The sequence below is a fragment of the Cornus florida genome, unplaced genomic scaffold (genome assembly GCF_030987335.1).
Source record: "Cornus florida cultivar Cherokee Brave unplaced genomic scaffold, ASM3098733v1 CherokeeBrave_3.0.0_Hap2_Chr11, whole genome shotgun sequence".
NCBI classification, from domain to species: domain Eukaryota; kingdom Viridiplantae; phylum Streptophyta; class Magnoliopsida; order Cornales; family Cornaceae; genus Cornus; species Cornus florida.
This window is the reverse complement of record NW_026775581.1, coordinates 118,268,118-118,339,309: the sequence shown is the minus strand read 5'-3', so window position 1 is coordinate 118,339,309 and position 71,192 is coordinate 118,268,118. Positions and strand designations below refer to the sequence as shown.

General features: G+C 34.9%; 6 protein-coding genes across 11 annotated transcripts; 2 read left to right on the top strand and 4 right to left on the bottom strand.

The window, feature by feature from the left end:
• Positions 1-5,257: 5,257 nt before the first annotated feature.
• LOC132285348 (protein trichome berefringence-like 7) lies at positions 5,258-12,193 on the top strand. Of its 2 annotated transcripts, none has more exons than XM_059787533.1 (4): positions 5,258-6,601; positions 9,966-10,124; positions 10,613-10,911; positions 11,777-12,193. In XM_059787533.1, the coding sequence occupies exons 1-3, from the start codon at positions 5,817-5,819 to the stop codon at positions 10,896-10,898; spliced, it is 1,230 nt and encodes a 409-aa protein (XP_059643516.1). In that variant the 5' UTR covers positions 5,258-5,816; the 3' UTR covers positions 10,899-10,911; positions 11,777-12,193. The 2 variants fall into 2 exon arrangements, with proteins under 2 accessions (XP_059643516.1, XP_059643515.1); XM_059787532.1 differs by having other exon boundaries at positions 5,260-6,601; positions 10,598-10,911; positions 11,777-12,191.
• Positions 12,194-13,662: 1,469 nt separating this feature from the next.
• On the bottom strand, positions 13,663-17,142 carry LOC132286347 (pentatricopeptide repeat-containing protein At5g04780, mitochondrial-like). The gene is made up of 3 exons (XM_059788670.1): positions 14,946-17,142; positions 14,763-14,839; positions 13,663-13,958 (listed from the first exon to the last, which is right to left on the bottom strand). The coding sequence occupies exon 1, from the start codon at positions 16,588-16,590 to the stop codon at positions 15,124-15,126; it is 1,467 nt and encodes a 488-aa protein (XP_059644653.1). The 5' UTR covers positions 16,591-17,142; the 3' UTR covers positions 13,663-13,958; positions 14,763-14,839; positions 14,946-15,123.
• A 3,546-nt stretch (positions 17,143-20,688) lies between these two features.
• Positions 20,689-27,235, top strand: LOC132285344 (chromatin assembly factor 1 subunit FAS2). Of its 2 annotated transcripts, none has more exons than XM_059787530.1 (12): positions 20,689-21,005; positions 21,701-21,812; positions 23,059-23,085; positions 23,194-23,266; positions 24,178-24,281; positions 24,365-24,579; positions 24,670-24,766; positions 25,857-25,929; positions 26,174-26,262; positions 26,357-26,495; positions 26,613-26,713; positions 26,814-27,235. In XM_059787530.1, exons 1-12 carry the CDS (start codon positions 20,892-20,894, stop codon positions 27,017-27,019), a joined length of 1,350 nt encoding a protein of 449 aa, XP_059643513.1. In that variant the 5' UTR covers positions 20,689-20,891; the 3' UTR covers positions 27,020-27,235. The 2 variants fall into 2 exon arrangements, with proteins under 2 accessions (XP_059643513.1, XP_059643512.1); XM_059787529.1 differs by having other exon boundaries at positions 20,693-21,005; positions 26,811-27,235.
• A 606-nt stretch (positions 27,236-27,841) lies between these two features.
• LOC132283685 (uncharacterized) lies at positions 27,842-34,536 on the bottom strand. 2 transcript variants are annotated; one of them, XM_059785682.1, is made up of 5 exons: positions 34,308-34,536; positions 31,988-32,061; positions 29,947-30,172; positions 29,760-29,864; positions 27,842-28,777 (listed from the first exon to the last, which is right to left on the bottom strand). In XM_059785682.1, the coding sequence occupies exons 2-5, from the start codon at positions 32,033-32,035 to the stop codon at positions 28,038-28,040; spliced, it is 1,119 nt and encodes a 372-aa protein (XP_059641665.1). In that variant the 5' UTR covers positions 32,036-32,061; positions 34,308-34,536; the 3' UTR covers positions 27,842-28,037. The 2 variants fall into 2 exon arrangements, with proteins under 2 accessions (XP_059641665.1, XP_059641666.1); XM_059785683.1 differs by having other exon boundaries at positions 29,947-30,177; positions 34,308-34,535.
• A 1,398-nt stretch (positions 34,537-35,934) lies between these two features.
• On the bottom strand, positions 35,935-36,882 carry LOC132286259 (cell wall / vacuolar inhibitor of fructosidase 2). The gene has a single exon (XM_059788542.1). It carries the CDS (start codon positions 36,764-36,766, stop codon positions 36,242-36,244), a length of 525 nt encoding a protein of 174 aa, XP_059644525.1. The 5' UTR covers positions 36,767-36,882; the 3' UTR covers positions 35,935-36,241.
• Positions 36,883-37,867: 985 nt separating this feature from the next.
• LOC132281957 (pre-mRNA-splicing factor ATP-dependent RNA helicase DEAH1-like) lies at positions 37,868-69,257 on the bottom strand. 3 transcript variants are annotated; one of them, XM_059783603.1, is made up of 28 exons: positions 69,071-69,257; positions 67,830-67,928; positions 67,552-67,682; positions 67,196-67,405; positions 67,007-67,078; positions 66,623-66,709; positions 65,642-65,675; positions 65,455-65,509; positions 62,128-62,187; positions 61,888-61,959; positions 61,226-61,289; positions 56,067-56,146; positions 55,867-55,934; positions 55,723-55,780; positions 55,429-55,486; positions 55,266-55,334; positions 54,530-54,598; positions 54,223-54,312; positions 49,120-49,206; positions 48,561-48,676; positions 48,412-48,478; positions 46,946-47,992; positions 46,508-46,570; positions 45,799-45,922; positions 45,585-45,685; positions 43,697-43,759; positions 43,506-43,578; positions 37,868-38,239 (listed from the first exon to the last, which is right to left on the bottom strand). In XM_059783603.1, exons 2-28 carry the CDS (start codon positions 67,921-67,923, stop codon positions 38,196-38,198), a joined length of 3,156 nt encoding a protein of 1,051 aa, XP_059639586.1. In that variant the 5' UTR covers positions 67,924-67,928; positions 69,071-69,257; the 3' UTR covers positions 37,868-38,195. The 3 variants fall into 3 exon arrangements, with proteins under 3 accessions (XP_059639586.1, XP_059639587.1, XP_059639588.1); XM_059783604.1 differs by lacking the exon at positions 69,071-69,257 and adding an exon at positions 68,541-68,723; XM_059783605.1 differs by lacking the exons at positions 67,552-67,682; positions 67,830-67,928; positions 69,071-69,257 and having other exon boundaries at positions 67,148-67,283.
• Positions 69,258-71,192: the final 1,935 nt, after the last annotated feature.

Here is a 71,192-nt window from a genome sequence, read left to right as displayed (position 1 = left end):
TTTTATCTTATTAAGGATCGTATACGCACTGCCCAGAGTAGGCAGAAGAGTTATGCAGATCGTCGTACTTGTGCATTGGAGTTCCAGGTTGGGGATCAGGTTTTACTCAAAGTGTCTCCTATGAAGGGAGTAATGCGCTTTGGTAGAAAAAGAAAGTTGTCACCGCGATTTATCGGTCTATTCATGATTACGGATCGAGTGGGAGATGTAGCTTATCGGTTAGCACTTCCAGACCATTTACATCGTGTCCACAATTTGTTCCATGTTTCCATGTTGCGAAAATTTCTGCGAGATGAAGATCATTATCAACACATCGATGTTTGTGAGATTGTGTTGTAGCCGGATGCAATATATGTGGAACCACCGTGTCATATTGTAGACTACCGGGATTAAATTCTTCACAATAAGGTCATACCCTTAGTGCATGTCCAGTGAAGCCATCATAATAACGCTGAGTCCACTTGGGAACGGAAGGATGTCATTCGCTCACAGTTTTCAGACATTTTAGAATAAGGTAAGGGCGAATTCCAAGAACCCTAATTTTAAAAGGATAGTCTTGGTATTTAATTAATTATTTTAATTTACATTTTTAAATTATTTATTTGATTTATTTGTTATTTTGTTAAATTGCTTATTTGAATTAATTGTTTATGTGACTATTTGGAATAAATTGTTTATTTAAATTGTGTGCTAAATGATGTGTGTTAAATTGTTTAAATGTTAGGTGCTTACTTGTAATTTATTTGTCAGGAATTAAATGGTTATTTTTATTTGGTTTTGTTTTATTTTATTTTAATGGTTTTGGATAATAGGAATGGACCATCCAATTGAGTCACATGGACTATTTGGATAGGACACTTAATGGGTATGGATATTATCCATGGGAAGTTATGCATATATATATGGGTATATATGTATATAAGGAAGTTATATTTTATTATAATTTTTTTATCAATATATATATATTTAGTTATATATATATATATATATATATATATATATATATATATATTATATACATCGTATATTTTATTTTCTTTCCTTTTCCCATAAGATAGCCGACTTAATAATTGATTGGGATTAGGGTTAGCTTATACTATATATATATATAAGTTGGGTCTGCTAAGGGTTTAAGAACCCTATTCACGTAACAGTGGAGACAGAGAAAAAACAGAGAGTTTGTAAGAGAACGGAGAGAGGAGGAAGGGAAGGATTGGTCAAGAACCAAGGTTGAACCAATGAGAGGAAGAAGGGGTGTTGTTCGTGGGTTAAACCAAGTGCAACAGAGGAGTTGAAAGCAGCTAAGAGTTGCTGAAAAATCTGGGAAGATGAAATTGAGATTTTAACCCGAAATCTCAAAGACAAGTTCTATTTCTATCTCCTTCTCTTTGGTCTGTGTTCTATGCATGTCTAGGAAGATTCCAGGAACTTTAAATCATTAAAAATCAACCATGTATGCATGCTAAAAATTGAAATACAGTATGTTAATTGTATGTGTATATGTTTGAATGTTGTTGAATTATGTTGCATGATTTATGATTATAACTTGTTTAAATTATGCATAAAGGACTAGAATAATGTTTAGGGTTGATTGGGACTTAAAACAGTAGCCTTCAACCTTTAACGGAGGAAGACGGAGTCGCCGGAGCTGAAGAAGACGAATAGCCGCAGGGACACGTTGACCAATTTGGGAATCAGTCGACCGATTCCCAGGAACCGGTCGACGTCTAAGGTTTTCGGTCGACCGGTTTGTACAAACCGGTCGACACTTGGGTGATTCGGTCGACCGATTTGCTTAAACCGGTCGACGCTTGGAGGAAACCAGTCGACCGGTTCTTGTAACTGTCGCCTGTGTTGTCCAGTGTAGGTCTTTGGCATAGGGGTTGGTACCTAAGGACGGTTGGGTCTGTTTAAATGATTTTAATGAATTTATTGAACCCAACAATTAATTGGAATGCATAATATACAATAATATTATTGTATATTATTGTAATATACAATAATATAATTAACATAATAGTAAATTTATGGATATTGTTTTAAACTGTTTTAAATCAATCAACTAAATTGAAATAGTTTAATCATGTTGTGGATGTTATGTAGTCTATTTGAGATGCCTGATAATTTGTATAAAACAAATTATATACATGCTATCTAGATTTTTATTATTGCTAAAAAATATGCAAGGATTGTACTTATGTTTTGTATCATGTCTATATGAGATCAATGGATCTATTTATAATTGTATGCATCTTTGTATGGGTTAATGCACCAATATGGGATGGTGGCATTCTAGGGATAGATTAACTAAAGAAGTTAGGTCCTGCTTACTTGAATTTATTAGGGACGGATTAACTAATATGTTAAGTCCTACCTATTCATGTCAGACCACTTATTAGATGGATGACATTTTATTATACGGATTATATATATATAATTATGGTGCCGTGATATGAGCTTGAGTCTCAGGATCATGGTTAGGGTGTGTATATCGCCAGGATGTGTAGCTAGATATAGGTGCAGTTGTGTACCCTGGTAGGTCTTGGTACTTATGCCACTATATATGCGTTTTGCATGTTACTTACTATTCAGGTTGAGATAACCCTATAGTCTAGTGAGGTTCCTCTAGTGTGTGTGTGTGTGTGTGTGTGTGTGTGTGTGTGTACGGACTATTTAACATTATTGAGTTGACTATGGTGCATACGTGTATCGGATCTCTGCTTGGATTGTAGTAGAGTAAAACTTATTCGTGGGCCTGACCCACTATTATTTTTCAGGTGTTCGACAGTTCCAGTCTTAGAGCTTGATCGTGCCGAGCAGAGACAGTCATCATCACTCTATCGACCTGATGTAGGGTTTTATCTATGTTATCTTCTTTTCATTTTTTTCTTTCTTCCAATTGGGATATTATTAGGGGTCCACTAGATGGATTCCCGAGTTGTAATGATATCGGAGGTTTTGGATATTTTTCATTTGGAGTATTATTTATTATTTAACTTAAGGATTTATTATTTAGTTTCTCTTTCCGCTCTTTTATTTATTCTTAGTCATTTATCTTTTGTATTCAATACTTGTTAAATACTTTTATTATTTGATATCCCTTGAGTTTGGGCTTGGACCTGATCAACCCATATCTCGGATTCGAAGGGTATCACAGTTAGTTCAGAGTTTGATTTGCAATCCGGGATAGTTGTAGGTTATTTTTTCACTTTCTTGATAGTTTAGGATTTTTTTTTTCTTGTACTTTTGTCTGGGGTATGATAGTCATTCAAAAGGATAATTTGGGCATTATTTGAAAATACATAGGCGCTTGAATCAACGGACGACGAAAAATCTAATCCGATAATCAAAAGGGTCCTTTTTGTAACATTTTGTATAGATGAGGGTTGATTTTTACTAGTTCAGGTGATAGTACAACGAAATTTTTTACACTTGCCTTTTACTATCAACATACGATTTTGTCATCCAGTCGTCTACGAAAAATTTATTTTCAGTTTTTCACCAATGGAAATATTTTCAGTTTTTCACCAATGGAAATAATTAATCCTTAATTTTCCTTTGACTTGTTTTGACCAGATTCATAGACTCTCTGTGTGTATATATATATATGCGCTAGGGCTTGTATAGTTTCAAGAACAACTATAAAAAAACTACAAATTAAAGATAGTTCTGTCAATATATTCATACATTTTTTAAACTCAATCTTAAGATAAGAATTAAGCATATAAAATTTGAACTATTTTCTAATTTTTAATTCCAAAACTAAACAAATAAAGGGGGCCTATTACATGACTCATGAAGTTGTATTATAATTTGTACATAAACAAAATTTAGTTGGAAACAACATTTAGTTGGAATGATCTGTGTTTTAGTTAGGGGTGACAACGGGTAGGTTGGGTTGGGTTTGGACAGGGTCAAATGTGAGCGGGTCAATATGAGTTGTGATCCATATTTAATCTGTTTATAATGGGTTAAATATGGATTGGATAAAATGGTCCGGGTCAAACCGTCAGACCCACCAACCTATTTTAAAGGGAAAAAAAATATTTTGAATAATTTTATTATTGTTATATAAATTAATTAACATAAACAAAAATATCAAAACAAAGTTAAGAAAAAGGACAGAATATACATATCGAATATACACACCAATATATATATATATATATATATATATATATATATATATAGGCTATAAGCCAAACTTACAAAGCAAGCTAAGGAAACAACTTGTTTGTATGTATTTATGTGTTCACACCTACAACATTATATAGATAATGAAATTATACACATAATTCAAACATGCGCATCAAATTATCTCAATAGCGGACCACGCTACTAATTTCATTCCTTCCAAATTTTTCATTAATAGTGTGGGACACCCCATATATATATATATAACAATTATTATTGTTTTTGATTTTTGATGGATAAAAATTTGTAAAAATATGTATGAATAATTGTAAATTCTCTAATTTATTTTGAAAATTCTTTAAATTTATATTATTTTATTTTGTGACTAGACATGCATGAAGGTAGGATATTATATATATATATATATATATATATATATATATATATAATATGAAATCAACATTGAATGTGAATTTCAACACTGTAGTAGTAAAATTTTATTAATTTAAACTCATCAAAAATAAAAATAGTAAATTTATCGTTTAAAGTGATACTGTTATATTCAAAGTACAAATGACATTATTTATTTGGAGAGGATTTGAATATGCAATTGATACTTAATTTAAATTCTATTATTGACCAAGAAAAAAATATTACTTTTTCTTCCAAAATAATAAATCACCCGATTTGTTAAAATAACAATTAATTACAAAAGTGTTTATTTTTTAAATTGTCTTTTTACATATGTTATTTACTGCATCCGTTCAAAATAAATATCTCTTTTTGAGAATATAACTTTTTAAAATCACAAATTTTAATATTTTTTTTTATTGTATTGATATTCGTAGTGGGTCCACAAATATGTGATGTTTATTTTTTTATAAGGTCAAAACAATATAGTTATATTGGTAATGTTACAAAAAAATTAATAATAATAATAATAACTCCTTTTTAAGTAAGACATTTATTTTAGAACGATAAAAAATCTTCCCATCAAAAATAAAAATGGGAATATTTATTTTAGGATCACCAAAAATAGAAAGGTGGACATTGATTTATGAGACCAAAGATTAATTAAAATTTTATTTAAAGTTTTTGAAATGTTCGTAGGTGGATTTTGGGTAACCTAAGAATGCCGACAACCATGGTCAGAAAAAGAAAAAAATAAAATAAAATCCTTTTTTTATATCAATAATAAATCAACCATTAATTTATTTGTCTCTCTTTTCAACTTTTTTTTCTTAAAAAAAAAAATATATATGATTACTGTATTACGTACAGATTTACCAAAATGCCCAGGCTTTTTCTTGTTTGCAGGTGCTGCTCCCATGTCCTCCATTTCAAACCTCTCAAACCCACCAACGCGATTTGTTCAACTCTCAATCTCTGATCCTCTGCAACGAAAACCCATGGTTGATTACATGTACCTTTGCTTCTGAGCTTTAAATTTAATGGTCTACGCACTAATTATTTGTATATTTCTCTCAAATTCTTTTACTGGGACTATTTTTTCTGATTATTTGAGACTCTCTTCGACTCGGTCCACATTGATTTGAACTGATTTTGGTATAATAACTATAGGTTGGTTGTTCTTGTATCGATTCTTCGATATAAATTGATTGCATAAGTGTTCATACAATGCGGATCTTTTTCTCTGAATCTTGGTGGTATGAGTTATAGATATGATGAACAATTTCAATAGAAGCGTGTCCTTCAACCGTAGGGTTTCGAGTTTGAGCAGCCCAAGAGTGAATCGAAATAGCTGTTCAAGATTGTTTATTGTGCTCATCGTCATTGGGTCTGTGGTTTCCTTCTCTTTGGCCTTAGGTGGTGGGTACATATATGTCCTCCCCAATTTAGCTCGTTCCTTTCATGGGTATTATGTTTCCGAATCCGATGGTTCTTGGGATGCCTGCAATGTGTTTGATGGAAGTTGGGTATTGGATGACAGATACCCATTGTACAATGCATCAGAATGCCCTTTTGCAGAGCAAGGATTCGATTGCTTGGGCAACGGACGGAGGGATGAAGATTACATTAAGTGGAGATGGAAGCCCAAGAATTGTGACATTCCAAGATTCAATGTGCAGAGTGTTTTGGAAATGCTTCGAAGCAAAAGGATTGTTTTTGTTGGTGATTCAATGAGTAGAACACAGTGGGAGTCTTTGATTTGTTTTCTTATGACTGGGGTCGAGGATAAGAGGAGTGTTTATGAAGTTAATGGGAATAAGATAACAAAACAAATTAGGTTCTTGGGTGTGAGGTTCAGTTCCTTTAATTTCACTGTTGAGTTTTTCAGATCAGTGTTTCTTGTGCAACACAATTGGGCTCCTGAAAATGGTCCAAGGAGGGTTAGATCAGCACTTAGATTGGACAAATTGGATGATATTAGCAACAAGTGGGTTGATTCGGATGTTCTTATATTCAACTCCGGACAATGGTGGGTGCCGGGGAAGCTTTTTGAAACGTAAGTTCTCTTGTTTCTATATATAAAACATTGAACCATATACATTTTATTTGAAAGTTATTGCATGTATAGACTTACCTCCTCATAAATGTAGCAAACCAATTACTGTTTGCGTGTGTACACTTACCTCCTCATAAATGTTAATGGTGTAGCAAACCAATTCCTTCATTCTTTTACATGTTTTGTCATTAAAACATTCTCAACCTTATTGAGACTTGGTCCTCTAGATTTTGTTTGTTTTTCCTTCTTTTAGTTGAATTAGGAACTGAAATGCGATTTTACAAAAATGTGATCACAATTCTAATACAGAACAAATATTACTCTTTTTCTGTGACAGTTAATTTATTTTGAAGTGGAAAATTTTGCACATAATTTTTCACACAAGGAGAAGACTTATACAAATGTGTTGTGTCAGTTTCAAACACGTAGAAGACATTGACATGTCATGGAGATTTCTAGAAACTTTTTTTTGACTCCTCATGGATGTAACCATAGTTAAGTAAATTTCATTTTTTTGGACATTTAGCTGAGACACTCCCAACACATAAATTATGCAGCGCAAAAAATCCTGGAATCAAGTTGGACAAACCTAAAGTGTCCAACCTTCCTTTCTCTAGAAATTTAATATTTGCACATATGGCCACCACAAGTCAAGTCGAGCATTTTATTAAAAATGCTACAAGTGAGTTGCATACTTCTTTGCAATTTGGTCATTGACAACGTGGTTTTGAGGACCAGAGCTCTTTTTGCAATATTGTTATGGCTGGATTTTAATCTAGCAAGAAAGTTAAAGAAAGGAAAAGAAAAGAAAAAGGGTAGAAGAGCTTGCAGGGTGACTCACAAAAGTCTTTTTCTTACTCTACACTACTTGTTTTGGTTGGTAGTCCAATTGGGTTTTGAGAAGACCTTTGGCAGTGAGATTGTTCTTGTGAAGTTTTGTTTACTTGGATGCTTGCTGTAAACAGTTACATAATAGATCTACAGGTAATCTTCACAGTCTTTCTTATTTAGGATTGCTTCAGAACTTTTTTGCTGGTGAAGTTAGCAATGATAAGTTTTCATCTCTTCTAGAACTCATCAATAAAATCTTCCTTCACTTGATTTTCTGGTAAATGGATTGTTCATGCTCTTCTTCGCTTGGGTCTCTCTCTTTTATTGTCCTTTCCCACGGTGTTTTTGGCACAAATATTCCCCTTTGGAGTCGAGGTCTTTTCCTGAATTGTGGCTTCAGAAGAAGTGAATCCCTATTATGCACCCAATAAATGAAGGTTTTCCAAGCATTTACTTTATATTTAAGCTGGTAAATTAAAATGTTGTAAGCTTGTGGTGAATGTCTTACAGGGAACAATGAAACTGTAAGTTGCAGTTGGGAATGTCTAATGTTAGTTCGATCCTTCCCCCAAGGACATACGCTCGCTTATGAATTCAAACTTTCCAGGTTTTGAAGGCTGAGGATAAAATTTTGTGATAGTGTGTCTCTTCCCTACTATACGGGGGATTTGGGATGAAAAGAATGACAATTTTTTTGGGGAACTAGTAAGGTACTTCAAGTTTTAAAAAAGACGAATATGAGATGAAAGGAACGAAAGAGAGTCTTGAAGAGTGATATGCTAATTTGAGTTTCATCATAAATAGAACTAAAGTTTCCAGTTCTTTATTTCTGAATCAAAAGGTGGGCCTTCTTTGGCATTCATAGTTGGTGTAGACTTGGAAGTAACCGCCTCTTGATACATGTATCATTCATCTCAGCATTCTTGGATCCTCCATATGGATGGGAAAATTAATAAAGTTGTCCACTCAAGAATCCAGGCAGAGGTATTTGCAGAAATCGTGCCAAGAACCAACGGGCCAGTGGTCCAGCAATACCAGACCCCTACTTCCAAAGGGAGGTCAAGAGTTCGAGCCTCGGTGGAGGCATGTGTGTGTGAATACCAACTAAGAAAAAAAAAAAAAATTCATGCCAAGACACAACCCTTCATCATGCTATGTGCTGGGTGAGCGCTATCTTAGTTCAACTTCTTTACTCTAATCCCTTGGGAGTTTTGAACTCTTTAGCTTTAAAAGAATTAATCTCTCAGCACCTGCCCGCTGCCCCGTAGCATATTTAGAACCCCTATTCTAAATATAAACGTATGAATAAAAAATAATTTTTTTTACAGGAAATACAGAACATATTAATAAAAATAGTAGCATATTAGAACCCCCATTGAACTTAGAACAGTAATAATTTCAAGTAGTATGCAAGAAATAAAGACCGCGATGAGATCTAAACTACTGTTGCAGTTCCCATGTCACATATGTCCAAAGCTTTGTGCTTTGAATGGTGTCTTCTTTATTGACTGTATACTACAATGCACCACAAGTCTATGGACACCCTATTGCTGCAGGTAGCTGCATCATAAGTATACTCATGCCATAGAACATCATTATGGTCACTAAGAAACATTTGTAAAAAAGATTCTCATGCCTATCCTGCATGTGGTAGCCAAATAAAAAACAGTAGGGCTCTTTTCTTTCTTCTAAAAGTGTGACTCGGGGTTGAATATTAAGAGCTAGTTTTATTTGTTTTGTTTCTCTTTCTTGTTTTGTCTTGCTCCCCACCTCACCCCACGGAGAAAAGAAGATATGGTCTTTAATGGAACATATGGTCCTCTTCACATAAATCTAAAAGAATTAATATGAAGAACATGAGGAAGAGCATGTGGTCTTTTTTACAAAAAACTAACCTAATAAACAAATCCTTAGTTTGCAGGTTTTAGCCTTTGCCCATAAATAATGAATGCTTTGTGCAAACAGGAAGACGTCTTTTTTGCAAAAAACTAAAATAGTTGAATGTAAGTTCCATATGCAGTATTTTAAACTGTTCAACACTATCTTCTGTTGGCTAAAATAGACTAGGACACGTTAATCCTTGGTAAGGATTCTCCAAGAACCTAGTAATCTTCTGGTTTTAACCTTCCCCGACAAATGATGGTTTCTTTGTGCAATTCATACATTTCAAACAGTTATGTAACATATAGATTTGATGCTTACATTATCATGCCATAATTAGAGTTAGAGCTTACAGAATCCAATTTTAGTAGCTATGTGTCCCAAAAAAGGTAGGATTGTTATATTTGCATGTTTTTCATTTCTCTACAAACAATTACTGAATATATTGTCTCCTGTTAACTACCATCTGCTCTAAAAGTTTAAGCTGTTAGAGAGGGTGTGACTTGAATATTTAAATCCTCTAACATCTCCAGTAGACTTGAAAAGAATTGGAAACTTGTGAACTTCTCTGTTCTATTTTTTATTTTCAGAGAAACAATCTTATCAATCTTAGGCACATGTTAAGTGGGCTTCTAAATCATGTTTTCTGTAGGGGATGCTATTTCCAGGTTGGTAATTCTCTGGAGCTTGGAATGTCAATTGCTACTGCCTTCAGAACGGCACTGGTCACTTGGGCATCTTGGGTTCAGACCATGATTGACACAAATAGAACATATGTCTTCTTTCGAACTTTTGAGCCATCTCATTGGAGGTACCCTCTCAGCAATTAGTCATTGCATTGAATTTCATTTTTATTTGTTTATTTATTTTTTGGATAGGTGCGTTGGATATATACTGTTGCAGCGTTGCCACAATGCTCTGTTCCGGTTCAAATAATTGCATAGAAATTACTATACCTTTGAAGACATAAGTGTGACTTCTCCTTGTTGTACCTAGTTTTACTTGTTCTTACTGATTTCCGTGTCATCATAAGCCTATTATCTTTATTCCAACTCAGAAGTGTTTTTGAGTTGCAGGCTTGCAGCATTGGTTGATAATTCAGGATTTTATTTACCTAGTTGAACAATGTGTTTGAGTGTCTCATTTTGCTTCCAACTTTTATTCTTTTTCTTGTTTTTATTCTGTTACTTTTTTATTCTCTCTCTCTTGCTGCTGGGATCCATCTTAAATTACATATTCGCCTGTATCAACAAAACTAGTAAACGTGCTTCGCTTTTGCATCAGTAATCCAGCTCTTAGGTTATGCAAAGTGACCGATCAACCTGAGTCAGAAATCAGAGGGAGGGACCAAAACCTATTTTCAGACAGCATATTGGACGTGGTAAAGAATATGACAGTTCCTGTTACTGTTCTGCATATAACTTACATGTCAGCTTTCAGAAGTGATGCACATGTGGGTACCTGGAGTGGCAATACATCTGTGTCTGATTGTAGCCACTGGTGTCTACCTGGAGTACCTGATGCATGGAATGAAATTGTCCTCTCATATCTGCTAGCAAACAATAAGCATCCACTACTCCGATGAATGCAGGCATCAAGTAAGTCTTATTCACTTGCAGCATAATTGTTATTGCCCAGGTTTTGAGAAATCTCTATCTCTTCGTGATGTGGAATGAATCTGTTGGCTATGCTCAACTAATTATTGTTTCAACTAGGAAAAAAATTAATAATAATAATTATAGTTTCTGAATTTTATTAAGTGAATAGCAAAGTGCACCTTGACATTTAATGAGACTAATGTGTTGGGCATAATTGCTGTTGAACATATCACACCATGGAGTACGAGTTAAATTCTCTAACCTGATTCAGACAGAAGTATTTTTCTTTGTAATACTCTTCCTCTCTCTGTGCTTGAGTGAACCATTATAAACATGACTTGGTTTTGGTTGTGTTTAGTTTAACAAAAAAATGCACCAGATAAAGCCTCATAATAATATTTTGGGATCTTTTTTCTTTCTTGGGGGCTAATAACCCTTCGAAGTATGAACCCTAACATTCCCATCCACGATATTGCCATATATGCCAACATTCTAGTTTTCCAACTTGCAATTTTAATCCTTCCATGTTCTATTTTGCCTTTTGTTATCTTGTAGCACCTACAGCTTGTTCATTATTTGGTTTTTGTTGCACGTACTGAATTTTCTTGGCCGAGTGTCTTGTCCTTCGTTCTATATATTTAACTCCTCCCAACCGCATTTCCTTCTACTCCAATCATATCTTGTGTGGTTTAACATGAGGTCTTCTGAGATACTCCTTCATACCCAAGACTTCTATACATACTACCTGATGGTGTCTTCCATTGAATAGCAATAGCAGTAGTTAAAGGTCAAAGATAAACCTTAAATTTTGTTATGTTACTTGTAAGAGCTGTTTGTTGAACTATTTCTTTTTTACTTGGTGCAGATTCGTCAAGCTGCTGGGTGACATACGACCTACATTGTACGTTTTAATCAAGTAAAATTCTTTTCCTCTGGCAGCAGCCAAAATATTCTGCAATTTTCAAGATAGCAGCAAATTGCTAACCGAGGTTCCCAGTACTGTTGAGATTAAACAACTTTGTAACGGAAATTGCCATTTTTTTATTTTTTTGGGGTCTGAAATTTGCCCTCTGAGGTGTTGTTCATTAATCAAAGTTTAAGTAATGACTACGCAATTCTTTTCTTTTCATGAGAAAGGGGCCTGAAATTTGCCCTCTGAGGCGCAACATTTGTTTTTTTGTTCATTTATATTCATTTTCTAATGCAATTTTTGTTCACAACAGAAACAGTACATAAAAAACAGGGAATTCACTGTTGTACTTGCTTTTCTTCTGCCCTTTTGCTGTTCCAAAAATACAGTTCTGTTATGAAAATGACTCATTTCTGCATTTTATTGGTGTTTCTCTTCCATGGCTTCCAATAATACAAGTAATTCATTAGTATAAATCAAAAGTCATTGCTAATATATATATATATATATAATTCTAAAACCTTTTGGATTCCTACCTGCTTCTCTTAAATAATTAATTTATGATATGTGATATATAAAAGTGATGAACATGACATGGAGGTTTAACAACATTGCATAAGGTTGCTCTAGTACCTCTACAGTTTTCAGTGTTTTTCCTTCTTAATTTTTCAGGTCCATCCATTCGTTGTAATACAATACTAACATTATGTTTCACCCTAACCCAAAGAAGGTACATTTGTGTAATGTACCTTGACTTCTCTTGTCAGTAGGCTAAATCCATCCCTATTCTTAGATAATTTGTAACTAAGATGTGATTAAGAACTAATGTAGAACATAAACATACAATTGACAATTGGAATATTAATGAGGTAATGTAGAACACAAACAATCATCAATGTAGAGGATGACATATGTTCTAAATGCACATTACCAAAACACAGCAACGCAATTTGCTTATCGATCTATTATGCCATTTGAATCTTTACACCAAATTGAGACAATCCGCCTTCTTTTAATCTAATACCGGCCAATGTTTGCACTTTTGGATGATCAAACAAACTAGAAAAGAACGGTCAAAGATAATCGCAATTGCTGTTAATTTCTCAATATTGAAATACTTTGGGTTTCCAGATAAGACTTGCATCACAGGTGTATATATAGAAGAATGACTCCCTGATCTCAGAACACTATCAAAGCAATGGATTGCAATTATCATGAGAATCAAGTCCCTAGAAGCTTAGAAGTGGTCACAACATAATAGAGAATTTCAACCCTTACTCAGCACTACAAATAGGCATAGCGCATCCTATATGCCCATCTCTTCCACCAAACCCCAACTTTCTTTGCTTTCTCACATTGAAATGGCTTCCAAAAAAAAACTATTGACTACAACTTCCCATATTTTCCTCCACTGGTGCCTCTTTACTTCTCCATCCCCATCAAAAGTGTGTCCACATCATAATCCCTCATCCCCTCCGAAAGTGGCACCATCCCGTCAACTCATTATACCACCACCAATGTCACCACCTTAGCATTCAGCAGCAAACACACTTAGCCACTTAATTCCACCTCCGCCAAAAAGTGTTGCCACTTCTCCACCACCACCTCCAGCAGCAAAACCATCTAGTCATTTAATTGCACCTCCATCACCAATTGAAATGCCGCCATCCTATCCTATTAATCCACCACCACCACCACCACCTCATATTTTTCCAATGCCACCAACTTGGACACCGTTCAACCATCATAGTTGTTGTCTTTGTCTCACTTGGCGGACTGCTCTTTCTTGAATTCCTCTCAGTCGCTCTATGTTGTTTTATTACAAAGAGAGAAGAAAATGGTTCAAGAAACTGATATAGGGAAAATTGATGAAGATATATACAAATGTTCTAGTTTTAAATAGGAGAAAAAAAAATTAAAAAAAATTGATGAACATATGGAAGTGCAGGAAGCCATCATACGTTCACATGGAGTACAGGCCATTATACTATCAATCAATGAGGATATGCGTATTAAATAAGAGATCAAGAAAGAGAGACTGTTGGCAGAGGTTCACACATTGATCTGCAGAAGATCATCCTCAAGCTATGGGTATGGCAGCATCCACTTTGGAGACAAGTCATCACCATCTTGACCACTAGCATTGATTGACATTTATTTACATGCATGGGTATAAGAAGCAAACAGGTCAGATATAGACAAAGCACAAAATTTATCTTCTCAATATCCATCGAAAATGAAAAAAAAAAAAAAAAATCAATATAAGCTGAAGATTGTTGAATGATAAGAATGCATCGTTATCTTATAAAATTCAATAGAACCATAGAAGAGCATATTGAAAAACTACGGCTCTTGTCTGTCATAGTGTTATATCAAATGCGCTCAATCCTTAACACATGGTTTAATGGCACTATCTAACAATTGGTAAAATTCCATTATGTTGCTGTCCTAATTTTCTCAATAATAGAAAGGGTGCCGAATACACAGTCGCAACATTTACAATGGCTGACAAATTTTGAAGCTTTCTACTTTATATTACTATTCTCACTAATTCTTTAACAGATTTTCTAGACTTGATTCACTTGTATGTAGGATTAATATAATACTAGAGCAGAAAATAGCCAGCCAGAACAAACCAAGTCGTCTAGAGAATGCACATATAAATTATACTATGCATGAGATGAGAATATTGCATGAGTTCCCATGGATATATTCACAGAATTTATATACTAACATTTTCAAAATTTTAGTAAATTAGCCATAATTGAGAAGTGTCGAGAGTCTGGTGAAGAACTTTGGAGTGGGTGAAACCATGTAATGAGATGCAACTCTAGTAAAATAAATTTAAAATAGTCAAATCATATTGCACAGTGAGAGCCAAAAAAAAAAAATCCTTATAATTAACAAACCATATTGGCTAATTGAAATGAGAGAACCATACCTTCAAGGAGACAAACTGACAAAGGCCATCAAACTCTCTCAAATGCCAAGAAAGGGAAGAGGTTGGTATCATAGAACCTGAAATTATACGAAGGAGGTGTGAAATATTGAATCAACTTCATTCTTCACAAAAGGAAAGGAAAAAGAATAGAAACAAAAACAATGGATAGCATAACTAGTTGACCTCAGAAAGTGTGCATGAACATAGATAATTCATCCCTCAATGTGCAGCTATTAAACAGTGTACGATTACAAATTCTTGCTTTTATGATTCACAGCCTTTGAATCTGGTTGTGGGTTAAAAGCATAATCATCCCTCAGTGCTTCTGCTATTGAGTGTCAAACATGTGTTTCCTATATCTTCAATCTTCAGTTGACATCATGATCATGACTATTCCATCCAATGTTTCATATATCATCTGACTTAGTGGAGGAGAAAGGTCTCCTTGGTAGAATTTGTGAACTTTTCCTGAGACGTTAATCCAGCTACAACCAGAAGTTTTCACCAAGCCCAATTCTCTCATCTTTGCTCTGGTTCTGGAAATGCCATCCCACATGCCAAGAGAATCATATATACTACACAAGGCTATGTAGTTGCTAGGGTTTCTGGGTTCCAATTCAAAAAGGTGATGAGCTGCTATTTCTCCTATCACAACATTCTTGTGCACTATACAACCAGCAAGTAGGGCACCCCAAATACTTCCTGTTGGCACCAACTTCATATTCTTTACCAATTCGAATGCTTCCTCAAGATACCCAAAGCGGCCCAAGAGGTCCACCATACAAGCATAGTGCTCCACAGTGGGTTCAAACCCATAAAGTAAACCTATTGAGTTGAAAATCTTCCGGCCTTGTTCTATAAGACCTGAGTGGCTACAGCTAGCCAATATTGCTGTGAGAGTGACACTGTTAGGTACAAATCCACGGTCCCTCATTTCCTTGAACAGAACCAAAGATTCCTCTCCCCTCCCGTGCAACCCATAGCAAGATATCATTGTGGTCCATGTCACCAAATTGAGTTGAGACATGTTCAGGAAAACCTTTTCTGAGAAACACAAGCACCCGCATTTGGCGTACATATCAATCAAAGAATTCCCAATTACAACATCTCCATCAAAGAGTGAACTCTTAACTACTTGCCCATGAATTTCTTTCCCCCTCATCAAGTCTCCTTCACCTACACAGACATTCAAAATGCTTGGGATAGTCATGGCATCCACCTCCACTCCATCCCCAAGCATGTCCCTAAAAAAATTCAAAGCATCAACATGAAAACCAGCCCTTCCAAACCCAGAAATCATCAAATTCCAAACAACCGTGTCTCTCCACAACATGTTGACAAAAACCCGTTTTGCATCATCCAGATGCCTACACTTCAAATAAAAATCCAACACCGAACTTCCAACAACGACATAGTTTTCAAATCCAAGTCTAATCACCCAACTATGCAGCATGACACCTAATGAAAACTCTCCCCTACCCGTACATGCCTTGAACACAGGAGGCAATGTGTAGTGATCTGGTCGATTACCCACTTTCAAAAACCAACGGAAAACGCTCAAGGCATCATAAAACAAAGAATTCTGAACATAGGAAGCGATCATGATGTTCCACGAATGCATGTTTCTCTTGAACATTTTGTCAAAAACGTTTCGCGCATCTTGGAGAATGCCACATTTGGAATAGACTAACAAGAGATCTGTTTGGAGGGTAACGTTGTGAAGCAGGCCATTAACAATGATCTGGGCATGGGTTTGTTTAGCTGGAGAGACTGCAGAGAGAGGAACGCAATTGCGTAGTATAGAAGACCAGACCGTTGTGTTTGACATTTTCAAAATTGTAAATTACAGCAAGCCTTCACTCAAACCAGTTTTTTTTTTTAACTAAATGACATTAATTAAAAATATCTATTAGTTGGAGAGGTTCTGTAAGAAACATATGGCATATGTAGGGTGGAAATGAACAAATGATAAACGATAATTCAGAAACGTCAATATCAAACACAGTAATACTTTCCAGGCGAAATGTGAGGGTTTGAGGAGAACTTGAACTCTGACATTTCTTTTCAAAATAGGAGAAATTGTGTGCTACAAACTTGGTGTTAACATGTTCGCGGCCAACAAAATTTTTCTCTTTGCACATACGGGTTGGGGACAGGCCAACAATTTTTTTTTCTTTTTGCAGCTACAGGTTGGCGACTGAAATGTCCCTAGAAAAGAGCAACTTGTCCCACGTCAGATGTAAGATCTAGATGAGAACTGATAATGAATATAAATGAGTTTTGGTATTGGTCACAACAAATCAGAGTTCAGTTAGAAAAACATGTTAGTAGAGGAGTTTTGTGACTTTTGTCAATGGATTATCTCTAAGCGCGTGTGAAGTTGCTTTAGATTCAAATGTGGTGTTACAAATTTTTTTTTATTGAATTGGGAAGTGGGCTTTGACTTTCGCGTTTTATGGACCCTCATACTAGGTTGAAATATAATGTCACCAATTTTTAAAACAGTCAACATTTATTAAATTCAATTTATATGGGATGAGTATATCATAAGATATTATATAGTGAGCCCACCATCATCAGACTTGCATAAATTAAATTCAGTCCATAAATTATTAATTTGTTGTTTAATATTATTTAATTATTTATTTATTTGGTGTAATGTTGATCATTTACTATAAAGATGGATACACATATTTTCTTATAAGATTTATTATTTTTATTCTCTACATACTCTTTTATAAATGTAACTACAAATTTGTTTGATCATTTTTAAAGTAAAAAGTTAAGGGTTATAGTCTCCATATATATATATATATATATATCCTATAAAAGTGTATTCAATTTTGATTTTTTATATACATTTTTAAATAATATCTTTAATTTACAAAAACATTATATCTTATCGTTTTCAAAGAGTTGCAATATTTCTCTTTAGTAACGTCACTTTTCTTTTTCCATATTTTACTTTCCTTTCTTTTATTTTTTTTTTTGGCAAAGAGTTCTTATCTTAAAAGGAGTTTCTCTCAATTAAACATCAAATCAACGCAACTTCTTTCTTTCTTTTTTTTCGTCTTTTTTTTTTTTTTTACATCTATTCGGCTAGATTTTGACGTCTAAACACACACGTCGGTTCAAGATTATATAATGGGCGGTTGACATTCAGATTTCTCTCTATCATTCTATCTCTCCTATAAATTGTTAAAAAAAAAAATTCTTCTATGTTCCATTGCAACTTCAAATATTTTCAAGAAAATTTGTATTTGATTGAAGCGCATGACTCAAGCTTTATTTTTATTGAAGGTATGTTTCAATTTGAATTTTGGTACAAATTTGATCAAATTTAATCAACACTCGTTCATTTTTTGAAGGTAAGTTTTAATTTGAATTCTATACCAACCAATTTCTAACCTTTTTGATAAAAAAAGCCATACAACTTTTGTTTTTACTTTTAGCCTATGATTATATCTTTTTTAGGTTGCACCATTGAGAGGTAATAGTTCTATTATTTTTCAACATTGTTTCTGGTTTTGCATAGATTGAGCCAAATTTAACATCCAAGTCTTTTGACATTTTTTCTTTAGAATTAAAAAAAAAATTAATAATTATTTTGGATGCAGAAATTAGAATATCGTGTCAAAACTATAAAGGTAATCATCCACAACATCTATCAAGTATGTATTATTTTTCAGTCTGAGTCTTAAAATTTTGGTTTAAAAATTTTAAACCTTTAATACAATACTTGAAACGTCGTATCTTCCATATGTGTGTTTTAGTTATGTGTGATTTAGTGAAACTAAAACACCAATTATAATATAATTGTAAAAGTTATATCCGTTGGTTAGAATTCATTTAACCTTGATTATAAGAGACGTCACTTTTCTGATATATCAAAGCTCTATAGATAAGTTAGAAAGTTAGGACAGTGCTTAGGAAGAGATAAACAAGATGATAATTGAATATGTTTAGAGAGGACAAGCAATTAGAACGCGCGAGAGTGGAAAAGGTTTTCTCTCTATGGTTGGGATGTAAAATCTATATGGATCAATTTCATGCTAATTTTTATAACGGAAGCTTGGCAAGGCTTTCCTTTCAAAAGGAGATATAAAATTGATATTGATGTTACTTTGTGAGTTAATGGTAAAGGATTCACAAAGCTCCATACCTTTCTGACTTTTTAGTATTTTTAATTCAACGGTAACAAAATTTAAAATGAGTATTATTATTATTATTTATTCAAAATGAAAACAGTTTTAACAGATGTGACTTTCTACTATTTTTCAACAGATTCCTGTCCCTAACATTAATTAATAAGATTAGAGACATAAAATTCAAAATTACCTTAAAAGTAATTTACTCAAAAACAAATATTGTTCTATTCAAAATTTAAGTCAAATTAAATAACTAAATGGAAAGGAGTTCCAAAACAGAAACAATAAAGCACCTATGAAATAAAATATGACAGAATAAACATGCTAGAAACAAATTTTTAGAATATGTTTGTCATTAGAAAACCCAGATCTAAACACACACAAGGACACCGCCTAGAGCAATTTCTACTATTAATTCGGAGTTGACACAGGGTATCGGTGATATGTAGGAGTCCTTATATGAGTATAATTATTCAACGCCATTGTTGTATTTCAGCATAACATCATTCATTGATTGTGTTCAAACTCATTTATATAAGTCACCATTTTTCATCTCATAACATCCGTCATTTTTTTTCTTTCTCAAAAACTCCTAAATTCAATTGAGCCTACTATTCTAAATTTTACCACTATACAAACCTACAGTTATAAAACTATAAAAAAATATTTCATTCAACTCTTTTACTGCGAAAAAAAATTTGTATAGAGAAGAATTTTTGGAAAGAAAAAAACATAGGAGGTATACAGAGAGGGATTAAAAAGCAGTAGGTAGTTAGATTCAAAGCCTTATTGTAATGTCACGTGGTTTATGAAAACATTAATATGTAACTTTTCAATGAAAAACAACATACATTCAAATCTGTTAAAGAAAAAAATAACTTTTGAATTTTATTACCGTTAGATTGAAAACACTAAAAGAAATTTATTTTAAAAAATATTTGAAAATTTATTATTATCCTTTTTCAGACGTATTTTAGAAAAGTTATATACCAATACAAATTTCTTGAAAAGCCTTATCGTCTTTTTTATTTATTTTAGACACCTTTTATTTAAAAATTTATTACAATTTTATAAGTTCGGCCTTTTTAGATATATGGTTAGCAAAAGTAAACCTACATATGTTGACGTACTACTTTTTTTTTTTTTTTTTTTTTTTTTTCAAATATGTTGACATGATCAAAAAAAACATTACTGTAACTTTTAGTATTTGTTTTAGTTTAAAGTTATATTGCTAAGACAATTTTTAGAAAGGATAAGTAGAATATATATATATATAGGAAAAGTAGAATTTATATATATATGTATGTATATACTCTATTTGAAAAATAAAATTAAAATATTCACAAGCATTTCTCCTCATGGGCAATGCACGTTCATTTTTCTAGTATATATATATATGGGTGTGAAGTCTTTTTTTGCCACTACAAAAATTAAAATTAACTCTGAGCAATGATTCAATAACCATCTTAAAAGTACAATAAATGCTGAAAAAAAAAAGTAAGAGTGATAATTTTATTAGCAATTGATACACATTGCAACTTATTTTTAAGAATAGTATACCATTATATAACTTCATAAATTGATAGATTCGGTCAATTTATATTAATATTCACCAGAATCGGTTACACCAGCACTCATACTGCAAATCATGGTCCCACTTGAAATTTGTAGACTTCGCCTGTTTTTTAGGAGGATAAAATATAGCGACCAATGGTTCGCCATTTTGAAGAGGCAGGGAAAAAAACCTGTATTTTACATTACTCTGTAAACTTTAAACGCATGTATTTACATTACTACTATTGTTTAGTGACAGACTTGACTGTAGGAAGGGAGGGCTACAAATCCACAATTGGGTCATTTCCCGCCAAAACCCAGTCCCCTTCCCTTTATTATCTCATCTCCATCAGAAAACCCTAGCCATTTCAGCTTCCAAACTACCAATAATAATTACCCAAAAGAAGAAAAACAAACCCTAAATGCAATGAGGGGTGGCACTGTCCAGATCAATTGGCACGACACCAAGCCAGTTCTAACCCTAGATTTCCATTCTCCCTCTGGAATTCTTGCCACCGGAGGTGCCGACTTCGACATTAAGGTACTGTCTTTCTGTGCTTTATCTTCCTCAGCTGATTCACAATACTCGTGTTTAAGAAATTGTTTTTTTGTTATTTATTTTTTGCTAAAAGTATGACTTTGTGTTTTTTTTTTTGGTAAATCAACTGGTTTTAAATTATTTTCTGTGAAATAATAAGAGTTTAGATTTCAGGAGTTTTAGGGTGATAATTTTTGTCAAAAGGCTATAATGATTAATGGGTCCATTCGAGAAATCAAAGAAGATATGTGGCTTTAGTTTCCGATATCATTTTGAAGCTATTTTTAGAATTTTTTTTTTTAAATTTATCATTGGGCCATTGCTTGTTGCGATGGTAAATGATCGAGTTGGGGTTTGGATCTAGAGATTAGTCACTTTGTGTAATTGTCTGGTGCTATGGTAAAATGCTCGAGCTGGGGGCTTGAATCCAGAGAGCAGACACTTTGTGCATAATGGGGACCATCCCAACGCCCACGATTAATGGGGACCCTCACTGGGTAATGACCCTTTTAGTTTAAATTTATGGAATTATGGTATTGTGTTTTCATATGAGTAGCTATCAAAATATCTTCAGGGATTATATTCTTTTCTTTTATTAACCTATGTCCTATTAATTGATGCAGCTTAAAGTAGTGATTTTTGTCAGTGGAACGTTTTTTTGGGACTAATTGTGATTGTGTTAATACTGAAATGCTCAGCTATGGCTAATAAATTCTGATGAAGAGCAAAAGAAAGTCCCTACAGCTTCTTATCATACTAGCCTTTCTTACCATGGTTCTGCTGTAAATGCTCTTCGCTTCTCTCCTACTGGTAAGTATGTACTTATGCTCCCAAATGTAACATGCTTTGTTGACACACTTGTGCTCCTAAATGTGCTATGATTTGTTGAGAACAAGGACAGGTAGAACATGATCTGCTTTACCTTTTTTTTTTTTCCCTGGTAATTCACATTCTGCTTTACGTTGGTAAATCAATGAAAAAAGACCACAATGGAAGAAAAATATGTTTTAGTCACTCACCGCTTCAAACAGCATACATATCATGTGAGTTATGAACTTTTGATACTCTTTTTTTTTTTCCCCCTCCTGTGGGCATCTGGAGTTTCAATGTGAATTACAGTGCTGATGATTTCTCGGTTTCAAAATGCACTATCAGTATCTGCATAATAACTCCATGTGCAAGTTAATTTTTTCTTAGATCAAGGCTATACTTTTTTACAAGATTCTAATGGTTATGTACTCAGAATTTGAAGCATCATTTTATCATTGCCAAATACCTTTCATGTAATAAAATTTTTATGTAAGATACTACAGGACTACATTAGAGATTTTTATATCTGTATAAATGCTTGTTGTGTGGCGTATCTCTAGTTGAGCTTTGGAGATCCAGATACCTCTGGTTGTTTCCAATTAAACAATTAAAAGTTTCATCCTATTGCATGCAAGTGCCCGTCATGATTAAACATGCATGGTACTGCATTCATATGCATATCTGTAATGACTTCTAAAGACATCTCTCATCTTTATTGAACCTTTCCCAACTTATGTTTACCTTTAAGAAGAAGAAAACTATACCAGTTGCCTAGCTTTAAATTTATTTACAAATACATGCTTTACATCTGTCATCTACCATCTAAATAATCCTCCTGAGCTTGGGTACAATGAGTTAATGCTATCTATAGTCTTTTATTCACCAAAGCCATGATCAAGATTTTGTCAAAGTGAATCTGGTCTGTGTGAAGGATATAAATAAAAAGCTGAACAAATGATGTAGGCTTACAACTTACAAGCCTAAAAGAATTGGTTGATAGGAAAATTAATCAATATTGTTGCCAGATTACAATGGGAGTGAATCTGTTGTCCTCTGAATAACTTTTGCATCATTTGGCTAGCATCCCCCCATACCCACCAAAAAAAAAAAAAGAAAAGTTATGGAAGCTTTTTCAGAACAAAAACTGCTTCTTTCTTTCTTCTTATTTTATTTTTTGGTTCTCAGAAGGAATTGAGTACTACTTTTCACTTGAGTTTGGAAGTAATAAGTTGGTTTGACTATGCAGGAGAACAACTTGCCTCTGGTGCTGATGGTATGTATTTTTTCATCGGAAACCACCTTCTTCTGATTGAATATATGATTGAAACTTCTGTTGTTTACTTTGACAATGTGTTGTTAATTTGAGTTCTTCTTAACATAGGAGGTGAGCTGATCATATGGAAGTTGCACTCTATCGATGCTGCTCAAGCATGGAAGTTCCTCAAAACTTTATCGTAAGGCCTTTTAGTTAGATTATCTTCTAGTTCTATTGCAAATTGGTTCTACATCGAGCATTGTTGGGGTCTGACAGTTGAATATGAGGTGGGCCAGAAAGAGCTGAATCTGAATCCTAACCCTCTACAGTGCCACTTGAATGAACCCTACCTATTTATTGAGTGTCAATTTGACATTTAAACCTCCCATTGACTGCTTGAGATACATTAAAGTTCAATGAAACAAAACATTAATACCTCATTTTTGTTTAAGATATAATATGATATATAGATCATAAAAACTATAAATTCACAGAGTTGGTTTTGGGAGGTTAGGCACGGGTTCTTGATCAAATCAATTATTTTATAGTTCAATATCTAGAGAGCTGTAACAATCAGACACAACACTTCTTTGACAGACCTGAACACATGCTGGGCTAGATTGAATTTGATGAAAATTTCAAAATTAAAATTTTCATTGCAGGAATCTGGCTGGCATGTAAGAAATGCGTCAGAAATGTAATGGACATATGGAAATTTTTTTTGGTTCCAACCTAGCATAGGATAATTATTAGTGGGAGAGAAATATATAATAGCTATATCAGTAGTATGAAGAACTTGGGCATTTTTTTAGAGTAGAAGTGTGATAAATTTGGGCATTTTTTTAGAGTAGAAGTGTGATAAATTGAGCAAACTGTTGTAGTAATAGAGACTATAATAGCAGTCCTGCTCTGTAATGGATTTTTATTGGTCAGTTTACACCACAAGGATGTGTTGGACCTGCAGTTTACTGATACCACATTTCTTGTTTCTGACTCATAAAAAATTATTGCGTCATATGAGATGTCAAAGTAAAAAAAAAAAAAAAACAATAGGAAAAGTACTAACGTATTCTTTCTGTCCTATACTCATTATTGGCTTTTTTTTGTCAGATTTCACCGTAAGGATGTGTTGGACCTGGAGTGGTCCACTGATGGTGCATTTCTCATCTCTGGATCTGTTGATAATTCTTGCATTATATGGGATGTTAACAGAGGTAAGGACTAACATGACTGTATCAAACATCAGCTAAAATCTAATTTTAGTTCATACTTTGATTGTCATGTCTCTGGTCTTTAGGCTCTGTCCATCAGATCTTGGATGGTCATTTCCATTACGTTCAAGGTGTTGCATGGGATCCATTGTCTAAGTATGTTGCTTCACTCAGTTCAGATCGAACTTGCCGGATTTATGTCAACAAACCACAATCTAAAACAAAGGGCAATGAGAAGATGAATTATGTTTGTCATCATGTAATTACAAAGGTGGAACCACAGATGGAAGATGAGTCAAAGGTTAGAAACCGGTATGCCTTCTTTACATTTTTGTACATTATAGATAGGTCTGTAACTTGTAATAACCTTCAGATACGGTCTGAGATGCAGGCTGCTAAAAGCCATCTATTTCATGATGAAACATTGCCATCTTTCTTCCGAAGATTAACCTGGTCGCCTGATGGATCATTTTTACTTGTGCCCGCAGGTATCATCTAAAATTATTAAATATGAAACAGGGGAGTCTTCTACTTTCTTTCCATTAGTTATATAAAAAAAATATATTATGATAGCCATGGAATTCTCTGTTGCTTTTTATGGCATTGTGTTTTGAGCCATTGGTAACAAGTGTTACCAACCAATCAAATATAGGCATATATATATATATGTGTGTGTGTGTGCATGTGTGTGTGTATGTATTTATAAGTATCACGGTTTGGTTTAGATTGATTTTCTATTTCAGACATCTTAACTATTAACCGAACCAATCCTTGTAGTTCCACTAATTCCGGAACCAAAACAGAACAATTGACCCACAGAACCGAACCAAATCGTAAGGTTTGGATTTGTTCGAATTGGATCAAAGGTTCAAACAGATCCATGTACAGGGGATAGGATTGTGCCAAGGCCTGTGGAGTCAAGATCTCCATTCCAATTTATTTCCAATTGATCAATATCCTTTGTGCATGGATCATTATCCCATTTATTTCTCACCAATGTACATTTGACTGGTTATTATTCGCTGTTGAAAGTTTGGGGCACTGAGTACCCAAGGAATGATCTTGTGCTACCTTCTACATGATCAAAACATTTAGAATATGATATATGATTGTCTTTGACATGATTGCTGATGTGGAAGTTTCCTCCCTCTTGATGTGGTTCAGATGTACTTTACTCAATTTCTCTTGGTAAAGGGAGGGGAATGAACCATCTAAGCTTTATTTTACTGTTCGTCTTTGTGATTTTCTGTTAGTGTAGATGTGCAAAGACGGCAAATTCCATGGTATTGCTTTGAAATTTTGGCAACAATTAGACTTGTATATTGCAGGATTTACTGAAGTGAGCAGCCTGTTTTTTTGGCCAATCCAAGTCCAAGTGTCCAGTGGTTTATTTTTGGCTGGCTTAGCTAGTTTTAAAAATTATGATCATTTTAGCAAATTTGTTTTTTCTTCAAGTGAAATATGTTGTCATATCTTCCCGGAACCTCTAACTCAGCAGAAATGATTCATTAACAGCTGAAATCTAAGGTCATTTTTAATTATAAAATTCCTCTGATATAAGCACCTTTTTCACTGCAGGTTCTCATAAATTTACTCCTGCCTCTGAAACAGTAAACACCGCATATGTTTTTTCTAGAAAGGATCTTTCAAGGCAAGAAATTAACTTCCAAGTTTCCTTTTTTCGTTGTACTGAATTTCATTTACTTTTTTATATAAATTTCTGGTCCATTTTCGTAGTGTAATCTCATTTCCCAGTGCACAAAACAACTATAAGAATTTATTCTACCATTTCACAATATCCTGGCCATTTGCCAAATAATCCATACTAGGAGGAGGTTATTTATTTATTGTATTTGGTGTTTTCCATTCATTTTCACATTCTTTCCGATATGCAGGCCTTCTCTACTTCTCCCTGGTGCCAGTAAACCTGTTGTGGCAGTACGCTTCTGTCCTGTGGCTTTTAGCCTGCGGGGATCAAATCCAGGTATCTTAGTGCTAATTGAAACCTTTTGGCTTGAGATGTTTATACAAGTTTGGCTATTGTGACAATAATCTAAACTTTCTTTTCTGACGTGCAGCTGCATTCTTCAAACTCCCCTATCGGCTTATTTTTGCAGTGGTCACTTTGAACTCTTTGTACATCTATGACACCGAAAGTGTTCAACCAATTGCAATCTTAGCTGGACTTCACTATGCAGCAATTACTGACATTGCATGGTATAATTTGCACTCATACAGTTTGCGGAATACATCTTGTGTACTCATTGTCCACGCTAATTTTGATTCAACATATTTTGATGGGGTTTTGATTGGGTGCCCTTGTTTGTTATGAAGGTCACCTACTGGCAAGTATTTAGCATTGTCCTCTCAAGATGGCTACTGTACTCTTGTAGAATTTGATAAAGATGAGCTAGGATCACCTGTTCGCCTATCAGGTTTTCTTTTATTCTTTTCGTAAATTTTATCAGTTTTTTTATTTACCCATCTTACTCCAATTAATTTTCTTAAAATTATATGTTTCAATCTGGTTAGAAGAGAGAGAGATGAACACCCAGAATAAGAGCCCTGTTGCAGAAAAAAAGGATCTGGCACTTCAAGCAACTACAAAAGATGGTCCAGATGCTGATAGTGGAAAAGAAGCGGTTAAAATTGAGGAGAAACAACCATTGTCCAGTTCAACGAGTACACCGATTTCAAACAAGCCTGCCAAGAGGCGCATTACTCCAATGGCCATTGACTGACTATAATTGTCTGTATAAATTTCAATAGGAATCCAATTTCAAAAAATATAAATGCAGCCTTTTTGCCTATTTAGATCGTGCCACTTATTGTTTTCTAGACAACCATAACTGAAGATGAGGTGAAATTTGATGTCAATTGGTTTATTCCTGTTATTTTGGATCATTGTACAAGCACTGCTGGTGCATTGTATATTTATATATATCTATTTTAAATCAGATTTTCTTCTAATTTCAAATGATTCTCATATATCTCCTGTTGATAGATTAGCAAAGAAATCTGCAAAACAATTCATTTCAAGTCAATGTAGTTTGTTTTTAAAATAATTGGCAGGTATATTCACAATTTTATTCAATAATTAGGGGTCATTTAGATATTTAGAAGTTTACTCAACATTCCAGAGTAATGCACGCAATTCTATTAAAAAATAAAAATTAGAGAATTTATACAAGAAATCTTGGGTGCATCCAGTAAAGCTCTCATGTCACGTAAGATAGAGTTTCACTAGCACAAAATCTTCTTCATACTGCACATGACTACACAATTTATCAATCCACTTGTTCATCTTCTTCGCGGCCTTGTGAAGGTTTGGCTCACCTTTCTCCTCCTATCAATCTACTTGTTCATCTTCTTCCCGGTCTGATGAGGGTTTGCTGCGCCTAAACATCTTCCATATGACGTCGTTTAGCAAAATTTAAATTTTTGGCTGTCTTCGTTGGTTGTTAAATAAAGCAACATACATACACTCAATCCTCTGTAAGTAGTAAAAGAAATGTACTATGTCAAGCATTAAGCTTGACCCAATTGTGCTGCTTGCTCGGTGATGAACACAAAATAGGATAAGAAATTATATATAACTAAACAACGGTGAGGAAAGGAAAGAGAAAAATGAAGCTCCTCCAATATTTGGGACTTTCAAGTCAAATATGGGAAAAGAGAGACATTGAAAAGAAACAGAAAAAAGGAAGAAAGAGAAAAAAGAAAGGATACCAAACAAGAATATACAAGAGTAGAAAGTGCCTACAAAATGTTTGGGAGCTGAGAATCTAGTCTCTGCTGTAGTTCCTTGATCTTCAAGGAGAGTTCTGTCTTCTGTTCCTTGTAGTTCTGCAGCAGGTATTCCTTTCCTTCTATCACTTCCTTCAGCTCACCTACTTCCCTTTTTAGCATCTCAAGCCTATTCCCGTCTCCTCTCCCTTGTACTGAGAACTCTGAATTGCTCTCAACATCGAGATACCCATTTGCATGGCTGTTTCTTCCTTCAGACGGCCACATTGGGACTGTTGCGGGCTTATTGTTTGAATCCACTTGTTCCACACAATGATCCGCCACTGCCTTCCTCAACCTCTGGACTTCTCTTACCGAATCATACAGATCGCTGTTTGTGGCATCTAGCACTGATTGCAGATGCGTTGAATGGGACAACTGATTGCTGAGTGAACTCTGCAACTCCACAATTTGATCCTGCATCTCGAGTATCATATCGTCCCTTCTCTTCAACTGCTGCCTCAGCTTTTGTATCACTTCTCGCTTGCTGAAGATGTCAGAACCAGATTCCGAGACACATGGCGAATCAGAGCTGTTTGAGTGGTGGAATGGTTTCTGTGGCAGCTCAAGACGGTCAGGAGAGGATGTCCAAAGTACTCCATTCTCTTTGTTAACTTCAGGAGCAGGCACTGTCACCAGAGGGAGTGCCATGTCAGATTGTGATAGCAATTGGCCGCTGGGCTGCTGCTTAATCCTCACCACACCTTGAGTTCCTGTACCAAAAAACCTATTAGATAAGTATATGTAAAAAAATTCTTCTAAATTGTGAACTGAGAACATGATCACATTGACAATCCAGAAAAACTGAACATAATACCCCGAATAATCCTAGGAATATGATGCGAACTTTCGCCTCACAATCTAGAACCTTAAGAAGCTAGAATTGATGAGAACTGCAGCATAGTGCTGCACAAGCATATGCGCTAATATGTGCATGTGAGTGCAAGCAGATTTGCATCAATGCGTCTGTGTGTGTCAGAGAGAGAGAGAGCATGTAAAAATACCACCTCACCAAGTTAGAAGTATAAGCCTTAATATATCAGACACCCTGTTTCCCTTTTTTTTTCACTTCTTATTTTTATATCTTAGGAGTCCTTGGGAGGGGGATTAATGGTAAATTTCATGCCAAGTCTTTCAATTTCTCATTCCCTTGCCCTTCATTGTAGACCGCAACAGAGCATTATTTTGATGCAAAGTTATTGCATACTAACCACCACAATGACGATAAGAGTTACCCAGTATCTTGCCAACAATAAGAAACAGATAACAAGTTAGACATCAGGTAATACTGAAGTTTGGAGCAGAGTTCAGATATTAGATTGATAAGAACAGATTTAAACTTGATCTTAGGCAAAAAGGTCAAGAATATTGGTGCAGAGCTCAAACTAAAAAATTGTTTGTTTTCATTATCTCATTCTCTACCTCGAGTTTGATTTTGCTAACAATAGAACAAATTGAACAATAACAAAAAAGAAAGAATGAACACAACAGCATTCCACAAAATGTAAATAATCTGCATTTTATACTATTACAGAAAGTATTAATATCCATCTTCGGATAAATCAAGCCCCATATCATGTAATAAGCAGCTATCAGTTTGAAAAGTAGTCAAGAACAACCATAAGTTCAATGAGAGATTCAAAACTGACATCAGATCCTTAGAAACATAAGATTGAGGACCTAGAAGTTTCACACCTGAAATGTAATTGAAGCAACCTTCCTCATCTTGGGGACAAAAATATCCATTTGAATGTGAATTGCAACCCCCTGACCTCTTTTTGTCAGTAGATTTTCCGTTTCCTGAATAGGAAAGAACTCTAAAAGTTAAGAGCAAGTACGAAGATCAGAAGACAATTAGTGAATGTTCTACATGTTAGAAGACCTTTCAAACTATTGCTAGTATCATCTGCTTGTTTTGTATCAAACACCCGCTTCAGCTTGTACCCTAACCGAATTGATATCGTACTTAACAATGCACCGCCTGCAATAAGAACCCAATTTGGCCCCTCCCCGTGGAAACTTTTTGACGTCTGAGCTCTAGACATTGTATTGGTTCTAGGTTTCATTTCAAGATTGGATGGAAGATTTCTGAATAGTCCAAATATGACCTACACTGAAAATGCAATAATGTATATTAGATCAAATAGCACCAGGAAAAGGGATGCTTAGCGGATTTAACATCTAGTGAAGAACTTATTCGTATAAACAAAAAGCATAGTATTGGAAAAACAAAAAGGAACCCTTTCAAAGTTAAAATTAATAAATAAAAAAAAAGAAAAAAAAAGTAATATTCAGTGGGCAAATTTCACCATACCTATTTCAACATTTTCACCCAACAAAAAAAAAAAAAAGCTACAGTCACCTTAGCATGAGAAGTAACAAAATTAAGAATAAAAGTCTTTTCGTTCTTGTTACTAAGTGCCTTGTGGAGAACTTTTCAAATGTACAATGATAAATTTGATTTACTTCCTAGCTGGTGTAAAAATTATTTTCTACAGGGCACATGAAGGATGGTTAAGTTGTCTTCGGACTAATCTCCATTGTCTTGGATGGTCACCATATTCCAATGTAAATTTGGTCAGACATGAGTTGCGACCAGTAGGCTTGTGGGTGAACCGATCTTTTCTCAATTGGGATTCTCGGCAGAAAGTCCGAAGTCCTCCATCTATATACAAATATTACCATTACTGTCTTCATCCAAGCTAACTTGTGTCTGATTAAATTACAAAGAGCTTTTTAAATTCAGGTTTAAAAGTTCGGTAAGGTACGATCAGCTGTTAGCCTAGCAACCCCAAAGGAAGCGTTGCAGAGTTCAAGTCCCAATCGGGATGTGTGTTTGCATATAATACCGTTTTTGTTACCAATATTGGTTCCAGCTACACAGGTTCTTGGAAGGAAAGACAAACCTAACTTTCGGCATTATTTTGCACAAAATGACCACTATCAGACTTGAACATACATCCTCACAGATTTAGAAAAAGGTGGTATGTGCATGAATTTCGAGGGTTGGAGAGGGGGTGCTGGGGCGGTTGAGATTAGAGTTGGAAGAGGAGTTAAAAAACCATTAAGTAGATAATGATTCGGTGTACACTCCCTGTAGGGGAGGAATAGTCAAGCATCAATTACTTAACTAGCAAACTAGCATAAATCAAGCATCACAAGGGAAGTGGCTATGGGGATTCACGTTTTGAAGGACATGCTTCGCGATAAGTGCATGGGTTGGAAAGTTTTGAGTGTCAAAGTGGTGACTTTTTCAAGATGGAGAAGATCAATGTAAAACAGGTTTCTTAAGATTTTGTAAGAATAGGTTCTCGATGGAAAATAGTACGATTCCCCTATTTTGAAATCATGCACCGATGGTAAAAAGCAACATGAACTTAATACTGTTATGGGTTACGTTCCGTTCAAGATTCATACAACCACATATTTATGTTAGCTTTATGCAACATGATCTTGATAAAAGAAATATTAGTAACACAATTTTTTTTGGTGTAAGCAACATGAGCTTGATACTGTTATGAGTTACGTTCCATCCACATATTTATGTTAGCTTTATGCAACATGAACTTGACAAAAGACATATTAGTTACACAATTTTTTTGGTGTACTTACTCATGTTATACAAACGAAAGATTACATTTCTTTTTAAGCTTAGATAAACAGACAGCTGAATCCAACAGTTAATCACTAGAGTCAATACTCACCTGAATAAGAATCTTAAATAATACCCAAAAGCTCAAAATAGAATCCAAGTTACACAATAATGATAAGAGGATAACTTGATAAGTAAAAGGAGGTCTGGAAAAGAAAACGTATAATCAGGTGAGTTGTTGGTAGAAAGGAAAAAGCAGTTCTGAGAGAATTATTGGTAGAAAGGAAAAACTAGTTCTGAGATAATGAGTTTCGAAAAGAATGAAACTTACTTTCACAAAGTGGAGCTGTCTTTGTGCCTTCAAGGATTCAGAATCCATATGACAGAATACTGGACAGCATGTGGCTGAATGAAAAGAAATAATGTAAAAAAAAAAAATTAAATTAAATGTACCATACAGAAGAAACCTGAGAGTTCAGACCATGAATCAAATTAAATTGAGTGAATAAAGAGAAGAAATGAAAGTTAAATACACACACACACACAGATATATTCTTCTTTTGATAAGTGTATACACATATGCATATTCTACAACACAGTCAATCAAACAGAAAGATATAGGAATATGGAGAAGAGAAGAACTAAAAAAACAAAAATCTACCAGCCAGAACTTTAGCAAAGGAGAAGCAATACAAAGTTCAGTCCAAAAAAGGTTCGGTAATTATTTCTGAAAAATCAAACCGTTCAACTTCGTATTAGATATAAAATTTATGAACCAAATATGCTGTTGAATGTACTTTATTGCTCTATTTTAAGGCTCTCTATTGCAAGATGGATAACCTGATTAGACGAATCCAGACATGCTAAAAAGATTTCAGGTGATATTGTTGGAGCCTCATCACTCTACAAATATAATTTGTTCATAAAGTAAAATATTAAAGGGAGCACATAGCACTGCTGATCATCTTTTTTATGGCTTCTAAGCTTTGCATGTTCCTTGTGTTGCTTGATTTCAAGTAGATTTAGTTCTCAATGCTCCTTTTTGTGGCTAGTTGTGACAGGGATCTTGTCCCAAATTGGATCGGCATGGGGAGGGTCTTGGGCTTATAAGGGTGGGTAGGCAACACCACCTAAAAATTAAACTATTGGGTCGGATGGCAAGCGTTCGTCTTGTTACAAGTCATATCAGAGCAGACCCGATCCCTTATTTGGTATCATGCCAAGCGCCAACACGGAGGTGTCCAGACTGTTACCAGGTCCCCCGAACAGTAGGGTGGATGGCTAGGCACCAGGCAGAGAGGCTTGAATGTGACAAGGACATTGCATGTTTGGGTGGGAGAGAATGTCACAGAGGTCTTGCCCTCATCGAATAGGGTTGGGGAGGGTTTTGGGCTTATAAGGGCGGGTGGCCTGCACCACTTTTGGGTCAAATGGCAAGCGCTTGGTCCGTTACACTAGTCCTGAAGCATGGGTTGCAATATCTGTGGAAGTCTTCTCAAGCAGCTCCGAAGGCATATAATACATCTGACAGATTGTGTTTTTCAGACCACAGAGCTTTTTTTAATCAAATTTTGTTGTGAAATGGTATAGGCAGCGGAAAACTGAGTATAACAGCACAAGAACATTACAGGCTCAGAATTGCAGATGGTATCATTCCCGTAAGCAAGATAGCAAAAGATGATTTATTTATTTCTTTTTTACTTTCCCTTGGCATGACTTGAACAACTGGAAGTGACAGAGAAAGAAAGAAAGAGCGGCGAATAGGAAAAGTTTGAGGTAAACAGAGAGACAGAGGAAAAATTAAAAACGCAATAAGTTAACAGGAAAAAGGAGACTAAGTCTATATGGTGGTTATAGTTCAGGCCATCTTATAAACAGATGCCACATATCAAGTATCGGAGGAGGAAACCCACACTTAAAAATATAAAAGATTAATGAAAGATTCAAGAGGAAGTCCTTCATATTTTTCAGTAGTCGCAGGATTCCTATCTTTTCCTAGAAGGCAGTTTGTTGTATAGTTTGTCCACAAAAATCATATGTACATGTACATATTTGTGTGTAGACCGTAGAGTTAAGCTTTCATCTGAGGAATTTCATCAAACAGTTCAGCAGCAACATAGTATTACTCCATATGACACTCCATTTGGTTTATGAACATTTAAATTTTCAAATGGTAATCTACATATGACACTCCATTTACATACGTACAGATTTGTGTGCAGACATAAGAGTTAAGCTTTCCTCTGAGGAATTTCATCAAACAGTTCAGCAGCAACTTAGTATTACTCCATATGAAACTCCATTTCCATCTAATTTGGCTTAGGAACATTTAAACTTTCAAATACTAATCTAAGATATAAAACCAATACATAATTTATGTAAAAACCGCATAGAAAATTCAAAGGAAATGCTATAAATCTAGAGAGAGAGAGAGAGAAAGAAAGGCATCTCCATTTCCCCAAACAAAATTATAAACCAAGCATTAATGAAAAACAAAACTAGTGAACCGAAATTAATTAACTAATAATAAATAAATAAATAAAAAGAGCATAAGCCTAACAGTCAATACGAAACGGCAAATAGATATGCATAAAAAGTACAAAGGCGAATGAACACATATCATGCTAAGAACACAAATAAACCAATGGTACCTCACTAAGCTATTATAATACAGCAATGGAGGCAACAAAATTGACGGCAGCGACGATTAGCCGGTCGATAGCTAGATAATCGCTACAACAATCAAGGAAAATGGTTACCGCCTTCCGATTTAGGGTTAGGGTTTTTGGAGGCCACTTTGAGAGAGAGAACTTTCAGAGAGCGAGAAACAAACCTGAGAGAGAAAGAGACTCCCTCCCTCTCTTTTTCTATTTCGATTTTATGTTTGGTAAAGTGGTAATGGTAAAACAGTACCTACCACTATACAATTACAAGTACTGACATTAAATTAAATTTTGGAATTGGGAGTTAGGTTATTTGTTATCTTTATGACATTTTTAACGGCACAGAGAAAATGTGATCTCTAAGAATAAAATTTTAATGTTAAAATTAATAAACACATAAATTGACCTTTTAATTTTGACTATTAATCACTCTTAAAAAAAACAATGCTAATCCCAACATCCAACTGATAAGTTAAACTTAAATTACTGATGAAAAAATTTATCTCTCTAAATTTTAGATGATAAATATGAGTTTGACTAAAAATATATCTAAAGGCAGTAGATAAGTCTTTTATTAAATGATTTAATTTATTTTTTAAAACTAATCAGGTTTTACTCGTAGGATTTTTTTATTTTTTTTTGGAGTTAGCTTAATGAAAATTAATGTTATATTTGGGAGTATTGAATATTATAATTCCCTAACTAAAAGAGGAGAGTATTTTATTTCCCGAATCGACAATTTGAAAACTAAAATTAAATTTCTTTCGATTCCAAATCTAAAATACCGATTTGATGCAATATATGTTAAAAATGTGTGATTTTAGGCCACTTTAGTCTAATAACTAATGTCCATCAATAATTGACATGTGAAATGAGCAATTCAACTAAATTTTCAAGTCTTTGCCGATCTTCATGGCCACTTTATTCTTTGTTGCATAACAGATAGTCGTCATCTCTTAGTCAAGATGAACAAACAATCAAATTTTTTTGTTACTACTATGTATTATTTAAAATTATTTTTTAAAAACCATTTAGAAAATCTGAACAAAATTGGCCTTATATTTTTTACAAGCTTGCTCATATAGAAATGTTCACCAACATCAAGCTTGAACTTATAATTTATATATATAAAGTTTTACATGGAGATGCACCAAAGAGCATTCACTGCTACCTGTCTTACCTTAACTTGAAAGATATATTATAGCAGAAGCCTGCCTTACACCTAATCATGACCTGATTTTAGAATAAGAAAGATTGAAAAAGGAAAATTCATGTGATCCCCGCGAAATGGATTAAAAAAATTAAAACTAGTAGAAGATATGATTCCTGATTAAAAAAGAGTAAAAAAAGAGAATTTAGATGGTCGACCTTATTTGTATCTACAAAAAGAAAAAAAAAGATGTTGCCGACCTCATTCAAAAGGGACAAAAATGGTATAATGATAATCTGGTGGTGGACATATCTCATTCCCGAGGTATACCGTATATCCACATTCAAGCACTCTTCAATCCTTGGCAAATCTATTATTACCTCTGGGAAGTAATATGAATTTTAAATAACTATATGCAAATCATGCAATCATACAAATGACACAAACACTATTGGTAGTGGGAAATTTCTGAAATCATAACCTTGATCTACTTTTTAAAAGCACTAAATTAAACTAATCCAAAGTGGACATAATTCTACCAAACTAGTTTCCAATGCTGATATGCAATTCAATCTACCATTAGAAATTGACGGGTATTATCCAGTGGCCTAGTTCCCCGAGTATGAGCGTGGGTGTGCCTGTATTCGAATTTCTCCAACCCAAAAAAAAAAAAATGAAAAAAAAAAGAAGGCACTAGGGATGGACAATTCAAACAAGCTTGCAAACTAAGATCTAAGAGTCAGATTTCAAGGATAAAAACAATATCATCAAATCAACCAAGAAGATCAATGATTCCTGAGACCACATCACAGATATGCTTCAAACCATCCTCTCTAAGTGCAAGCTCTGGTGGATAAGCCAACCCGGGATAACGCTTGAACGCGTTGTGACAAGCATTAGGGTAATCAGCAGCAGCCATGGCATGCATGAAGGCGTAATCAAATGAGTCCGCGGCCAGGTCCTGAAGAGAAGCTTGCAGAGCATCACCGGCATACGAATACTTGGCGGCGCATTCCTTGAGGACTTTCTTCATGAGGGTGTCATTGGTGGTGCTGAGTCCTTGGGAGGACAGGTATGAGGAAGTGGCTGTGGCATTGGCCATTCCAATTCCAACCATAATAACCGCCAGTCCCTTGGTGTCTGCTTTTGGGCTTGTGGGATTGGATTTGAGAGATGATATGCAGAGGTCATAGTACTTGGTGTTTTTGCAAGTCTTTTGGATCAAATTAGTGTCACCACTCACAAAAACAACTGGAATGGAGAGAATAAGCAGTAACAAGAAACAAGAACCACCCATTGTAGAGATTGAACGAAGTGTTTGTTTAAAGAAGATGGTCTATCCCTTTCTTATTGAGATCTGCGAGTCTTTTGACTTGAAATGATTTAGTCACTATAAAATTGTAATTCTATTAAAATGATTGGTTTTTGTTGTTCTCTCTTTATTGAATGTAAGGGCTTGTTTGGCAGGAACCACTATTCACAAGGCCTTGTCTGGCTGATGGGCACAGTGCCAAAAATGAGGTCCCGGGTCACGACTAAAAAACACAATGGACCCTCAATCAATGTCATTTCGTTTCTGGAATGTTTTGTCTTTTAATTAATGAGCCAAATATTCGTTGACGTGTGTTCCATCAAATGAGTATGGACCTTCCAATTATTGGATCCTGCAGTACTTATTATTATTATTATTATTAAGTTCAACCTTATTATTATGGTGACGTTGATCCATTGTGACATAAAGGGGGGACAAGACTAAGTTCAACCTTATCAGCTGTTCACATTGGATCATACGGCCAGTCTTTAAGTGGAAAATTCTTGAAGTTCAATACGTTTAATGCAATTTTACTTTTGAAGTCGTCGTTAAAAACTTCGCTATGGAGCTTGAAAATCATAATCCTAAAAATGGAACCATCATGTTTTTAAATTTAGAACCCAGATCTAGATGTTTGCAGAAGAATTATTGGCACGAATGAGATTCAGAAGGGTTGATAGGTCCAAGATAAAGTCCCAATGATCAACTCTACAATCAGAGGATATATTTGGCCGCATGAGAAGGCTGGTTTCGGATTTTAAATAAATAAATTAAAAATTAAAAATTAAAAATTAAAAATTAAAAATCTATTTCTCTTAATGAATGATAAGACACAATTGATGTTTCAGATGCTGAATAATATTCGGTATAGGGCCAAATGAAAAGGAAAGCAAAGTAGGAAAAAAAGTACGAAGTGTCCATCCCTTTGAAGGACACCACGAGTCAATACCAAATAGAAATACTAGAAGCAACAGCAAGAAACTCAGAAAATGTACCTCGTAGGGGTAGATTACAAATTTGAAAGGAAGCATATTAATCCTTGTTTTACTGAAAATGTACTTTTAAAAATACCAATACTCTCAAACATATGAAAGCAAGTCCAGAAAAATTCTCTTATCATACATCTCAAAACCCGAATTTCAGTCTACATTCAAAATATGACCATGCCTAGCATTAAAAAAAGGAAATAGTATACAGAATGGTAAATAAATAGAATGACAAATGATGGCCTTTACAGTGGGAACATAATGTGTGTATGAAAGATTAATGACGGAAAATTGTTTTGGGTTAAAAGTACATCTACAAATTTGCACATTGTATTTACACTTCCCTATTTGCCTATTCCTCTCACTCAGCATCCCAGATCGTGTTCCTCAGGAACACACTAAATCTCAATCCCAAGATGTGAGGCCTTTTAGGATGCACGTCCTTCTCCACGAGGCATTTTCTTTGCTCCCGCTGCCATAAAAAAAGGTATTAAATCAACCCATTCTACAAAGTGAAATAACATGAAAACAATCAAATAAAAGTTGAAGACAGTTTCTTTTCCTTTTTAATCATATAATCATGGAAGAAAAATAAAAATAATAAAATAAAGTAGACACAGCTGCTGAATTTAATATCATAACTAAGCACCTAGATGACCAAATAATTCCAATTCAAACTGGGTATTAAACATAAAGAACACCACAGCACAAAGAAAAAAAAAAAAAAAAATCATTTACCTTTACAAAAATCGAAATTTGATATATATATAATGGTGCACTTAACTTGATTATATGAAAAGCATTGCTTGAAAATTTCCCCATTTTCACATTTTAATACAGAAATTATAGCTTAGGTTGGAAACGATTGATTTTACCCCCTCAGCCCAACAAAATAATCAGAGCCCATCATTAACCATAGGGTACAGAAACCCTTACATTTGGAAAGTAATTATAATCATGCTGCAACTTTATTCCCTTTCTCATGCACTGCTTTTTGTTTTGACTAAAGTTTTGTGGAGTACTACAGCTGTTACCATTAAAATACACTACTACTTTGCTATCAGCCTACCAATTGCTACAAAAAATTAAAACAAAAGCTACCTAACACCTTCCTTCACAAGCAATCCTGTCTCACGTTGTGAGCCAAACAGACTAAACCAAGACAAGAGCAAGTGCAGACTTGCACGCCAAACCGAGAACAGATGCAGAGATGGAATGTTGAACCACAAGACCTCCCAAAACCAAAGCTCTAATAGAGCTTTGTTTGGAAAGAATTGATTTTACCCCCTTATGCCACACCAAGAATCAGATCCCATCATTAACGTACAGAAATCCTAGGTTTTGCAAGTGATTTATGACCATGCTTTCAATTTTTCCCCTTCTCATACACTACTTTTTGTTATCACTAAAGTTTTGTGGAGAACTACAGTTTTTAGTATTAGAATTCCCAGCTGCTTTGTCGGTACACTACAGATTGCTCCGGAAAGCTTAAATTCGCAAGGAATAGGCCCAACAATGTAAATCAAGCGCTCTAAAACCCACCTTCAGGAACAACCCTGTCTTGCACGAGGAGAGACGAACAAATAATTACAAGATCAGAACAAGTTCAAACTTGTACACCAAATCCTCAAATAAATGTACAGATGGAGACTTGAACCTGATACCTCCAAGAACAAAGCTTTAATACCATGAATCCACTCCAAGAACAAAGCTTTAATACCATGAATCCATGACAATACCATGAATCCATGACAAGACTATTGTAATACCCCGATAATTTTAAAAGATTTATTAATTAGGATTAATTATTTTATTTTATTTTTCAATGATTTATTTTATTTTATTGAGTGCTAGATTAATTATCTTATTTTAATTAAGTTATATTTCGTGATTATGTATGATGATTGATTGTTTGTGTGGTTGATTATTGATTGAATTATTGGTGTGTTGATTTTATTGGTATTATATGACTTAGTTGTAAATTCTTGTTTGTTTATGTGCTTCATGTAATTAGTTATTTTAATTTCTGTATTTAATTAATTATCTTATTTATTTAAATTAATTGGATTGGGCTTAAGGAAAGTTGGACCAAAAGATGTGGTCTTGGGCTTGTATGAAACCTTATTGGGTTAATTAATGAAGGTCCGTGGTTATTTAATTATTTAAATGATCACTTTTGTATCAATTATATTTATATATATATATATATATATATATATATAATTATATATAAATATAATTAATTAATAATTGTTATGGAAAGATATATATATAGATATATATTTATTGATATTTATAAGTATATATGATTTAATTAACTAATGAGTTAATTATGGAAGGAATATATATTTATATATATATATGTTTATAGATATAAATTATTTAAAGATTATTATTTTAGTTCATAATACTAGTTGGAATAGGATTTGGAATTTAAGGTGTATAAAAATACACATAAGGCTTTAGGGTTAAAGGTTTTACACGTTAGAAAAATAAAACAGACAGAGAGAGAGGAAGAAGAAGGGCTGACAAGGAGGAAGTCGGATCTGAAAAGGAGGACGTCGGAATTGGAAGAGATAATTAAAGCTTAAAGCGTCGGTTTCGTTTCGAAACCTTCAGGCGAGTTTTCTCTAACTTTCCTCTTAGAACTCATAAGGATTTCACCTTGAGTATCAAGGCTTTAATTAAATTTATTTGTTTAAAAATTATGGTTAGATCGGAATAATTAAAAAGTATAAACTATTATATTTGATTTTTAGATTATTGGATTTTAATTGATATATATAGGTGTTATGTATATTTTAAAATCAATCTATAGGTGGATTTGTGACCCAAGAGAGTTAATTATGGTTTCTTTATTTTCTAGAATTGTTCTGTAATTTTCTGGAATTTTTCTGATATTTTTAGGAATTTATTAGGATTTATTTTCCTATTATTTGTTAGGAAAATAATTATATATATAGATATATATATATATACTAGGTAACTGGCGCATGTGGAGCGGCGGCACAATAAAGAATTGATCCAGTGCAGCGCGGTGTAGGATAATAGGGTGTATACGCCAATTAGGGCCATTTGATTAATTAAACTTATGTGAATTGATATGGTGCATCGCGGCGCATAAAACTTTGGTGCGCATGTGTATCTGGACCATAAAAGTGGTCTGGTCAACTATGGGATTATTTGGTGTATTGCAGACCATGAGAAGATGGTGCACTCGCTGATCTGGACCTTAGATCTATTATAGTTAATAGAAAATAATCTAGTGTGAGCGTGTTCATTTGCGCACTCATTTATGACCATTGGATGCGGCATAAAGGAAGTGATGGATTCAGTGTGGTGAGCTCACGGTAGCTGAAAGAGCTTAGCCAATACCAGCACACAAAGAGGCTTGAATCCAGCGCGTGCAAGTGCATAGTAAGCACGTGGGCGCGCGTGGGAAACTATGTTGGCCTAATTCGACACTAGAAATTAAAACGGTCATAACTTAGTCATTTTAAATCGAAATTGGGTCATTCTTGAGCTCAAATTCAAGGATTTTTCGTCTTCTTTCCAATGGTACCAATTTCATTATCAGATTCCCATCATACTAGAAGATATTTATGTTTTAGTGAGAAAGTGTCGGAAAACTATTTAAACCAATATGGAGTATTTAAAGGAAACTATTTCTGACATATTTAGTTGCACTAATTTGTGTAAATATAATAAATTAATAATTTGTTATGGAAGGAAGTGTATATATATATATATATAATTATTTATATATGTGTATATATAGTTTAATTTGTCTATGAGTTGTATGGAAGGATGAATATATATATATGTATGTATGTATGTATATTGATTTTAAATAATCAAGGATTATTAAAGAAGGTGTTAAACACATATATACATTAAATAACATATGTGTAGGTATATATATATATAAATCATTTAAGATGATTAATATTATCATTCTTATTTGGCATATCTTAATAGGCTGGTTGTTAAATTAATGATATGCGTATAATATGCATGTGATGGCTATGTATGATTTAGCGTATTGTTAATTTTAAAGTTAATTCATGGTTAAAGTGTGGGCATGGATGAATTGTCAAATGATTAAATATATTACCTAAATATTTGTATGAATAGAATACATATATGGAAAGCATGGATGAATTGCTAATTAAATGTATGAATAAATATACCTGTGGAGGCATGGTTGAATTGCCAATGTATAAATATACATACACGGAGGCATGGTTGAATTGCCAATGTATAAATAAATATACTTATGGAGGTATGGTTGAATTGCCAATATATAAATAAAAATATTTACAATGGCATGGTTGATTTGCCAAAGCATAATTACGTTGTTATGTGTTAGATGATTAAAATATCATCTATGGTTGTTGTATGTATGGATTGGATTAGGGTTAGATATTCTTAAATGAGAATAGTTTAGTACTTTCTGGTTAGTGTATTATTTTACATTAATAAAATAATATTGGGGAAGACGTGGATGATTTGTCAAAACTTGGATTTTGGATATGTGATTTAAACAATTAAAATCATTATCGGGTTGGGATTAAATAGAGTATTTCTTTTATTATAATTTGTTGTTTAAATGATTAAACAACTGACTAGGATGGGATTAAGGTCAAAGGAGTTTTTATAAAATGAAATGGTAGATTAGTCTAGGTATGAATATTATTTTAATAATTATTTAATCGGTATGGAAATTTAATAAACCTATTAATGGATGTGATTAGTATAGTATATATAATTATATATAGACATGTATATCGTGCTTTATTAAAGTTAAAACTTTATTAGGTTTGGTTTTGATCAGAGATGATCTGCTTATTGGTTTTCAGAGGCCTGGTAGAGTGAACTTGCTCGTAGGGTTTAACCCACGATTTATTTTTCAGGTTATTAGAGGTTCCAGTCTCGAGGTTGAGGATCCGCAGCTGGGAGACTGTCATTAGTCTATTCATCTTGTGTACTTTTAAATAGTATTGGATTATTGGATAATGTTTTAAGGGGTCCTTGAGTTATGGGATTTCCGAATTGTAATTGTTGGAGAATCATTAAGTAATATTTATTTATTAGTTTTCTTCAGCGGTTTATTTATTCTTTATTATTCATCTTTGTATTCTGTGCTTGTTAAATACTTAAATTGTTTTGATATCCCTTGATTTTGTGCGCGGACTTGATCAATCCGTGTTCCAAAATTAGGGGGTATCACAACTATCAATTGCACCAAAAGCTTAAGCTGTCAATGAAAGGGTCCAACAACGTATTTCAAGCTCTCTAATAACATGCAACCCTGAGCTGTAAAATATATCCACTAAACATAAGTTCCCCTTAAACTCCACAAGAGATCTTTTACTTAAATAGGTTTCATTTAAGAACATGCATAGCTTAGGACATCATTACATTCTCAACAACTTAAAAGTTTTGGAACAGAGGACCAGAATTGAGGTAGATATCCAGTTACTGAAAAGCAAATTAATGCCAATTAAATTTTAAACAGAATATGTACCACAGTACACCCTAGAGCATATGAAAGTATCATTTCATATTTTTCACCTGACGTGCGGACCCACCTGCATCCATCCACCCACCCACCTATACACACGCACGTGCCCACACACACACACACACACAGACAGACAGACAGATATATATATATATATATAGAGAGAGAGAGAGAGAGAGAAAGAGAGAGAGAGAGAGAGAGAGAGAGAGCGTACGATCTTCGACATCTTTCAACTGGTAATAATGAGGAGCTATTTCCACCAGCCACTCAGGTTTTAGTTCAGTGATCTGCAATTTAAATTCCCGTCTTAAGCCTAAGATCACAAGTACTAGTGTAGAAGCACTACGTAATGGAACTAATGTTCAGTTTAATGTTTGAGAAGGAGCACAAGAAAAAAGAAGTAACCTGCCGCATGTATTCCTTGGTTGTCAGAACCAGTTCATGGTAGATGACCCATCTTGGAAGCACCTAGAAAAAGGAAATAAAAGAAAGCATCAGCATTCATACAGAATTATGATACTCTTGAATTTTACATCAAATCATAAAGTTCCCAATATCTGATGCAATATGTATGCAAAATTGGCGCATGAGTACACACACAACACATCATCCTGAAGAACAGAATCTTGAAAAGTGCCAAATTTTCCCGCCTTCCAGCTTCAGGATCAACTCATTAAATTTTTTTTTTGCTTACACATAATATAAATTTCCCTTCTATCTTATTACTATATTATTTTGCCTGTAAGTGAATGTCTACCATGCTCTAAGAAATTAAGCTCCAGCTTTAAGCCTGCATTTGCTAGGAGCAAGCTTCTATTTTGTGGTAGAAGGGAGAGGAAGGATGGGATGAGGGATCAAGCATCCCTCGAGGCTACCATTTTGCTTCCATCCAAAAGTGGGAGGAAGAGGACAGAGAGAATGAATACATGTTGGATAAAATTAAAAAGACTTTTTCACCTTCACTCAAGTGTGTTAATTTACCTAATTAGGATTATAATAAAACAATAATATCACCTATTTCTTTACCTTCCATTCAACCAAACAAAAGGAGGGATGGACACACGCCCTTCCCTAGGGATTCCTCTCCCATCCATCCTCCTACACCACCCCTCCATTTTTCCATCCTCACTAACAAATGATGTAAGAACTCCTAATCCACTATTCCCTCAAAAACATAAAGACAATACACACACACACACACACATATATATGAAAACACATTGTCTGCAGTGGGAGAGACAATATTTATGATGCCTAAACCATCTACCAAAACAGTGTTTGGAGACAACACTCAATCAGCTAGAAAAATATGAAAATCTAAACGCGGCAATTAAACAATTTGCACTGGTACAAAGTTGGCATATATCACAAATTGTAGTACATGCATTATTAGCAAGTCTTTTTCATGCCAGAGTCCAGCGAAACCAGAAAATTTACCATACTTGCTATGTCCAGTGAATTGCATGAAGTCAAATACGACTATGTTAAAACAAATAATATTAACCCCATGTTGAATGCTGTTCAAGAAAAAGAAAAAAAAACTGGAAAATTAACCAATTCATGTCAAATCCAGAATAGATTCCATAATGACTCGATGAATGGTTTACGGGTAACTTATTCCTATAGCTTGTGCAAGGGACTCTAAAACAGTAACCTTTGTTTTGATTAAATTAAAATCATTATCCTCATGGGTGCCATTAATATTACACGTTGGTCAAATTGAACATTATAGCCAATGGGTATTAGCCCAGATGGTATAATCTCTCCTTCCCCTATTATAGGTTCAGAGTTCGAGCCCTGCTAAGGGCAATATTGTGGGTGGGCATGCATTTACTTGGGAAAAAATTATTGAACATTATAAAGAATTTATAATTTTAGGGTGTGAGCAAGTGATGCATGCAGCTATAATATTCAATGCCAACATGATTCAGTTTTTAGATGTTTAATCAACTCAGTAGAATCACAAAGTTTTCAATGTCAGATAATTTATTATAATAACCTAAATTGTAATTTTAGGGTGTGAGCAAGTGATGCATGCAGCTATAATATTCAATGACCTAGATAATTCAGAAAATTTTTAGATGTTTAATCAACTCAGTAGATTCACAAATTTTTCAATGTCAGATAATTTATTATATTTATAATACCCTAAATCATGTACATACAAACTACTGCATATGACTTAGGGAAAAAAAAAACCCTACTGCATATACAACAGAGCTTGTGCATTATCAGGTTCAGGGTCACGACCCTCTCTATACATAAACACTCATTGATCACACGCATTGCTTACTTGTGCTAAACCAGCGCTGGGGTGCATATAGACAGTCTGAGGATGTTTGACCGTTCGATAAGATCCATTCTTCTGCAGCCTTGCAGAATGGGGGAAAAAACCTGAAATGTTGAGGATAAAGGGGAAAAAAGAGAAGGAAACAAATCAAATTTAATATGACACCAAAAGATGTACTCCAAATCATTACAAACTCATGGTTTAGTTATATTATCACCTGATGTTATAGCCTTCTTTATTGCTTCTAGATCATTGGGGTCTGATGTCATTTCTATTTCAACTCTCTCCAACAGCCCCTCCAATTGGTCTCTTATATCTCTTGCACGCTTCATACTCCTGACCTGAGAAGAAGTAATCACAAACATATATAACAATTCAGCAAGCTTGTCTAGAAGCCCAAAAAGAAAGGAATACTGAAGTTTCACAGTAAAGAACATAAATGACAGTATGCCATCAACATTAGTTCTTAAAAAATATAGTTACAACATTTTTGCCCTACAACAACAACAACAAAGCATTTTTCCATCTACTTGGGATCAGCTACATGAATCCTATTTTTCCATTCCGCTTTATCCAAGGCCATAGCCTCAGTTAAACCACATGTTACCAAAATCTTTAATTATCAACCATAAAAATTGATTAAATTACATCTCAGTAAAAAATGACTAATTTCTGTCAGCATCCAGGATCAGAGCACCTAACGTCCTTAACAGCTCCAGTGAAGCTTAAGGTCATAACCAATGTGAAGCCCCTGGATTGATTATAACCAACACTTTTTTCTATATAAGAATCAAATTCCCTTTAGATTCAATAGCAGCACCTTATCACTAAACTACAATGGTCTCAGTAAATTGCCTCCAAAAACGTTAACATAAATAATGAAAAAGCATAACCAGAATTTGTTGTGTAAATATGTCAAAACAGACCTGGATGTAATTTTCATAACACCACTGAGTCGAGAAATTGGTTTCCTTCCAGGAACTGTACACCTGAAAGAATAGAAATAAACAATAAGATAGCTAACCTTTTACAATTATGGGTTTCAACGTACCCAAGCAAGTCTTCACTTAGTTCACAGGCTAGGGTATATGACAATTTAATTAGAATATATGTTACGATTTCAAAAATAAATAAATGTTACGATTCCCCGCCAGAGTTCATTGATAAGACAGTTTTTTTTTTCCCCCTAGTTGGTAACACCCACCCTAACACCCCCCCCCCCCCCCCCCCCCCCCCCCCCCCCCCAATTATCTCTCCAAGGAATTGTTTGCCAAGAGGAGTCGAACTTTAGACTTGCATTGATAAGACAGTTTGGAATCACTAGAACTTTAGAAGAGAAAAAAAAGAAAAAGTATACCACAAACCTTCAGCAATGCAATATGATCTCCAACATTCCCAGCGTGAAAATTCAATCGCGCATTATCAGCATGGACTTGTTTATCCTTTGGTCGATAAAAGATTGAGTTTCCAATAGAAAGCATAGCAGCAATCGATATAATTTCATCTGAGCATTTGTATTTCTCTGATGCCACAATCATCTTAGATAGCATGGGATCAAGAGGGAACTCTGCCATTCTTCTACCAACCTTTGTCAATTCACCTAACTTATTGAGTGCACTCAGAGCAAAGAGCAGTTCCAAGGCTTTCAGTAAAGCTTCAGCTGGCGGTGGGTCCATAAAGTCAAAATTCAGCAAGTCATGAATCCCAAGGCTCTTAAGAGTAAGCACAACATTTGCAAGATTGGTGCGTTGTATCTCAGGGATGGTATTATCTTCCAAGTCATTGTAATAGTTGTAGGCAGTATACAACCGAAAGCACTTTCCAGGCCCTGTTCGTCCAGATCGACCAGCCCGTTGCATTGCAGATGCTTTTGAGATGGGAGTGACCAGTAATGACTCCATCCCAGTCCGTGGGTTATAAGAATTCATCTTGGAAAATCCCGGATCAATTACATATTTAATCCCATCAATGGTCAATGAAGTTTCAGCTATGTTTGTTGCCAGGACAACCTTACGCGCCCCTTCTGGTGTAGTTTCAAATATTTTTGCCTGCAGCTCTGTTGGGAGGTTTGCATAAATTGGGCATATAATCAACTCTGCAATTTTAGTTCCTAGCCCCCTCGTCCTATGTTTAAGTATCTCCTCAGCTGTTTCAATTTCCTCCTGGCCAGTGAGGAAGATCAGTATATCACCATCACCAGGTTCTTGTGTCACATGAATTTGAAGAGCCGTAACAATTGCTGCATCCAAATAATCAGCCTCTGGTGCCTTTGTGTAGTGAATTTCAACAGGAAACCGCCTCCCAGGTATTTTAAAAATTGGAGCAGAATCGAAATAATCGCTGAACTTCTCTGCATCAAGAGTCGCACTTGAGATGAGCAACTTTAGATCTTTACGAAACCGGGCAATATCCTATTGCAAAGAAGCATTTGAGTCAGAAAATCAGTAAAAAGTAACAGAATTACAATTATTCTAAAAAAGAAAAAGGCATGCACCAATTTACTTAAAAGCAAAGGCTTCCAGTACATGCAACAATGAGAAGAAAGGGAGGTTTGGGGTGTCTGATTCAATGATGTGATAGATCCCAGACCTAAGTGATCCCTGTAACATTGCTGCAAACATCAACATCTACACTAGTATGGTCATGGCTCCACCCACCCCCTTCCCCCTCCTCTTTTTCCCAAAAAAGATGGGCATTGCCACTCCAAGTGCAGGAGTGTCATTTTTAATTAATTAAATGAAACAATTAAGTAGAACTCAATGACTTTACATTTCTTCAACAGAAAACTTCAAAAAACAAAATTCTCTGCAGCAGAAAGGTTTCTACTTGCCTTTACTAAACCGAACAAAATATCGGTCGAGAGTGTTCTTTCGTGAGCTTCGTCCACCATCACCACACTGAAAATTTTGCAGAAATAATGAGTAAAGGTTACATAGCTCAGGAACAGAACCATTGCACAAGCTCTAAAACAGAGCATACCTGTAGCTTGCCAGATCAGGCTCGCCAAGGAACTCTCGCAATAACATTCCATCAGTCATATATTTCAGAATCGTCTTTTCTGAAGTGCAATCTTCAAAACGAATAGAGTAACCAACCTAAAAGTAGACATGATAATCATTAAATTGCCTATCTGGCAGAACAAGACCCCAAGCTAGCAATAAAAAAATGCCAGAAATATGATAGTAGAAGCAAAATCTAATGCAAATTTTAATACCATCAAGCAACTAAATAAATGATCCATGCAAAATCCTGTAATAAAATTCGAAATTTAAGTCATTCTGATCACTCGATCTACAATATTCCATGAAAGAAGTCTCAAATACTCCAAATCAACATTATTAAATGGTGCAGAATCTCAGGGAGATTAGTGAGAGCAGCAATATCTACATCAACATTTAACTATACAAGTTTATAGCAACCAATGCAAAAGGCACGTCTCATTTAAAATTTGAAACTGACATCACTGAATGAATTACAAACAAGGCGACAACAGAGAGATCATCCACAATAGCCAATAAATTATAAGCAAATGGCATACCTCATGCCCAAGTTTGACACCCATTTCTTGAGAAACTCGAGCAGCAACACTCATAGCAGCAACTCGCCGTGGCTGAGTACATCCAACCTGTGAGAAAGCAAACTAAGATAATATAACCTCCTGACTGACCACATGATATTTTCAATACCAGAAAGAATGGGTTCCCACATGTTGGAGTGATGATATAGCCTTCCAAACCTTCTATAAGTCACAGTATCAATTAAACGGGATACATGATTGCATCAGAATGTTATAAATCAATATGGAAGATATTTAACATGTTACAATACCAAAGAACTACTACTTTTTCATGAGCAGTTAGTGCAAAAGACATAAGATTCAATTGATGACTGGTTGTTCTCCCTCTATGTCATTTCCTCTGGATGGTTGTAGAATGAAGATTTGATCTCTTAATTTTACAAATGGTAGAAATGCATGAATTGGAGATTCAAAACCAATAGAAGTTTACAATTAAATAATTTCTTAACATTTATTAAATATTAAAAGGATAATTTCATATAAAAAAAAACAAAAAAATGTAAGTACCAACTATATATACTACATTTCGAAACATGTTACGCTATGTAACATCAACATATGGCTAGCAATTCTCTTTTGGCAAATTTTATAGTTCTTCAAGATTGTTCTTACAGTGCTAGCATGCAAAAGTGCAATTAGATAGTTGGCAAATACAAATCAAATCAAAATACTTTGGTTCATATAACTTTTTTCATATATATTGTCCCTTGACATCTCCAAACCATTTTCACTTTTACATTAGCATTGTTCATCTACAATAAGATGTGTTCATTTTAAACATTAGATTTAGCATTTTAGGTGGACCATGGTAGAGGGTCATTGCCTAGTGTAGTGGAAATTGCTCAAGCTGACAACACTAAAGATTTACTTCAAATCTGAGAGCAGCCACTTTGTGCAAAATAATGCCAAAGATTAATTTTGCAGAGAACAAGCATGCTGTAGTTGCTGACTGTTTTAGGCTTGATAATGCAAGAGTAACTTGGGATGTGCAATTTCACAAAGAGTTCCATGATTGGGAGCTTTTGGAGGTCACTCATTTCCTTGCATTGTTGTATAACCAGGTGGTGGAGGGTGTGGGCATGGATGAGATGGTGTGGGAGGTCTCCTCGAGAGGGATGTTTGAGGTTAGATTGTTTTACCAAAGGCTGATGGAGATCCATGGCCAACCTTTTCCTTGGAAAGCTATCTGGAGGACAAAAGCCCCTTTGAAAGTGGCTTTCTTTGCATGGACCGCTGCCCTTGGAAGCATCCTCACTTGTGATAATCTCAGAAGGAGACATCAGGTGGTGGTGAGTTGGTGTTGCATGTGTAAGAAGTCGGGGGAGTCTATGAACCATCTTTTGCTTCACTGCCCTGTGGCAAGGGATATTTGGGATATGTTCTTGGTTGCTTTTGGATTGGCTGGGGTATTTCCTGAGTCCACGGTTGATTTGCTTGAGGCTTGGAAAGCCGAGTTCGAGATGCTTGGAGGGCCACTCCTCTATGTCTATGGTGGAGGCTGTGGCATGAGAGAAATAGGAGATCCGTCAATGGGGAGTAGTCTCCTATTTGCTCTCAAATATAATATATTGTCTTCTTTACTCTTTTGGGTGAATGGGCAAAATTGTATATCTACGGATAGTCTTTTGGATTTTTTGGATAGCTTAAAGTTATAGCGTCACGGCTTGTGTATTCTCTTGGGATCGCTCCCCTTTTGAGGGCCTTTAATGAATTTTTACTTATCAAAAAAAAAAAAGATTTTGTCCAATCTTCTCCTCCCAAAACCACGCAAAAGTGGGACAAACACTGGCAGTAACCTTTTATTTTATCTGAATCGTGGTGGATATGTTTTTGAGTACTTCAATGATGAGCACTCCAACAATTAACAACTAGATTCAATCACGTTTTCTAATATCTAGTGGTGTCCTTTGTGACAAACGAATACCAAATAAATTAAAAGGAAATTTCAATAGATCAGTTAGGCAAGCAATGTTGTATGAGCAGAGTGTTGGGCTTTGAAAAATACAACAAGCTCAATGCATTCATGTAGCAGAAATGAGGATACTACATTGGACGATAGGAGTAACTAGAAGAGATAAGATACATAATGAAAGTGTGAGGGAAACATTAGGGAAAGTAGACTTAAGGTAGAACGGCCATATTCGATGTAGAGACGATGATGCAACGGTTAAAAGAGGAAAAGTTGTTTGCCTAAAAGGGAAACAACAAAGAGCCTGACCAAAAGTTAGGGAAGATGAAGAAATAGTGTATAACAAAGATGACGTTTTCTAACATCTCAACAAAAGTTGGATTGAATCCACAATTCTATAAGAAATATTCAAATAGTTACCAAAAGCTTCACAATATAAGGAATGAAATAGTTATTCTACCCGGTTCAATTGGGAAAATGGATATGTACGCGTGCAAGATAGTAATAGCCTTCTAAGTAGAGAGACTGAGAGGAAGTCTGACAAATGAGAGGGAAAACTACTTGGAGAATAAAGAGGCTTGTATATCCTAGAGTATATGAAACAGTACTAGGAAACGGTTAGACGAGTAATCGAAGCACATTAGGTTCGTGACGCAAATTTGTTGGCGAGTAAGATTTGGTATGACCACTACTGCAAGGACGCCTTCTTACTAGATCTTCATGTGCCTCTTTAGGGTTGCAATGGAGAGTGAGGGCCTTGTTACAGATTGTGTAAGGGTTATGGAAGAAGGATGGGTAGGAATATCCATTTAAATGCATTACAGGATTAGAAGGTGGAGGTATTTGATGGCTTCTTTGTTACTCTATACTTACATGGGTGAATCTGGTAAAGGATATCGTGAGTCGGGTGGTGTGAAGGGGTGAAAAACTTGAAATGCCGTCTTCTTACAGCGTAATGAGAGATGGAGATCGTCCTATCTCCCCAATGTTGACCGATAAGTCTGATGCAAATGAACCACATCATTCATAGCTTTGTAAAGAGCTTTAATATTAAATAGAATTGCATGTGTAAAGGGATGGAGAGAGGTGAAACATCTATCGATGCATCCTAAGTTGCTAAGGAGATGTAGGCGCGCCCTTCTCTTTTCCACTCTGGAGTTCATTCCGTTATTTATTATATGATGAATGTAGTATGTACTTGTCAAACAGGACATGCTTGGCACATCTGGTACCAGTTACATGCTATGCGCATTTAGAATAGCCCATATAAGGTAGAGAATAAAAGTTAGATCAGTGTGCCAGGAAACTTTGCATTGTGTATGGTGGCACATCTAAAATGGCATTCCCTTATACGGCATCAAGCTGCCATGTTGAAGCTGAAGCGTGTAAGGCTAAGCTCCTGTAATAAGAACTTTTATTTTGAAACGTTGCGGTCAATGAATGGCTAATGAAAATTTACTAAAGCCATGCCTAGGCCCAAAAAATTCTGACACTCCTCAAGGCTCAATGAAAGGCACCTCGACCTACTTAAGGCCTCCTTCAGTTACACGTACAATATGCCGTCAGATGCGTGCTCTTTTAGCAGACTCTATGCGAGAAAAGCATGTCTTTGTTTTTTTATGGTTATTAACTGACATGCCTTATATCATAGCACTCCTATGTTCAATAAATCATCTTGTTTCATATGGTCAGGTATTGTTCAATACGGAAATTAATTGTGTCTAGTGCTTTATTTGAATATTTATGATAATATAGTTTATGACCAAAATCTAAGACTTTCTAGTTGATGCATATGCATTTTGAAAAAATATATATGCGTCGACTTAACAGACCCTCTTAGTTGATTTGCCAAAAAATCCATTTTAAGTTTTTGGAAATGCATATTCTGAATTGTTTCGATAATATATTGGTTTAACTTAAAGTATATGCAAATCGAAAAGAAATTATGCACATTGATATAGCTAATCCATTGAATTGATATACTGAAGAACTAGAGAATCATAAAAGAAATTATGCACATTGATATAGCTAATCCATTGAATTGATATACCTTAAAAGGAACTAAAAGCTAATTCCCAACCTTTTCGGTACTAGAGAATCATAAAAGAAATTTCCAATCAGAAAAATCTGTGACAATACTTTGCAAAGTTTGGAAATCATAAAACTAAATTTGGAAATCAAAGTTCAGAACCCCGTCAAATGAATGGGAACTTGTTTCTCTGACTTTTAAAATATACTCATGAAGAACTAGAGATGACTTTTGACAAGAGATGGTTTCGGAAAGCATTTAGGAATTTTCTGGTAATCTTGCCTCCCCCTTGCCTAAGCCAAAGCCAAATATCCAAGTTAAGGAAATGCAAAAAAAATTCAATCTTTGAAGCATTTTCTCCCATGTGGCAAGTAAATCGGTAGGGAATTCTAAATGGTGTACAACTGATTACCACTAAATGGCATTCAATGACACAGATTTGTACTCAATCAAAAGGGAGACAGGATGCATAGACTACACTTAAATTGCCAACCATGTCTATTGGATTTTTCAGATGGCATTCAAAATAGCTTGTGAGATGCTAATGAAGCTGGTAAGGTCCTTAAAATGTTAGAACTTTAAGTAAAACTACACAACCCTCACTTCAAAAATATTCCCAGACTACTTGGGGCGTTAGGAGAATTAGAGTAATTAAATAATTTTCACCATGTGGAAACCTCAAGTAGGCAAGTCCCATGCTTCCACTCCTCTTAAAATTGTGTTTTCTTTCTCTGAATTGTTCATCATATTTCAGTGTATTAGTGATACATAAAACAACTTTCTACATTCAATGGAAGTTTCTGAGCACTTCATTCTATTCAACTATTTTATTAACTTAAATTATGAGAATCTGATTCACTAATTTTTTCTATTTTGAATTTATATCTATAAAATTAATATAGTGCTATCTTTCACCAAAAAAAAAAATGATAGCACAGAGGCTTTGGTCTATTCTTGCTGCCAAATATTACCAAAAGAGGAATAATCTCAACTCATATAAATACTGACAATCACCTCGCCCAAGTTTTTACAAGTGACAGAAATAGCAATGGACAAGAAAAGCACATACAAAATTTTCATGCCAATCTATCAATAGGAACACCATAAAAAGGAAGAAAGTTCCTACCTTTCCACGCTTTGTGTACCCAGCCTCATGAAGATATTGGGGTATCTGAGTAGTCTTTCCAGAACCCGTCTCTCCAACAATGACAAGGACCTACAAAAGCAATTAATCAAAAACATATCCCACAGGAATAAGCTATTACGCTTAATTCACGGAATAAAAATTTTTATTTTTATTTAAAAAAAAAAAAAAGTAGGTGTAATTTATCAACAGCAAGTACGAAGAAATTCTCTTCACAGCCCTCTGTATCCAAAGAAATTTCTCAAGGACAACATGAGAAAATGCAAGTGAGGCAGGAAATTCTGATAACCTGATGATCCTCAACAGCTTTGAGTAACTCATCGCGATATGGATAGATGGGTAAAGTCTTTCTCTCATCCTGGAGGAGCCAAAAAAAAAAATGAAAAGCAAAACACAAGTAAGAACTACAAATTTTCATTTTCTATGATAGAACTCACAAGGTAAAGATTTAGTTAACCAGTTTAAAAATTAACCATGATCTAATATCATCACTTTCGATGTCTTTGTATCACAGAAAATCCTGAAAAATTATTTCAGGAAAATCTGAATTTCCTGCTTCATTATTTATTGACATCTTTTAAATTCTTATTATTAATACTATTACTATTATTATTATTTCAAAATCCAGATATAACACAGTATTCAGAACTCTCTATTCAAAATTATTCTCTCACATCAATTTTTTTATGAGGTTTTCCCATATTTTGTGCATAATGCTACATATCTGACTGAGTAGCAATCACAAGAAGAATACAAATAAAATCATAAGTTTTGGTGACACTTTTATGTGCAAAAAGTGTATCTACTGATACAATTCCATTGAGGGCCAAAACTTATTAACTTAAGACTAGATGAATCTATTGAATGCCTAATTAAGACTAAATAGAATCTGTTGAGGGCCTAAACTTAAACTACTCCACTAAGTGTATACTTCCTATATTATATATTACAGTTAGTATATTGTTGATCTCTATTGTTTCCCAGGTCTTAAATTATGCAATTATAGACATCAAAATAAAACATACCTGAAGGTTCATAAACGCTGATTTTGCCATAGATTTTTCAATTGACTCGGTGGACAACTTATCTTCAAACTGCACATAGGAGAGAGAGAATCTTAGATGAAGACTACAGTGAGAAACCGAGAAAACATGTAGACTCTACAATGAACACAATTGTCATACATACATTAGCACCATCCATGACCGATGCCTTTATGAACTCAATCTGGTCTTCAAACACGAACCTATGAAAGAACAAATCCATGAATTGCTGAAAAAAATGTGCTCATACATATTTGAGCATAGACAAAACCATCTGGTTATTTTTCATTATATCTGAGACAAACAAACTAAGATAGTAAAAACACAACCATGAACAAATCCAATATGTATAGATTCACATAAATTATCAAGGCGATGAGCACAAGCAACATTTTTAATTAAGCATAAACAAAGAACGCAGCAACCACATAAAACTTACTGATAATCATCAGCTATTTGCTTTCTATTTTTTGAACCAAACTTGAGAGTTGCCTTTCCTGCAATGAAAATTTCAAAATTAGAATATTGAAAATTAACAGTCATGCTAAGTTATAGAATACCACGACATAGAACCAATATTTACCAATCTGATGCTCCTCCCACGCTTCTTGTTCTGCAAACGGGTTCATTTTATCTGCAGCACTCGGGTCCCTGGAAGGCAAAAGACGATGATAAGTTGAGCGGAAATAATGGTAATTTGTGTAGGACGTGCATGCACATGTGTTGGCAACTGTTGTAGTAGTGAGAATCATCTACTGCACCCTTCCTTTGCAAATGACTGACCTGTAACGCTGCATAGCCACAGAAAACCTCCCCTCTTGATTGACACCCCCTTCCTCATCATACGCATCGGGCATCCTATACTGCATTCCGGGAAGAAAATAAGTGTATTAAGTATCTACTTGAGAACATAGGAAAATAACAAAAAGAATAGATGCATGAAATATGGATATCGTAAAAGTTGATCAATTAATCATTTAGAGCCATGGCTTCAATTTAGTGCTCCGGGAATCATTTCTTAATATAAGTCTTTACGATGATTGCCTCATTATGCAAGCTTAATTAAAGTCTATGTGACAGCAGCAATATCTTGTTTCATCAGATACTTCTTCCAAATTATGTCATGCTCTATCAGAAATTTCAATATTGATAAGAAAAGCAACACTTGTTATTTCATGAATTTATCATTCAAATCTCACACTTTTAGTTATGCCACTGAATAACATAGCATATTGTCACGAAGTGATTCCTAAGACGCTTGGAGGATGGAAGACACACATGCTGGTTGGCAAAGAGCATAGTTTGACTGGGAATGGTTCCAGAGAAGGGGCGTGTAGGAGCACAGGATAGTACCTCTTCAGAGTTCAAGTAGGTCGACTCGGTTAAGTGCGAGGAGCTTGTCGCTGGTCGTGGACTTGACTATGAAGAAGGGAGTTGGCCATCCCTGCACAAACTGGTCAGGAGCTAGAGCCGTTTCCCTGATGAGACCAAGGCAGGTCGAAACTAGTCAGCATGTATCCTTGGGAGGGTAGGTCGTGGTGGCTGACTAGGGCGCTTGCGTGAGCTGAAGCAACGCCTTGGTGCCGCACGGGGCGTGCCGCTGCGCCAAATCTCTAGGCCCGTGACAAATGGTATCAGAGCAGGACTTGGGGTAAAGCACAGTGGGGTGCCCCCTTGACGGTCCGGGAGGGGTCTGAGAATGAAGACGGTGCACTGAAGTTGCGTCGATGAGGAGGAATCAATGCAGTTGGGGGGAAAACCTTCATCTCCCCAAGAAGAGGCGTCCGTTGAAGTTGCGCATTGGAGGGCCGGAGGGCCGCGCGCACCAAAGTTCGTGCGAGCTCCTTGGGTGATGCAAACCGTGATGAAGGGCGAGCATCAAGTCGACAGGAGGCCTTTGCTTGCTCGGGATATCGCGGAGGCGGCATGACGGAGAAGAGTCACGTCCTTGAGGAGTGGACGTCCCCTTGGTCCGAGGCCTATCATTGGGCGAGTGCAGTGCAGGGAGCTGCACAAGGAAGCGATGGTGGGAAGGCGAGCATACCGCTTGGAGGCAGACTTTGGAAGGGAGTGGACGCAGTAGTGAAGCGCCGCACTGCGACGAGGGTGTCGCAGGATTTGGGTGGGGGAGAGTGTCACGAAGTGATTCCTAAGACGCTTGGAGGATGGAAGACACGCATGCTGGTTGGCAAAGAGCAGAGTTTGACTGGGAATGGTTCCAGGGAAGGGGCGTGCAGGAGCACAGGATGGTACCTCTTCAAAGTTCAGGCAGGTCGACTCGGTTAAGTGCGAGGAGCTTGTCGCTGGTCGTGGACTTGACTATGAAGAAGGGAGTTAGCCATCCCTGCACAAACTGGTCGGGAGCTGGAGCCGTTCCCCTGATGAGACCAAGGCAAGTCGAAACCAGTCAGCATGTATCCTTAGGAGGGCAAGTCGTGGTGGTTGACTAGGGCGCTTGCGCGAGCTGAAGCAACGCCTTAGTGCCGCACGGGCCGTGCCGCTGCGCCAAGTCTCTAGGCCCGTGACAATATGCTCCAAATGACTCAAGCATACAAGCATCCTGCAATTCTCTCTCCCATCATTTCTGCCTTTGTTTCATCTTTGCTGTCTAGAACTCTTCCCCTGCTACCACTAACTTTGCTTCTTCAATAGTAGCTCCAGTTATATCCTACTATTTTTGACCCTAACATCATTTCCCCCCGACCAAACACTGAAATCCATTGTGATTTTCAGCAAAAAAAAAAAAAAAAATTCAAATGTCGTAATCTGTTGATATTTGATGGTGTCTAGACCACAGATGTACCCCCACAAAATTTGGCAGATCCCATCCTTGACAATTTTAAGTAGTACACTAGCCCTTCTTTTTGTTTATTTATTTTGGTAAGTGCTTTTATTTTTCATTTGTTTGTAATGGATTTGCCTTTGACTGAAAATAGATGATAATCATCAAGTTTTATTTATCCTTTTGGAACACAAACTTTTAAAGATTTGCTTGTCTTTTTTTTTTTTTTTTTTTGATAAGTTAAAGATTTGCTTGTCTTTTTGCTAATAGAACACTTATTGGCATGTTCAACATTCCCTTGAAGATGAAGATCTCCATCAAAATTTACATAGCATTTAAGTGTTCACCTAGAATAAAGCTGTTAAAGAAAATGGCACCTATATCACAAATAATATCAAAAATCTTGATTTGTCATTTCAACCAAACATAAAATGATCCACGACATAAAGCATGGTGAACTTCCCATTTTCTTAATGGCAAAGTTCACTCAAACTTCCATAGGAATGTAGTGCGGCTCTCCAAGTTTAAAGTGATGTCTAAACACACCCCATTCATGAAATTATAAATGGTGAGCGATCAAATCTAGAAGGTGGCTTTATTTAAGACCTCATCCAACATTCTAAATTTTAATGTAGAAGAAAAGTATCCTCCAAAAATCCAGTTACCTCTTTCTAACCAATTGTGAATTCTATAGATCAACATGTTCCCAGTTATGTCAAATTGATTGCCCCTGAAACTACTCTCTCTCAGATGGAATGTCAAATGTTTGCCCCTTAAACAATTTCCAGTTCTTTTTCTCGTTTATTTGAACATGTGTGATCCAAAAGACTAGAACCCCCCGTGGCTCCTTTTAGAGTAGCCCAATAAAGCTAATAAATGTTGGTTGCAACATGCTCTAAATTCAAAGCAAGATTCAATGAACTGGTGACAACTAGCCCTCCATTTTGACAATGAGCGTGATACAGAAGGCATTGGAACTCCTTTCAAACTATCCACTGTGACAACACAGTGCAGGCAAACACCACCCTCACCACCCTCTGATAGAAGACCACTACCAAATGTTAGTCCTACCTGCATGGTTCATTAGAGGGGAAGGTTAAATACAAATCTAACCTTTAACATAATTTTGTGCGAAGTGCCTACTCTTTAACTCAATCTCCTGGCCTGCACACTTGTCGGCCCAAGCTTTTAAACATTGCACAAAACAAAGATTCCAACAGCCCCCCAACATATAGTTTCAATATGCATACACATAAACTAAATAACATATGTTTATAAAAAATATATACATATATATAAAAGGCTAAAATTTATACATTTTAAGTATATATAAGCATTAATAATCAGAATTAGGAACCAAAAACAATGCAAATAGTTACTAATGAGCTTATAAATTATGAAAATCAAATATCCAATAAGATAAAACGATATGATTTATCATTTATCCACCATGCAATATATAACATGGTATAAAGCATATCATTTAACGACAATTAAAGAAAAAGAGAAGGTGATTAAAAAGACCACCAAGGACTACAGCCTAGCGGGACTTCCACACCTTCCAACATAGAAAGTTGAGGGTTCAAGTCCCCATAGGCGCAAAGTGGGTGTGTGAGTTTCTTGCCAAATTTGAAATAAAATAAAGTATAATATAATAAAATTTTGATTAAAAGGACGGAGGAGACACCTTTTATTTATTTATTATTATAAACCTGGAGCCTATCAAAATCTGAGTGCCTGAGAACTTTATACAAGCTTGACTAAAGAAGCCTAGCATGTAATATGATAAGGAACTTCGGTGAGCCTTAATGAGACCCTAAATACTCCTTTAACAACTATGCCTAAATATCACAGTACACCTATTGTGAGGGTAATTTGACCAAAATGTCCTTTTCATTTACCTAGTATTACATTTCGGCCATGACTTATTGTGATGCCAATATTGCCCTTTTATGGAATTAGTAATTTCGGAATTGTCCCAAGGAGCTAAGGGTGGGGGTCATTTCAGTTGGGCCACTTGACGACAAAAGCAGGCCTGATGTCTTGATCTGTGTCTGCTTTTTCTCTCTTTGCTTCCAAGTCATGTCCTGTCCCCAACCATGATCATCGTGAAGGGTACTTCAGTAATTTGGCTTAAGCATCACTTAGACTTTTAATTCGGCCACAAGAACCGGGTTGCTTAAACTTCAATAAGATATAACAATATAATCTATCTACCATGCCATATATAACATGGTATAAAGCATATCATTTAACAACAATTAAAGAAAAAGAGAAGGTGATTAACAAGACCACCAAGGACTACAGCCTAGTGGCACTTCCACACCTACCGAAGTATAAAGTTGAGGGTTCAAGCCCCCATAGGGGCAAAGTGGGTGTGTGAGTTCCTTGCCAAAGTTAATATAAAATAAAGTATAGTATAATAAAATTTTGATTTTTTTTGGGGGGGGGGGGGGGGGGGGGGGGGGGGGGGGGGGGGGGGGGAAGACACCTTTTACTTATTTAATTTTATAAACCTGGGAGCCTATCAAAATCTGAGTGCCTGAGGATTTTATACAAGCTTGACTAAAGAAGCCTCGCATGTAATATGTTAAGGCACTTCGGTGACCCTTAATGAAAGCCTAAATACTCCTTTAACAACTATGCCCATCCTTCAAGGAAGTTGGAAAACAAGACAATTGATGGAGATGTGAAAACTTTGAATCAGGGACGATAAAATCTCTAAAGAGTTAAAAGAAGTAAATATTACAAAGGAAATGATTTTTCTTTGTCAATTACTTTTACAATATCTATATAGAGAGGCAAAAAGAGGAACCAAAATAAGCAATAATTAATATGATCAGTGTTGTTAAAGCAATTCTCTCAGGCACATGCCTCGCCTTGCGCCTAGGCTCTCAAGGACTTCTAGCGCCTAGTGCGCTTTGGGCCTTTGATAACACTGAATAAGATGCTGATAGAGAATCAAGAAACAAATACTCCATAAAAATGAGAAATCAAATTCTGACTACAAGCACTATTGAATGGAAAATATAAACAAATAACAATTATACTCCAAATACAACACAGTTAATACTACAAAAATTAATTGGACATATCAATAAATAAAATGACTCTTCCATCATGCCTTCGAACAAAAATGAAACAAATGAAAATTGTATACCTCGGCAACATCATCAGCCTCTTCAGATCGCTTCTTAACAAGCTCATATATTTCTTTCTTGTATCTGCCAGAATATAAAACCATCACAAACTTTTAATGATCCCATGACATAGCAGATTTACCTTTCATATATTACAAACTAGGATTTAAGTCTAGCGACAATAAGAGAGCAAACAAAACCAGGCTCCTAGAAGAAGTTTAATAAGGTGTCAAATGACAGCACTTGTAAAATTATTATATAGCTAACATTGTGGTTGAGTCCTCACCAACAGCGGCAATAGAATGATAAATAAATGAAAAAAGAGTGTATCTCATTATTTTCTAGTGCAGCAATCTTTTTCCTCATGTTTTCAAGAAAAATTAAATAATTGCTACGAGTCAAAAGGCAGCACAAACTTGCATGAGAAAAATCATATTCTAAACATTGACCACAAATAACCGCAGTTTACTTTTACAAAAATAATAATAATAACAATCATTTTCATTCATTTGACCACCAATTAAAAAATAACGTAGAACTTTTATTAAAAAAATATTATAAGGGATGAAAACAAAACTGCTATATTAAACCCTACAGCAAACATGAGGTTAATAGTTCATAAAGGTCCAGCTACTTTTTGAAAATTGAAGATATATACTCAAGCAATGTAAGATATAATTACCTCAGCTCACGACGTTCTACTTCAGTCAAGTCAACGCCCTGAAATAGATACTGTTCATCTTCTATATCATCTCTGAAATTACCAGGTAAATTTAATGAGAATGAAGGAAAATTAACCAAAAAGAGACCTAGAAAACATATCGGCAGAAAAAACAGCAACTAGACTTTTTTTTCTACTTTTGGTAACAAGAAAAACTAAACTTCAAGGTAATAGTAAACTAAACTACTTTTAGTAATATACCTGATCTCCTCCAGTTTCTTGTGCTCCCTTTTCTTCAAGTATTCTCGCCTTGAAACTTTTCTGAAACAAAAAAATAAAACAAATAACAAGTTTAGGCTTCAGTAGATATACCTAAGAACATTTCACCAGTCCAAACAAGTAGTAAAAAGCCAACCAAGGCAAACAGCAGAGAATGAGAATCTGCAGCCACAGTTTGAAGATAAGGATCTGTTTTTAGCATCAGTCATCTAGTACTAGCTAAAACTTTTAACCAGAGTGACATCTAAAATTACATAAATGCAAATGCTCAATTCGCTGTACTCTACAGTAATAAAGAAACGTTACCATCATTAGGCTCATCTTTGGTATACCACATTCTCCATAAGGCCTGTTTGGTGGACCAAACACTAGGATATTATATCATAGTACACAAGTTGACAGGTAAATCCTACTGCAAGATTAGAGAAGAAATTTTTTTTTTCACATATACAATAACTTAACTTTAAATAGTATTATGGTTTAGTTGAAGCAGAAAACAGTGGGAGAGACCAGATGAGAGGCTCTCAACCAAAGAACAAGGGGAAAAAACATGTTCAAGACAGAATCTCCTTCAAACAATTTTCTCTCTGCTCAATACAATGCCAAATAAGACACATTTCAGTTTCATTATCTTTTTTATATAAGTATTTCAGTTTCATTATCTCATCCCAAGGGGAAACCGAATTAGCCACCAGACGCTCTAAAATCTTCATCACCCAACAGGGAATAAGCTCACTTTCTCCAAATTTACTTTCAGAGACTGATTAACATTGAAACACCAAAGCACGTGGAGTATATCCCAACTTCTCTTTAACAGCCTCACAAAAAAATAATTGTCAGTATAACTATGATAAGACATGGAGATTCACAAACCACTAGATTCACCAACAGAAACACCAATCCCACACACCCACCCCCCCCCCCCCCCCCCCCCCCCCCCCCAACTAGCCAACTTCCTAGTATCTGTTACTAAGAAGGGCAGGATATGGATCAACTTGCCAAATAATCCATAAGTACCAATCAAAGGATATAAGATAAAAGTCGCTGATCATAAACAAGCATGGCTTCACTCCTCCACCTATGCCAAATCTCATCCGCTTCACCACACATCATCAAAAAAAACCCAAATGAACATGCACACTTCAATGCCAAGTTTGCAAATGATTTTTCAGCATGTCAGCCCACTGCTTCTCATTCTATAATCCAACACTCATCTGCCACAAGCACCACACAAAAATTGCCTAACCAAAAAATAGATGAGCATCTGAAGAACCATTTTCCACCTAGCTTATTGGCCTAACTATTTTATATCAACACTCCTCCTTTCTTTTAGGAATCAAAGCAACGAAAGAGGGGTTGTGTTTGGCGGAGCTTTTGGAGACTCTTAAAGGGATTTCAAGCCCTAGAATGCTTTTTGAAAAATGTAGGTGTTTGGTGATACAAATAAACGGGCATTTAGGAACTCCAATTCTTCAATCATTTCGAACAAAACCCATTGCAAAGTCAGTAAATCACTCATGTGACATATTTCAAATGATGATCGTTGCGGTTTGTTACTATTGATGCTACTTCGACAAAAGACATAAAGGCAACTAGAGGGGTGTTTAAGGTGTAGGTTAAGTGGGTGGTCAGAGTCCTCATGACAAAAGGAGTGGAATTGAGGAGGATGCATCAAACAAATCATTGCAGAGATGGGTTAGTGGTGGCGCTGATCACCTAAGGTAGCCGATGGTAGTTCGTCATAATAGTCTATAACAACTAGTTATTTAGATGCACATTTCGTGATCTCAAAAGATCGTGACCCTTCTTGAGATCCCTGAATTATTCTGTTTTACAGTTTTTGACGTTGATGATCATTCCTAGTTTCTTAATTTTTTTATTTAATGATTTCCCCAAAAAACAAAATGAAGAAGAAGAATTATTATGCACATATAGTAGCATTGAATTCACACTTTTTTGGTTTGTTAAACTATGAATATGGCTTGCTTGATTGACAGCTGGAATTGGATAATGCAAACCCACACAGGTCTAGTGGCGGAGTGTGAATGTTTGTGGTCAATATGTTGATTTGCTTTCTCTCGTACAGATTAATCAGGAAGTTGGAAGTCCAGTTCACTGCTGAAGAAGACGGTACGGTACTGCATTAATTGCTATTGCTGCTACAGATGGTAACTCTTTTGCAAAGTTGGGATAATGCAGCTACTGTGGGTACTTGTGCTTCTAATAATGTTGGACAAATGCAACTAATCTATTTTTTTTCTACAGTTTCTCATTCGAATCCTAACAAGATTGGTCACGTCCAAAGTATATCAATGAATATTCACATTTTTCTTACATATAGTTATTATTTATTTAATATATGTTGGACACATAATACTATGTGAATAAACAACAAAAATAAAATGAATGGAGCTTATGTACAGTACTGTTCTATTATATTTGTTAATTTAAATTAATATAGGTAATTTTTTAGGTAAAGGGTAATATCTTCAATTGCAAGTTATTCCAAATCAGCAAGCATAATTCATTCGAGTAAACTGACTTCTTAGTCCAAAAAGTCTTCTAAAAAATGCATTCACCCAACAATTTTTCTAATTTGAATTCCTTCCAACAAAGTTCTTTCAAAGGCCTTCCCACTTAAGGACTTTTGGTGATAAAGCTCTTCTAAATCATCATCCTTCATTCTAGCTTCTCTCAAATTGCATCTTCTCTCCTCAGGTTCCAACTGTATTTAAAAAATGCCATCGTCATAACATCCGGCCCAAGAGCCATAAACCTACACAAATATCTCAAAGCTTCAACACCCCTCCTCCAAAAGTAGTGTATCCAATCAAATCCAAGTTTGAATCTTTAATGGATTAAAACTCCAGCCCATGTGAATGATGTATTGCAGCAATTGCCATAAAATACAATCCCTCATAAAACTTTTTTTTTTTTTTTTTTGGAAGTTAAAGCAAACACACACCCATTATTCACAGTATATTCTAGTGAGACTCAAACTGTCAACCTCTCCCTTTAGGGAGGAGAGATCATACCATTTGGCTAGAGGACCTTTGGTATACCTCATAAAACTTCACTATCACAGAACTGATTCTCTAGATCCTTTTATTACTAATGTTTTTAAATCTGATTTTTTCTGGTTTAAAATCTGGCAAAATATTTGCCACTTTCAACAAAAATCAGTTTATTTATTTTACAAATAAAAAACAAAAAACTAGGGACTCCATAAGGGGCTAATAAACTACCAAAAAGAATCACAAGAAATACACAACAAGGGAGCAACCTGGTTCCAAAGATATAATAACAAACCTTAAAGAATTGATGTCATCTTCCTCCAAAGCATTAGATCTCCGAATTGCCTCTTCTGTTATGCAACAAAAAGAATGAAATTGATAGTAATCCAAAGCACAGAAATATATAAAAAGACATAAACATGTATAGGAACATGTAGATATATGTATAAGCACAAGGAGGTACAATTTTCAGGATACTTTACCTTCTTCTCTTCTGGTTAATTTTGGCTCGGTTAACTGTTGACATAAATTAAAAATCAGAATGTCAAGGAGAAATTGACAAAAAGCCATTTTGTGGGTATAACCCAAAATATATATACATGTATCTACCATATATTTGAAAATCATTAGCACAATAGCACACATAGGAATTCAGAACAAAGTTGCACCAATTGCCTAATTGTAATAGCCAGCTACAGGATTGAGCATGCAAAAAGTATGCATACATACTCACAATATAAATGTATCTACCATATATTTGAAAATCATTACATACATAAGAATTGAGAACAAAGTTGCATCAATTGCATAGTTGTAATAGCCAGCTACAGGATTGAGCATGCAGAAAGTATGCATACGCACTCATACGTATAGATAGCAAAATTAAAGACTTGGAATGAGCAAGTTTGTAGAAGGCATGCCAAACCAAGGCCCAACCAAATTTTTGACTTGCATCTCTTTCTGACACCAACATGGTTGGACTTGGGCAAAGCAAAAAAGATTCAAACTCTCTGGAATATCTAATACATAACATAATTAATCCAATGGTTATATATAATATAATCCCTATAGGTGTGGAATAGAATACATTATGCATTTGGATGGACAAGGTGATCTGTTTTCATGGCATATTTGATACCTACGCCAAACTTGGATTTAAAATCCAAAAACCAAGGATGTCCTTGATGATATAACAATTCAATCAGCATTTCAAGAAACTGGCAACTCTACAGTCTACTCGTGTATGCTTTTTTAAGTAATCATGATAAATGAGAATGCTTGCTGTATAAATTGCATGGGGATTAATAAATCTGAGAGGCCATATTTTTAAAATTCAAAAGTTAAGGTCCAGAAATATCCAAATCAATTTGTTATTATTTCTTCCAATACCTATCACTACCCAAAAATAACTGCCTCTGTATAACAGAAGTAAGAAAAACACCAATTTAGATCAAATTGTCCACCTTCTTTGTCCCAGCTGCATCCCGTTCCCTTATATTGCGCTCTAACTGCTCCCTCTCTCTTTGGTCACGCAATCTTTCTTCCTCCGACTGCGGCCAAAAGATATGTTAGCCAACATTAAAGTTTAAACAGAAATTGGAATAGCAAAAATGTATATTGTGCTCCAAATAAAATAATAAAGAAGTGATATAGTCTACTGTGGGTTCAGAAGCAATCGCACAACAATCCTACTACCCCCCAGAGGCAGAGAGACAGATATTACAGAAACAAATCAATTGGTCAGGATTGCATTAGTTATCATCTCTTACCTTTTCTTTTCAGTTGAAACAGTGACCAGAAACAATAAAGCATGCTGAAAGAATAGAAAGACTAGATACACAAGATACCTCAGAATCGTCATCCTCATCCTCAGAAGCCCGTCTTTTAACTCGTCTTTCCCCTTCCCCATTTGCAACTATCTGGGACATTGAGTACAGTCAAAACAAAAGTACCGAGTCACTACAAAAAGCTTTGATACAGCAGCTTACCATAAGAAACAGAACTGAATTCTATCAATAAGGGTATAAGCAATATGCCTCATCATTTTCATCTTCTTGGTTTTCAGTCTTCTTCCTGAAGCGTTTCTTGCGGTTATCTGTTTTTCTGCTCAGGGAAGCTGCTGCAACAGAGTTATTGCCAACACCACCACCAACATCGTCTCCATCATCATCATCATCCTCCAAAATTGTGTAAGTCTTCTGCTTCCTTACCAGCATTGCCGCCTCTCTTTCTTTTCTCTGATAAAGCTGATATCACGCCAAAAAAAGACCAAGATTGTGCTACCGAAATTAGGTAAGTTTCTCAACGAACAAAAAGGTTTGAGATTGCAAATAAAATATTAAGTTATTTCAGAACTTGTAAGGCTGTGCAATATGCTCCAATTAGAACTCACACTCAACCCAGAGGCTTTATGTGGAACTTTCGCAAAAATCTCTTCTGCAAACGCACGAGTTTCACTTGTGGATGATAATCCAATGTCTACAAGCTTGCCAACAAACTCAGTTGGAGATGAAGCTTGCTTTGCTGCCACAAAATCAATATCTGTAAATCGCATTGCCCACGATACTGGTGTAGCAACATTATGTATTTGCATATATAAATACAATACATACAAATCTATACACATATAAATTGTATATGAATGAAAAAGATAAAAACAAGATAACTAACATAACCCAATGACATATTGGACAACTGTAGGCTGCGAGAATCCCAAAAGAGAGATCAACTTGTCTGAAACCCACGTCTTCAAATCACTCCCCATTTGTGCTGCATTGGGTAACAAAACAGAATACCCACATCAAACCAATAATTCCACATCAACATTTAAGGATAAATCAAAGTGAAGGTATAGCTTCTAAATCACTATTTGGGGTTGAAATACGTCCAAACATTTAAAAAAAATTTATCCTTTTTAAAAGATGAAAAAAAAAACATCAAAATTCATACACGTACATGGATCTTTCTTGTTACTTGACCTATTATAGAAGAGTGAAAAAAAAAAAAAAAAAAAAAGTAACGAAGGTCTATATTTTTTGATAGTTAATTTCTATAATTAGGACCCTATACTAATACGGCAATTTGTATTAGTTTTGAGTCACAAACCAAACCAACATAAAACATAGTATTCCCAAATCGGAACTTCCATTTATTTCGTTGTCTGAGAATCTTGTTATTAACCAAACAGATTAGGGGTCATAATAATAACAGAATTAAGAAACTTTACTGGAATTAAGTGGAGAGATGGTGAAGTTTGATGAGAGTAGGGTTTAAAATTCAATAAAGCTTTATTTAACTGCAGAAAAACCTAATTCCAAAATTTCAATCCGTTCAAAACCTATGGTTTGGCCATTCAGATAATTGGAAAATAACTGCACTAACTTGTACGTAGCAGAAAGATAGTTGGAAGTTCTGTCTGACCGACGAATAGTTATGGCAATGGCCACCACATTAGAGAGATAGATAAAGAGAATGCTGCCACTACGTGTGTGCGGATATATTTGAGTGTAGAGTTTAGCTTCCTATGAGGAATTTCATCAAACAGCAGAGCTGCAACACGAAGATTACTTCATACGAGACTCCACTCTCCGCTCTGCTAATGAACACTTGAATTCAAAAACAAAAATCTAAAAATATGACACCCATACTTAATTCAGTGAAGGTGCAAACACAAAATTCAAAGGAAACGCTACAAATATACAGGAAAAAAGAGAGGCACGAGCCATTTCCATCTCCCCAAGAGGTAAACAAAATCAGTAACCAAGCATTAAGAAGAAAGAAAACTAGTGAACCGAAATCAAAATTTATAAAATTATAGTCAAAACCTAACAATCAATATGAATTATTAGCAAGTAGATGTGTATAAAAACACAAAGGGGAAAAGAGACATACATCATAGAAACCAACATTACCTGAGTTAAATCAAAAAAAATTGACGAACAGCGACGATTGCCGGATCAACGACGAATTGACGACTGGTCGATCGGTGAAATATAAAGAAAATTACTACAACAATCTAAAAGATCGGTTAACTATTGCCGGATCAATGACGATTAGGATTGGGGTTTTTGAAAAAAAAAAACAGAACCTTCGAACCGATAGAAAACAGGTATGGCTAACGGGCGGGTTGGGGCGGATGGAAACTGGGGCAAATATATTGATATGGTGTTTCGGGTTCATAATTCGTATGGGCAGGAATCCGAATTGGCCTGCATTTTTTGGTTGAAAATGGGTTGGGGCTATTTGTTGGGCCTAAAACTTGGATGACAAACACAACGAGTAACGACTAGTTTGGGAGAAAAATGAGAGGTCTTCAATTTATCTTTGCAACAATTGGTGAAAGATGTCATGAAAAACTTTTTTTGTGAAATTTATTTTACATTTCTTATATCTAAATAATAAATATTATAACAAAAAAACTTTTAAGGTGGAACATATTTTTTTATTTTTAATTCTTCAGAATTATTTTCTTAGTGGTAGACCAAACAGACCCTAGACTTTCCATTACATAACTTATTTAGGCTAAATAGTAATACCATACATAAAGCCATAAATCGGTCACACCCCTAATTTGTCCAAAATTAATAATAAATATATAAATAAATATTTTTATTAGCGTAAGTTTTTCCCCCTTCATTTTCATTATAATTTAAATTATAACTTTTTTTTTTAATTATCTATATCCATTAGTATTATTATTACTACTACTACTTCCACAATTCTAGGTATTTTGTACCTTTTTTTTTTTTTTTTTGTCAAAAATTCAAAATATTGAATTTGAAGAGGTCACGTCAAGTCACCTTCCCAATGCCATATTTTAGTTCCACTGATTTTTTTAAAAAGAAGGAACACCATATATTTTTATGTCTTTTTTAAAGTGGCCATATCTTTTATATACATACATATGGTATAGATATAAATAAAGATTTTATTTGAACTTTTTTATTTTCCGGTAAGTGATTTTATTTGACCAATACCATATTTGAGTTTCACTCATTTCTTAAAAGAGGCCACACCATATTTTTATAACATTTTTTAAAGTGATCATAACTTTTTATATGTAGCACTACATATCAAAGTGTATAGCATTTTTAGTTTTATATACTCTTTTCAATTGTATAATTCCAAAAAAAATAAATAAATAGGTTAATAGTTTCCTAATATACAACGGATCCCTTTTTAGATAAGTTCCTAATTACTTGTGAACATCGCATCTTTTTATATTAGTTATTTATTTAAGACATACAAAAGTTGTGACTTTTGTTAATAAATTTTTTATTTCTTACATGCATTGTTAGTTAGATTATTTTTATTTAAAAAAAAAAAGTGTATAGCATTTTTTATTTTTATATATACCTTTCATTTTTTTACAATATTAGGTTAATAGTTTTCTAATATACAATTGTTTTTGTTTAACAGTTGGTACCAATTTCATTTGCACCGTTTATTTTTCTTTTTATATATACGTAGATTTATTTTATTTTACTTTATCTCAATTTTAACTTATATTCTCTATTTACTTCACAAATGGTTGTAAATTTATTTATAATAGCTATTTTTCATTTTTATAAGATTAAAAATTAATTAGATCAAACATTTCAAAAGTTATTTTTAGAGATTGAGGTAAACCGATTTTTCTGCCTACGTGACCCTTTAAAAAATTAAAATACGTTACAAATTTTTACTTTAACATATGATTTTATAAAATATAAACAACTTTACTTTGGAAAATTTTAAATTTGAAAATTTTAAATTCTCAAATGCTTGTTGTAACATATTTGATGGTGAATAGAGTACGTTAGGTATAATAGAGAGTATTTACAAATGACCTCCCACTCCTATTTATAGAGCAATCATTTTACATATTGAATTGTATGTCTAAAAGATTCGAATAGAATATCTAAGAATACTTATTGCACCACTATACAATTTTAGAGTATTATAGAAAATGCTACTCTAAAGTCTACACAACTATAGACCTTTGATTATAACTGCTTCCTTTGATTTGTAGTTAGGCTTTGACAAAAGCTGAAG

Coding starts and splice junctions, on each gene's coding strand:
- LOC132286259 (XM_059788542.1), bottom strand. CDS start 36,766: ATGGGTGGTTCTTGTTTCTTGTTACTGCTTATTCTCTCCATTCCAGTT.
- LOC132285348 (XM_059787532.1), top strand. CDS start 5,817: ATGATGAACAATTTCAATAGAAGCGTGTCCTTCAACCGTAGGGTTTCG. Junction 6,602..9,965: donor CCGGGGAAGCTTTTTGAAAC/GTAAGTTCTCTT, acceptor TGTTTTCTGTAG/GGGATGCTATTTCCAGGTTG. Junction 10,125..10,597: donor TTTGAGCCATCTCATTGGAG/GTACCCTCTCAG, acceptor CTTTTGCATCAG/TAATCCAGCTCTTAGGTTAT.
- LOC132285344 (XM_059787529.1), top strand. CDS start 20,892: ATGAGGGGTGGCACTGTCCAGATCAATTGGCACGACACCAAGCCAGTT. Junction 25,930..26,173: donor TCTAGAAAGGATCTTTCAAG/GCAAGAAATTAA, acceptor TCCGATATGCAG/GCCTTCTCTACTTCTCCCTG. Junction 26,714..26,810: donor ATCACCTGTTCGCCTATCAG/GTTTTCTTTTAT, acceptor CAATCTGGTTAG/AAGAGAGAGAGATGAACACC.
- LOC132286347 (XM_059788670.1), bottom strand. CDS start 16,590: ATGTCAAACACAACGGTCTGGTCTTCTATACTACGCAATTGCGTTCCT.
- LOC132283685 (XM_059785682.1), bottom strand. CDS start 32,035: ATGGATTCTGAATCCTTGAAGGCACAAAGACAGCTCCACTTTGTGAAA. Junction 30,173..31,987: donor GACAGCTCCACTTTGTGAAA/GTAAGTTTCATT, acceptor TTTTCAGTGTAG/GTCATATTTGGACTATTCAG. Junction 28,778..29,759: donor TTGCTTCAATTACATTTCAG/GTGTGAAACTTC, acceptor TTTTTGGTACAG/GAACTCAAGGTGTGGTGAGG.
- LOC132281957 (XM_059783603.1), bottom strand. CDS start 67,923: ATGGGGAGTGATTTGAAGACGTGGGTTTCAGACAAGTTGATCTCTCTT. Junction 56,147..61,225: donor AGGCTGATGATGTTGCCGAG/GTATACAATTTT, acceptor CCCGGAATGCAG/TATAGGATGCCCGATGCGTA. Junction 48,479..48,560: donor CCTGATCTGGCAAGCTACAG/GTATGCTCTGTT, acceptor CAAAATTTTCAG/TGTGGTGATGGTGGACGAAG.